The sequence below is a fragment of the Telmatherina bonti genome, assembly GCF_933228915.1.
Source record: "Telmatherina bonti genome assembly, chromosome: 11".
Classification (NCBI taxonomy): domain Eukaryota; kingdom Metazoa; phylum Chordata; class Actinopteri; order Atheriniformes; family Telmatherinidae; genus Telmatherina; species Telmatherina bonti.
Window position 1 is genome coordinate 35,729,124 of NC_136629.1, and position 60,948 is coordinate 35,790,071.

Sequence of the window (60,948 nt, forward strand, 5' to 3'; positions counted from 1 at the left end):
CATTGCAGTAATCCAGCCGTGTGGTGACAAAGGCGTGGATCACTGTTTCAAGGTGCTGTCGTATAAAAAGTGCTTTACTTTGGCTAGCTGCCTTAGGTGGTAGAAACTGGACTTGACCACAGAGCGAATCTGGCTGTCCAACTTAAAGTCACTGTCCATTTTAAAACCAAGGTTCCTGATTTCAGTTTTTGAATATTTAGTTAGTGTTTCTAGGTCCACAGTCGCAACTCCATTACTGGGACCAACAACCAAAACCTCATTCTTTGAAATATTGAAATGGAGGAAGTTTAACGCCATCCAATCTTTAATGTCACGCAGGCATTTTTGTAGTGTACTGACAGAGAAATTGTCTTTCTTTTTAAGCGGGACATAAATTTGACAATCATCTGCATAACAATGAAAAGCAATGCCATGTTTCCTTAAAATAGAGCCCAGGGGAAGCAGATATAAATAAAAAAGGGTGGGGGCCAAAATTGAACCCTGTGGAACCCCATAGGACAAGGGGGCAGAGGACGACTCACAGTCTCCCAGACGGACAGAGAAAGTTCTACCCTTTAAGTAGGACCTAAACCACTCAAGGGCTACGTCCTTAATGCCCACAAGGTGCTCTAACCGGGAGATTAAAATATTGTGGTCCACTGTATCGAATGCAGCGGTTAGGTCCAGCAATACGAGGGCCACACAATCACCAGCATCACAGGCTAAAAATAATGTCATTAAAAACTTTTAAAAGTGCAGATTCTGTGCTGTGCATAGCTTTAAAACCAGATTGGAAGACCTCCAGCAGATTGTTCTTATTTAAAAATGTGGTCAACTGTCTGAGAATAATTTTCTCTAAAATTTTAGATAAAAACGGCAGCTTGGAGATTGGCCTGAAGTTATTAAGGTTACTGGTATCTAGACCGGGTTTTTTCATAAGGGGCTCCACTACAGCATGCTTAAAATTAGCAGGAACCACGCCTGAGGTTAGACTGCTATTTACTATAGCAAGTACCCAGGACCCAAATGCAGAGAAGACTTCTTTAAATAGTTGAGGAGGGACAGCATCATGGGGGGAACCTGTGGGCTTTAGATACCTCACAACCTCCTGGAGCTCTGACAGTATGATAGGCTCAAACTGGTGGAAGGCAGCAGAGCACATGGGGGGGGCTGATGGGTCAAGAGCAGGGGGTGTGATTTGGGCCCTGGCCACAGTGACCGTATCAATAAAAAAATGTAGAAAATGTTCACACAGTTCAACAGAGGCTTCCACACAAGAAAACAAAAAGAAAAGAAAACACCAACGTGGAACTATGAGCAAGAGCACCGTTTGTTGTTCCAAGTTCTGCAGTAAGAAGTTTGCTGCTAAGCATTACTATTAACAGTAACTTCTGTAATTCCCCATCTTCATCACTATAATCGGCCCCATTATAGACACTTGTATGAAATGTTATTAGTAAAAATTAAAGGTTGAATTCTAAAACTTGCAAAGAAAGAGACTTATTGTGCCACACACGTCTAAAATGTCTGTGACTGACAGGAAGAATTTTCCTACGGGGATGTTGTATAAGAGTTACTCCCATCTATATAGATATTGCATATCACATTCAAATGTATAATACACTCTAGTGCCTCGCCCTTTCGAACACCTATTGCAACAACGGTAGCTTGCATGCATCAAAAAGCCTCAACACCACTTCAACAAGTCATCTCCATGCTGTGCGTTTGTCCTGATCCGCCACTGAAACACTGCTGACTGGAATCACCTGGTTTATGCATGAGCAGAACTAACTCATAGCATGGAGATGACTTGTTGAAAACATAACTCCAACTTCTATTATCCAATAAATACACATAACAATACAGACACTACACGTACAGTGATATCAAAGTCTGTATTTGAGGATCCAACTCAAGTCTTACAACTAAAGTCCAAATCAAGTCTTAAGTCACTTTAGTTGTAACGAGCAATCTGCCGTGCGACATCAATCTATTTAAAATCAGTACTCACCCTTCATCTACCAGCATTTTACTACATCTTTGATAGTGTTCTTATAAAACTCCCCGACCGCCTCTGGACAATTCCTTTGCTTTTCTGAATTCAGAAAACCTGTAGATGAACATGGACATGTATTCAGATTAGTAAATATATGCTTAACATAACTTATCCAATTGTTTTTAACGTGTACAAAAATCCATCTTGACCCACAGAGAAATGTTCTTAACAACTTTCCAGTTTATTGCATTTATTGTTGAATACATAGTCATAGTTTATAGAAACATTAAATGTTTAATTCTTCTCATGAACACATTCAGTGGCACCAGTCTGATGGAATGGACATTATTTTAGTATAAATGTAGAGTAAGATACCACTTTATTCTTTAGCATTTAAAGTATGATGTTTGTCCCCTCAGACTTGCCATATATTAGGCAGACTGTTCTTCACATAGACACATAAATCATAGAAGTCTTTATATCACTATGGTTACACATTTTGTTTGGATTTGTAGCTTGGCTTTGAATAAAAACACTGTGATCCTCTAACACTGGAACACGGTGGTTTTGTTTTCAAGTATTCATTCAGGTGAACCCAGATAGTAACAAGCGAACGTCTTAACTTCACTAACAATAAAAGCATTGCTAATACATTCCTACAGAGATACATACGCATATAAATACAATTTAGACAAACCCTCACATCCACAAACATGATCTAGCAAAACTCAAAGCTAGCAAAAGAGCATCTAATTTGGGATTTTTGTCCTAGTTTTTTGGTTAAATTATCAAACAGCTTCTGTAATTCCAGTCTGCCACCAAATGCCATTGTTCCTCCACATAATAAAGTCCCAAATGTTCAAAATATTTTAGATACAAAATGAAATAAAGCCTCAAGGTGTCATTCATCCATTTCAAAGCATAGCTTAAGAGTCTGCAAAGGTAAGATTTACATAAAACCAGAATAAAAACTAACTAACAAAAACTCAAACAGGATGAGAATAATTAGGAAGACACAATAACAAACCTGGCTTGGGTAGACGAGGGCCTGGCAATAAACAAACAAACAGAGGAGGAGTATTTTCCTGAGGGAGTTACTTACAGGTAAGCAGCAGGTGTGGCAATCACCACTAAGCACATCCAGGAACTACACAGATGGAATAAAATCAACAAATTAACACAGGGAGAAGGAGTTTTAAGACATTAATATACAGAAATTTGACAAGAACTAAACAAAAATCACAACCAAAATTCACAGTTCATAGCAACTTGTTCAAATCTGGAAAAATAAGAAACAAAGAGGAAATATCGTAAACTTTTATTTACCTGGTAGTCACTTTATCTCTATTTCATTATTCTTCCGAACACATTCAGTGGAGCCAAGCTGGTGGAGTTATTTTAATATAAAAGTCGTGTAGCATACCAAGATAAGTATAATGTTTGTCCCCTCAGACTTGCCATAGTAGGTGGACCGTTTCCCACATAGACATATAAATCATATAAATATTTATCTATGGTTGCCTACGTTGGTGAGATTTGTAGTTTAACATTAAATAAAAAAGACTGATTTTCTTACAATGGAGTAAGATAGTTTTATTTCCAGGTTTTCATTAAGTTGAGCCCATGTTGTTCGGTTACCATAGTAACAAGCTGACGTTTACACCGCTGCAGCCCGAAACTTGTTGCTAAGATACATGTTAACATTAAGCTTTTATATTACGGTAACTTACCTGTCCAGGTGTGTTCAGATGGAGGAAGGCAGATGTAGTCGATCCAACGTCCTGGTTTTTTTTTTTTTTGGTTTTTTTTTTGGGGGGGGGGGGGGCGGGGGTTCTTGTTTGTTTTTTGTTGTGTTTTTTGTGTGTGTGTGTGTGTGTGTGTGTGTGTGTGTGTGTGTGTGTGTGTGTGTGTGTTGTTGTTGTTTGTTTGTTTGTTTGTTTTTACCGTCTGTGTTTACGTGACATTATCACATGACGTTATCACGTCTGGGGAAATGACCGCAATGAACACAGACAACAGACAAACTGCAGGTCCGAGTCAAGTCACTAGAAATGGACTTGAGTCCGAGTTCCCCTCTCTATCCAGCTGCACATATCTGCAGTTGCCATGGTGATTACATTAAGATTAATTGTAGGAATTTGGTTATTGATAGATCGAAATGGGAAATATTTTTCAAGTAAACTCCTGCTCTTTTCAGCAAAGCTACATTAAACCACAACAGCATGGATCAATAACAAAATAACTGCAGTGCTAAGCTGTCCTGCCTGCAGTTCAGACCTGTTGCACTGCTGTAAAATTAACTGTAAAATTAAAATAGTAATAACTTTACAGCTTATATTTTGTGCAGTGCAAATATGGAAATATACTAGAAATATAAATATTTTGCTGTTCTAAAAACTGGAGGAATTGGAGAAGATGAATGGATGGATGGACATCTTCTGCCGGGCCAAAAAATACAAAATCCTTCTGCCTGTATGGATGATTATCTTTCAGATGGCAATAGGTTATTTAACGCCACTTGATGCAATAAGTAATTTCTCATTTCTTGAACAACCAAAGTGGAACCAAGTGGAAAGATGGCCTTGGAAAACATCTTAGTACAACTAATCAGTGAGGCTAACCAGAGAAACAGGAGGCATCATTTTTACACATGCATTGACCACCACAAGTCCAGATTCTCCATCAATACAAGATAGTGGTGAGAAAATTATGCAACACTGGGTAGAAATAAATCTTGTGACACTGCAGAAGCCCATCCCTGCCCCCCTACCCCATCCCACCCCCAAAGGGTGACCTGTATCAAGTATAACACTCATGAGAAATTTGCAAACTATGTGTGTACTTCAGAGAGCCAGGAAGCAGACACATTCTTAGTGTTTATTCCACTGATGATGAATAGTAGGCTGCATGTGTGTGTGTGTGTCTGTGTGAACTCAATTACTGTTTATATACAGAAGGGAGCTCTGAATAAATGAGCCGTCAATACTCCTTTTTTTCATGAAGCACATACAAAATATAAAGCAAATATTAGGACGTGGTAGGGGCACAAAAGCAACACACAGTGACACAAAGCAGACACAGTAAAGAACACTGTACCAGTAGTTGTTGGTACTCTGACACAGAAAACTCAGCTTGATATAATAATCATTATCCCTGTCCTTCTGTATGTTAATAAATGCCACAGGAAATGTTCATTGAAAATTACACGTCTGTATCTGATTGTTTCTTATATTTGTTTTGTTTTGATCTTTCAGCACTTATTGCTGTCAAAGTCTGTTCCAGCTGAAGGGTCAAAGGTTATGAGCTTCAGTGAGATTTGGCAGTTCCCTTTAGAGATTTCTTATTTATTTATTATAAATACTTTTTAAAGTACAGAAATGATGTTCTGCTTGTGTTTTTACATCTAATTCCGCCAGATTGAATGTTCGCAGCTGCTGGAGGAGACTGTAGTTTCACATTTTCACCACAAGGGGGCAGAATTTAGTCCAGAACTAACATGTTTGGTTTCAGTGCAAAACTCCATTCCTGCATTCGTTGTTCCTGAAGTTGTTCCAGTGAAGAAAACCTTCTTCTAACAGGATTTAAATTGTTTAGTTCAATTATTTCTAAATGTATTCGATTAAATTCATTAATAATTTACAAGTAAAGCTTTGTAAGCAAAAGATAAAAAATAAATAAAAGTTTGCATATTTTAGTCTATTTTTCCATCATATCTTTGACTGTTGACAGAAAAGAAAATATATTTTGTTAAATGTTGTTTAATTACAGTTTGGGACCAAGTTCAGTTAAATGCATATATCCTCATAAAAATAACTTTTTTCACACCATTATTAATAAGATTTTAGTATAAAGGAGTGATATCTACTTCTTAATCTGAAAAGAATTATTTTTATTCGTAAAAAAAAAACAGTCCATGTTTTGGTAGTAGTAAAGATTATGATGATAGTCTTCAAAGTTGTGGTAATGCATGTGGTAGCAGTTATTATTATTAATATTATTATTATTATTATTATTATCAGTAGTACTGGTATCCTTTTGCTCTTTAAGTTGTGGTATACTTTTACGCTCTGAGCTTAGTTAGACTTACACATACACAAACTGTCTACATCACTTAAAGCCAGTGTTCTTTTGTTTTGTTTTGTTTTTTGTTTTTGTTTGTTTTTTGTTTTGTTGTTGTTGTTGTTTTTATTATTATTATTATTATTTGTTTATGTTTTTTCTCTCTTTTAATTTCTGTACCATATGTCCTGTCCTTTGTTTAAGCACTTAATGTAACAAACTTTAAAAAAGAAATAAATTTAAAACAAGTACATTTTTTTAATCAATCAAGCTCATTTGCAACCATCAGTCGTAATATTGTGTTATTTTGTTGGAGTGTTTTGTTGCTGAAACATTTAATAAATTTGATTTAATGTACAAACACCTTGTGATCCATTTGCCTGTGATCCACTCATTCACTCATTTCCACTTTCTGCATAGTCTGACACCTGATCAGCTATAGCCTTAAAGCTGGAACAGATCATGACACTAAACAGGAAGAAGACGGAATATAGATTTTATCAGTTCATTACATGTTTTTCTGAAGTGCTGCTTCAATAAGCTGTACAAAGCCTCACTCAAGACTGAACAAGACTAGACTCAATCAGCTGTAGCAAACCAGTGAAGAGTAATATAGCCACCATTATCTTAAAGCTACTTAAAGTACATCTATATGAGTTTCTTAATTTAAACTGTAAAAAAATAGTAAATAAATGTACATATGTTAGATAAAAAATAAATATAAAATTATTATGAAATAAATTTAAATAATGATAATTTACTTTTAAAAATAATTTTAAAAATTTCAATTGTAAACGTTTTAAAGAAAACAAGCGGCGCTGCGTTTCTTGGGTTAAAGTTAAAGTTTGCTTGTTTAAAGCTTATTGCACTCCATTTTATACAGCTCACTTGTGGTCTTAGAAAAAAATCAGCCATGCAAAAGTTATAAGTTGCATATAATGATGTTACGAGAATAATCTTAAGAGTTCCCAGAGGTGGCAGTGCAAGTCAGATGTTTGTCACCGTAGCAGTGAGCACACTCAAAGAACTTTTAAGAAATTTTATGTTTAAATTTATGCATCGTCTGGACGACGACTCTAATTATAGCTCACTCAAGTCCTTCTGGGAGTTGCTCCCAGTACTTATCCAGACTGAGGCTGCACTGGTTGAAATGTAGATATGTTAGCTGTTGTTGATGATTTTTTTATTATGTGTATGTCTTCTTTGTCTTCTGTGTTCTTTTATGGACTTGAGTCTGTTTTTAAAATGTATAAATTATCATTTGGTGTAATGTGCGCTTATGGCCACACGGGGGCGTTGTAGGATAACAGTTTGAACCTGACTAGATTCTTTTTTTTTTTCGTCCAGGCATGAACCTGGAAACAATGCTGGCAACTGTTAAGGACCAAAACACAAATCTGGCAGCACTCAGTGAAAACAAAAGAGGCTAATCATCTAACTTCCGCGCTCTTTTAGCAGATCAATAGGTGTTAAAGCGTTCAATCCGCAGAATTGCTCATTTCACAAAAAGGCATTGAGGGACTTTACTCTGAGTCCTTCGGAGATATAGTGGTAGAAAGATAACAAGATTAGCTAGAAAATACCTTCAATCTTTTTTTCCTTTTTTTTTTTATCTGACGTGGTGTTAAGACTTGCTGAAGACCCCGCAAACACAAATTATTATTATTATCAGCCATACATGAGGAAATATAAACAATTCCAAGTGATAAGTACCATATAACTACATGTTGTTCTCCTTTTACAGGGTGCTTTTACAGCATACTTGTAAGATTTTCATGAGGACAAATGTGACACGTCCGGATCTGAGACCAAGGATCCGGGAAAGGTGTGTGGTGAGGAGGAGGGGGTTGAGTAGGTTGAATCTTTCAGGGGCCACTATGGTTTGCAGCCATCGTGGGCCCTCCACCAAAATGTAGACCTACGTCACCGCTTCCGCCCTGCACCCCCCCACCTCCCTGCCTCCCTCCTCCCCCGGCGTCGTTGGAGCTGCTCGGCTGCCTGCAATCCAACATGGAGTAGTGAGAGATGGGGCTCTAGCGGGGCCACCCCTCGGTAACAACGGCGACTACGCGGTTTTTTTGCGCACAACTGGAAGCAGAGTCGTCGGTGAAAACATGCGCCTTAGGACTTAAAAACGGCGTGCGTGCCCTGTGTGTTCGTGTGTGTGAGCGAGAGAAAGGGAGAGAGGGAAAGAGAGAGAGAGAGAGTGTGTGTGTGTGTGTGTGTGTGTGTGTGTGTGTGTGTGCGTGTGTTTGGGGAGGTAGGGACGGGGGGGACAAGAGCTGGATTCGGCAACCAAAACTGTCAGTATAGGCAACGTTTACCATCTGAATGTGATGGGGGTAGTAAAGTTATAGAACGAGGGTCTTTGCGATCCAGGAGTGGATCCGTGGGAAAAGAAAAGGTGTGGGGGGGGGGGAGAACTGAGGATAGGAAGACGGAGAAGCAGCCAGTCTAAGGCAAGCAAGAGAGCCGACACTCGCACAAAGGCGCAGGGGGGATTTATGCGGAATTGGAGCCAGAACCGGAGGAGCCGAGGTGAAAGAATGACGAGTGAAAAGTATGCAACCGCCGTGGTACATTACCTGAGGTGAAACGGAAAAAAATGATAGAAGAAACACACCCAAACGAGTAAGTACTTCATGTGGCTTAAATATCTTCATTTATCTGTCTTTTACAAGTTGGAGGTGATTGGGGCAACTTGGTGGAATGTGCAGCCTGAAAGTCCTTCTGGCTACGCGGCTCTTCGCCTTGTCTTAATCTGATTCTCTTGGTGGGATTTGGGGGGATATTTCATGCTGCTGTGGGGCAATGCATGGACACTGCTTTAGAAGAGTTTTTTTTTCGCCTTTTCCTTTTTTTCTTTTTCTTTAAAGAGCCCCCACCGCGGTGCAGACTTCAGTCTTGAAGGCAAATGAGTGGGAGGAGGAGGGGAATAAGCGTGGGTGGATCGGAAACATTTTCTGAAAGGATCTGAAGCGAGAGAGCAGGCCCTGTTGCAGCGTAACTTAGAAACTCAGAAGTTACAGCACGAGCACGCAGACAGCCACGAGCTCGCGCACCGTTTATCTAAACGTCGTCCAGCTTTCTTTTTTTTTTTTTTTTTTTTTTTTTTTTCAAATGACGGCGTTTGCGTTGGTTTTTCTCCTCGTTATTTGGTCACATCTGTGTGTTTGCTTCCAACCGAAGGGGGAAGTCTCACAGGATATGAGATATCCGATATGCCTCATCCGCCATCTCTTTCTCAATCGCCCTCATTTGCATAGCCTGCCGCGCTCCATTCATAAAAAAAAAACCCACACCGAGTGGAAACGACGGCTTGTCCTGAGTGGGGAAAAGGGGAAACGCAGCCGTGTCTCTTTGACTCGAGCCTATTTGGCTCGTTTGGGCCCGTTTCAGGCTGAATCTGGACCAGATCGTGCGTTGGCTTGTGCTAAATGTGTGAGCTGAACGTGTAGGCCCACAGACCTGTTTATATGCCACCCGTGGGCCTGCGTGGAAGCTTAAAAACGCGCCTTAAAGAGATGTTTTAACTTATAGCTTTTATTAACATAAATTACTGCTATAACCTACTGCGCATGTACACGTGAACCGTGTAAAAAAAACTGCGGGAAAACACGGATAATGTGAAGCAGATTGTAAGAACAGACGTGCAAAAAAAAAAAAAAGAATTAAAAGAAAAAAGGCCATTTAAGGATCTGGTCCCACACTATCCTCACCAAGAGCTCGTCTAAATCAGACTACAAGGGCTTGGTGGGAATGCATGCCTTGCAGATCTGTTCGTGGGTGTGGAAGGGCGAAGGACACGGAAAGGGATGTTTGCGCTGCGGTGGCGTGACGCCGCCTCATTCATAAAAGCCCTCTAACCTTCAGCTCGTCCCCATTCATGCCTGCTGGTCGTAAACTCTGCAAGCCGGTGTCTGGGTGTTCGTCCCCGCTCCCACGGACACAGGACACGCAGGGCCACTTCTGGTGTGCTGACAGGCAAACACTAAGGCAACCTGCAGCCTTGTAACAACACCTCCTGGAGCTGCTGGAGCATTTGCTGTTGCTGCAAGCGTATCTTTATGGCCTTGGTCTGAGTCGTGGATCTGATAAGGAGTTTTACTTTTCTCATGACATGATGTGCAAACACGACCACGCCCACGAAGTAGTCAAAAAACCGTGTCCAGGTGACTTTCCATCAGCAGCAGGGCAAAGCCACGTTTAGTCAGTGTGCTTATTGACACACTTTTTGTCTCAAAACAAAAAGGAACACTGAGAAATATAATAAAATAACCTGACAGGACCATGGAAAGGACAGGACTAGATGTCTCTGCTTCTGATGCTGCTTCAGTGGATCACTGCAAGCAGAAAACATTCTTCACTAACTCCACTAAGTTTATTAGCAGCCTGTGTACTGCCCATCCTATTGTCTACTCTCCTCGGATGAAAGCAGCTTAATCAGTTAGAAATATTGTATTTTGGTTAAACTGGCAGACATCTGGTGTTGCTTCTTCTCAAGAAGCATAAACAGTAGTTTATGCTTCATTCACGTGTTAGTGTTTCACTATATCCCAGAACTGATATGTAAAAGTTGTTTCCAAATGTCTCATAACCTCATAAGGGGTTTATTTACTCCCAAACTAAGGTCTTTGTTAATTTTTCTATTTTATTTAATGGTTGTTTTTTTTTTTTTTTGTCATATTTACCAACTGCTCACAATTAAAGTGAAACATTCACAAACTTTCAGTCAACCTGATTCTGTTCGTAGCTGTACTTAACGTACAAACTGGTGTACATTGGTCTGATTACGGAAAAATAGTTTGCAGACTGTCTTAAAACGTCCAACAGCTGCAGAGTTGTCATCAGAGTTGCAGTAAATATAAATAAACTCTTTTAATAAAGCCGCCTATCTTTGGCTTGTTACCTCCTGTCTCATCTTTAGCCCGAGCCTCGGGCTGGACACAGCAGGCCCATGCGCTGCTTTTGTTGTTATTATGTTATAATAGCAAAAGAACATGAAGCCTAGTGGGGGTTTTTTTAAAAACAAAAAAATTAAGTGACTGCAACACTTTGAAATAGTGTTTTTTTTTTTTTTTTACAGCCGTTAGCATCTGTAACATTAATTTCTTGTTTTCTTAATGCTGTTTATAGATGGAGCATTACACAACACATTTATTGTCTTATTACATGATGGGTAGTTATCTAGCTGTATGTATGTTATCAGAAATAAAGCCGGTTGTGGAATTAAGGCTGGGTCATGAAAACCATACGCACTCTTTTATACCTTTTAGTGTCATATAGGCACCCATAACCTGTATAAAACACAGCATTACTCCTACTTTGACATCCTTTTACCTATGGTCCAGTTGTTGTGGATTCAGTGTAAATTCACCAACCATATGAAGAGTTATAGCCACAAATATTGTGTTTGTCAGGGCATTGTGTCCTAAAGTAAACTTTAACCACGGCAGTCGTATTCCCATTTGGCAGGATGTGCCTCCTTTCTCCTTCTCAGGACATTTATCACCTGCTAGAGGGAAGTACAAGACCTCCCTTGCACAGAGAGTCACAATTTGAGCAGAGGATGTATTGATCCGGTGTGAGCTGCTGCACGGTCAGCATGTGCACAGTCAGTATTGGACAGGAATGCCTGGTGACATTCAGCTAAGGTCAACGTAGCGTCGAAATATAATCCATCCCTGAATAAAAAGCACTCATTAAGTGGAGAACACGGTAGTGAGGAGTTAGCAGGTCTGTATGTTCCCTGAGCAGGACTGTTCTGTTCCTTACATTTTTTTTTTCACTACGTTAGCAGCATTTGATATTGACGCCATGAAGAGTCTGACAGGAGAGGCGTTTCAGGGCAGTGGAACAGCGCACCATCAAAACAAAGCATAATAACTCGCTAACGTGAGAGAAAACCTCTTTAAAGGGTAGGAGTTGATTTTTGTCACTTATTTGTGATTTCCTCAGCCTGTCTGGTTCCCACAGATGGTTTTGTTCAGTAAAATCATCTAAGCGTTCGTCCAAAGACATGGGTTCGGAAAAGGGAAGGAATGTTTCGAGGTGGATGAACCCTCCATTGTCCAGTTTTATAAGAGTCAAACTGATCAGTGACATCCCAGCAGGACCAGATGGGAAATCAGACTCATGATGAGCCTCATAGGATCCATAACACCACCGTACTAAATAAGAAAAGCTGACAAAGATCTTCAAATATCTTTTTTAATATTGCAGTGCTAACAGGTACGACTGTCTGATGCTACAAGTGTTGACATTAACCTCTTTAGCTGCTGACATTGTTGAAAGCTGCCACGCCTGTCCTGGTAGCCGGTACCTGCCAGAATAAAACACTTATAGTTCCAAACTGCTGTGCCACAAATGCCCAGTTTAAAACATGTCAGCATTATTGCTCACGTGGTTCTTTTGAGAGTCCAGCAGTCCTGTAATGCAACACAATAAACAGCTGCTCAGCTGTTCGATGCACATATTTGCAAAAATCCATAAATGCAACATGGATTACACGAGCTGATTAGTCCTCGTGTTTTTTTAATCATGGGCATTTACTGTCATCAGTTTACTGCTCTATGTGTCATGTCTACATCAAGCATCAGCTTGCTATTCAGTTTAATGAATTCAAGCAATATGCTGCGATGTTCATGATGAGACGTGAGTCCTTATGTCTGTAACAATCTAAATCCTAATTCTTCCTGCAGGTTTAATTAAAATGGTGCAATCAAATGACTAGTTGCTCATTTTCTTACCTTTGCCTCCAGTGTAGGGATCAAATTCTCAAATCCTTGTATTCCGTTTGCTCTAAAAGTGGCTGCTTTGACACGTGCTCTGAGATGTGTGTCTGCTTGCTGGTTTTGTTCTTTGTTAACTGTGTTGCTTTCCGTTTGCAGAATAATCCTTGTCATTTGCATTATTTGTTTGGTGTGTTGTTGCATGACAGGACAATATCCCCCAGAGTACTCAACAAAGTATTTGTCCAGCTAGCTTTCTCACTGGTTAGTTATCTACTCTGTTTCCTATCTGTCTGGCTACCTGTAGCTTGTAGGTGGAAATACGGGACAATGTGTTTATTTAATGACATCCTGCTGATTTTGGAAGTTGGAATTGTCCAAACTGTTGTTAGATCTCTCTGATCTGACAAGGCTTTCTGATGATTTGCACAACGTTTGGAGGTAGTTTTGGTGTCAGATTCGGTTAAAGTGCTGCTACCAGAAGTCTATATTTTGCAGATTCTACAAAGAAAGTGCATTTTCACGTCCCACCAGTTTAAAAGGTGCAACAAAACATGTTGCAACTGCAGACAGAAATGTTCTTTTATTTGTTTGAAGAGCAGAGAAGTAACCTCTGTCTGTAATCCAGAAACTCGAAGTGAATTGACTTGGGGTCTTTGATTTGATCACACCTGTTGATAAAGTGTTTACATTCTGAAAGGAGAGTAAAATGTGAAAGTGTAAAGCATCTAATTTATCATCTTGTCTCTTTGAGGAGGCATTTTAAGCCAAACGAACCAGATAAAGAGCAAAATAGAAGAAAAAATTGGCAGAAATCTCTACAGTCATTTGGCAGACGCTCTGATCCAAAGCAACTTACATGCGATAAGTGATCAATTAACCATAGCAATGAACCTAACATGCATGTCTTGTGGGTGGGATGAAGCCGGAGGACCCAGAGAGAACCCGCACATACAACATGCAAACTCCACACAGAAAGGCCACTGTTTAAATAACCAAACTGGTCGGCACATTAAAGCTTAAATAGAGAGAGTTAACATATCCACCATGTCCACAGATGAACTTCCTTTACAGACCCCTGGCATTTTTCCCTCCCTCTGTACTCCCCCTCTAGATGCACATGCACACAAACATACACACACACACACACACACACACACACGTCATGTGGAACAGATGCTTTTTCACAGTGTTTCCTGTGTGTTACAGAGAGGCTCATCACTGCTTGCTATCCGGAGCCTTTAGGCCATATAATGGCCTGAGCTGTTTATATCAGGAGACCAAACAATGGACCCAGATTGTTTGCCTGTTTTTTTTTTTTTTTACTAATCTCTGCTCATCAGCTGACTGGATGACCAAGATTATAATAGTTTGAGTTTTCATTCACTTCACTATCCCCCCCCCTCTGTGAACTTTAGTTTGTTTGGGACCCAGATCAGAGCTAGTCTGGCGTTATAGTTCCCGAGTAATTGATTTAAATGAACACATACAGTACATTTTGTGTGCATCAATGTGTTTGCTTAGTTGGATAATACTACTGTGCTCTGATAATGCTTTCTAATCTGTCTGAAAACGGATGACAGGCCAATTTTCTTCCATGAATCACATTTGTTTTTGCCATATTTATGGCAGCGACTGAAAAGATGATTTTGTTGGACACATTTGAAAGGTAGTCTCAGTTTGTTTGTCTCTTTCATGTTGCTCCAGGTTTTTAATGACCTCACAAAATATTTATTGTTTACTGCTGTGTTTCACAGTAATTATGAGTTACGTCAAACTGATACTTCCAAGAGACGGGACATTTTTATGCTGTTCTCAGTTTCATACAAACAAATGGCATCTAAATATGCAGCTTGTCATGTATAGCTGTAAATATATCCACATATTTGAACCAGGGAAACCCTGGGAGAACAGGCTTCCCAGTGTTCATTATGCAAATAGTTTTCCGTTGGTTTGGTGCCCTGAAGCTGGACCACAGCTTGCCCAATACAAGATAAACCATTGGCATCTGACAGTTTATGTAAACGAAGTTCACCTGATCAAAGACGCCAACGCTGACGCTGCAGCGGATGTCCGATCATAGATGCCGGGAGGATTAGAGAGCCCCCTCTTCATCACTTCCACTTGACCCAAAGCATTAACTTTAACAAAGAATTAGTGGATCTGAGGCGTTAAAGAGGGCCTCGCTTGGTTTTTCACTGCTCTGTAAGAAGTTTAGAACCAATCAGCTTAGTTTCAGTAACGTTCATATGCAGAAGGAAGGGCTGCAGAGTCACTGGAACATTTGTGCATTGCTGTTTTGATTCCTTTGTCATTCTGAATGACCATACAAAGCTTATTTATCATGCATTTTAAAAAATAAAAAAAATCATTAATAATAATAATAGTAATAAAGTTGCTTTAATCACTGGTAACACTTCACACCTGGAAGAGGCAGAATACTTACTTATCAATAAAACATAGATGTGCATGAGCGCATGTCTCAGTTTCCGTTTTTCAATGTGGTTTGTTGCCAGTGTTTTCCATCACACTCATTTATGCACTTTGCCGTCCTTTTCTTTGTGGTTTCATTAATAATTATTCATGACACTGTTTTCCTCCCACTTTTCCATCACAGAACTAGTTCTTCCACACAATTTTCTTTATTAAATCATTCTTATGAACAATATAAACAGTATAGAGCTAATGTACATGTTTTTGACTGGAAACCTGACACTTAATATTTGACAAAATGCCATTAAATGGTGGCATTACAATAACAGCAGCCAATCTGAGATTGTTCTTTTATTTATTATAAATTATTTGCATTTAGAATGACTGAAACAGCTCAGTTTGCATTAAAAAAAAAACTAGCTGAAATCATGTTTACTGCTTGTTTTTATCCTCTCCTCATTCCACTGCTGTTAAACCGCCAGTGTTTCCAGGACTAGCTTATTTCCCATCCGCTTCGCCCATCCTCACCACTTTGGAGCAAACATCGGCCGATAACGATCCATGACCGATTGATCGGAGCATCCTCACTGGACTCGCGTTGTGATTGGTCAGTTTGATGTGGTATGTTAGCCTTTAACTCTGCTCTCATGTCAATTGACGCACTCACACTCATTCACACCAGCTGCCTGAGTCTTGTGCGGCCCAAACATGTGAGTGTTCCACATAACTACAGCTGATTGACAGAAAGCCAATCAGACTTCCCCTCAGGAGCCTCCTGTGTCAATAACTGTGAATGAACTCTTCAACCCGCCTCCCTCCCTTGCTCTCGGTGCCTTATTCTCTGAATGAAAGGGTGATAAAACAAAAGAAATGTTTCTTTTTTTCTTCATGTTGACTGGTTTTAATCCATGCTCTGGCAACATGCAGGGCACTGATGGAACCATCAGGAGCATTTTTGTGTTTGTCTCTCTTAACAACACATATTTTTCTCGCATGTTTGAACAGCTTCCCCTCTTCCTTCCTCTTTTTCACATGATTCATAAATGAAGCATATTAAACCTCAAAGAAATCGTTGACGAATGTCGTTTACATTCAAATCGCATGCTGCATGCGTGAAAACGGTAAACTTCCAAACCAAAAAGTTGCTTTTTTTCACTCTGTCTTTGAACTAAATGACCAGTATGACAGCAAATGACCTTCACAAAATGGCTTAAACAAAACGGAAAACTCCCTCGTGAGCTCAGTCAGCCTGGCTAGCGGTGACGGTCCCCAAAGGTATCAAATTTACAGCAATGGTAGACAAACAAAAATCTGCAAATTCTCCTGTTTTTGGAAGCATTTAATCGGCTGTTTGTTTGAGCAGTAGATGTGACATTACCCTTGTCCTTGTGGCAGGAGTATCACCTCCTGCTGTGAGACTCTGTCAGCATTCAGCGCATCAGAAACCAATAATGAAATGATCCTGATTGTGAGCGCCCTTCAGTCACTTCCTGATCGCTGCAAACAGAGGATACTGCTGTGTGGAGAGGGCTTTCTAAGTGTGTGTGTGTGTGTGTGTGTGTGTGCGTGTGCATGATTCTGGGGGGGGCAGGTGGCTGTTGATCGGGCAGAGGCGTGGCCAATCATTCTTTATCACAGGAAGTATAGCCGCCCTTATCACACATGGCTGGCTTACCCTGTGGCTCATCTCTCTGTCACACATGAGCTGGATTCCTGGCCCGTCATGGTCCCACTCAGTCCCCCTTTACTGGCAATGTGGTCACACATTGCCAGTAAAGAATTTTTAGTTTATAATGTGTGTTTATAAATAACATTAAATTCATTATTATTCATAATTCCATACTATTATACATCAATCTGCCTACAAACCTGTAAGCAGAATGTGATAAAAGTAAAGGATATGAATGGTGAAGCGAAGTTTAGACTGTCCAGGTGTTAGTCAACCGTAACCTATTTCCTTATTATGTGGGATTGTTTACAAGGTGTGGACAAGGCATGGACATAAAAAGGGTGTGTGTTGAGTGTTTTACAAATAAAAGTGCTGCAGAAAAAATAAAAAGCAGCCAAAAATGCTTTTGTGATACGGTCATTGTTTGAACCTTTTCTTTGCAGAGCATTGAACAAATATTGCTTTCAGCTTTGTTTGAACCACATGAGCACAATACCTATGACAGAAGCTGCATTTCCGGATTTATTGGCGCAACTTGGCGCTTTAACTTATATGTTAAAACCAACTTTAATACAAATAAACTTTGAATAAGGTGAACTACAAAAGGGCTTTAGGAGAAGTATATGTTTCTATCTCATTTTTGCTGTACTTGTCCACCAAAAACAAAGTTCTCATGTAATTTCATGAACGCTAAGGTGCACAAACAGCAGGGCTGAACGGTAACCAATGGCAACATGCATCATTTTAACCACTGAGAAAATATAAAGGTGGCTGTGAACATGAACATGGAATAAACATGACTTCTTTGTGCCATTTTGTTTTCAGAAGGCAGGGTTCTGGCTGCAGCTGACTCAATGAAACTGAAGGTTTGCATACCAGGAAGCTGAATGGGGTTGCTGTAATTGTCACATTACCCACTGCATTGGGAGTTAAACAAAAGCGAGTGCCTGGCTGCAGCAGTAAATGGCATTTCTTAAGAAGTAGGAACCAGACACACCCCATACCTTTGTCCCTATGGCTCACAATAAACTACAAGAGGGCATGAATCATGAATTTCCTGGTTTGTACTTATCAGTGAGATGGTGAGCAATCCTCTTATCTGTCCTTCCATGTTAGTCATCACTCAGATTTTAAAGCAAAGCTTTATATGTCTTTAAAGTGGAGCTGAAAGTCAGGAACACAAAGCTTTTGTCATTTTACTGTCATGTTTTTGGGATGTAAATGAAAATGTATGAAGTTTAAAGTCTCTGAGCTGTGTGTGAATTCCACACAAACAAGTGACTGAAGTCTATCAATCATATTTCCTGGAAGTGGGTGTTGAAGTGTTTTTTCAGCATCTGCACCTTGTGCAACATTCGTATGGACAGAATTAGATTCACAGTTCCAAATCTGTGTGTGTGTGTGTGTGTGTGTGCATTTGTGCCAGAATGTGTAGTTAGTCCCAAGTGTATTAAAGTAGTGCTTTTCTGATGGTTGTGGCTGTCGGTGTGTTCCAACCACAGATTACAGGGCCTGTCGGCAGACAGGGCTCTAAACATGGGTCACACGACAGACCAAAATGTGACAAGTTCATCTTAGAGAGCTGATAGCTGGGATCGTGTGTCTTTAGAGCACATGTGCTTATTTAGCACAGAATTTGGTGTTATTTCTGATGTGGGTGGCTTGGATGTGTGGCTCCATATCTGGATGTGTCATACATGTGCTTGAATAAAAGCAGCTGTACGGATTTCTCAATCAAATGTTTTTTCAGTTTTTATGCAGACAGAAATGATCCAGTTTAACTCAACTGAACAATAACAAGGAGTCGCATTAGAAATGTAAACCCATGTCTCAGTTTATTTCAGCCACCTTCTTAGCTTGCTGTCCCATCCATAATTAACCACAAACACACAACCTTCACACAAGCTAGAAGGGTACCCAGAGTGCAGACATCTACTGAAACCAATGCTTCTGTCTCTGAAAGGAAAGTATCTGCATCAAAGTCAAGTTTTATTCTTCATTTGCCTCTTCATTCAGTAACATTTATTTAAATCTTGTAGTTTTACAAAAATCATGCTAATTATGACATCCATCTGATGTTTATTTTCAGTTAAAGCTAAACTGGTAAAATATTTGACACCAACTTTATTCAAACATTCTGCGAGCCCGCTAAGGAGCCGCCGTCCACACGGGGCCGAATTGCAGAAAAACAACAAAAGTATTTTAGCAGTCCGCCTGTTCATCAACACGAAACCAGGAATTAGCCTCCATGTTACCAGTCATATCCCAAACCAGGTACCAAGGTGGATTGGTTTGAAACCTGTTCTGTCTGTGACCCGTTAAGACAACGTAACTGCATGACTGGAGGATATGACGTCAGTATGACGAACACGCAACAAACGCAACAACAATAATGACGTTGATGTTGATGTGGTGCTGCTCTGGACAATCCTGGCTTGTTTACAGATTTTACATAAAAATGCTTTATCAGCAGAGTATCGTTCTACTGTAGCATCAACAGCAGGAGCAAGCAGATGTGGAGAACAGCGTATGTCAGATGTTGTTTTCATAACTTCACGCAACATGCTGCCAGTCTTTATCCGCGCACACGCTACAGCTTGTTCTAGCTTTTGATTGTTGGTCTGTAAGGTGTATTCATATCAGAGAAAGTCCGCTAGACTCGGTCTGACTGTAGTCCTGACTCAGATTGGGGGTGGGTTTATTCCAGAGCGAAATTGTGTTCTTCTTTGGTCCGAATCGGAGTTTATTTGGGGATTCACATTACCCCCAAACTAAGCGGACTTTCCAAGGAAACGACTAATGTTAATATCCCCTTATCATCTTAGCTCCCCCCACAGTCTTGTAGCGTGTACTACATCGGTTTTGTGGGGGCGATGAAGCCTGTCTTCTAGTTTATGCCACTATTTTCACAAACAGCTTCGTCGCCATGTGGACATAGCCTAAATCCTACCAGCTGGCCCAGCATCAGCATACACACCCAGACACACAGCCATATTTATTCCGCCAGTGGAACATGGTGCGAGGAGGTGAATTCTGTCAGGATTCAGATTTGTTTCAGCTTGAGTTTATAAAAACTAAATCTTGAGTCCGATTCATACCAAACTTTCAAGTTGGTTTCTTTTTTGGTCCACGTGTTTTGCACTATTTTACATACAGTTCACTTTTACTACCTTACACCTGGGCAGGGAGCATTTCTTTCTTTTTTGTTCCATCTAATCCATGTGATTAAAGCCAAAAGCTTTAGCATTAGCTCATTCAGTCCTTCAAATGTCTATGTTTCAAACGTAGTTGTAAAGTAGAGCTATATGGAGGTAAACTAGTCAAGTTAACCACAGTAAATGAGCCTGGATAACATACTGGTTATCAAACATGTCGAGAAACAAACAAACAAGCTTATAACTCGGTTAGTGGTTGTCTTTTTAACCATTTAAAATAACTTGAGCCTCTCACTACTAACTGAAAGTAAGTCTGTCAGTGGAAAGCTTAGTACATCGTCGGCTTTTCTATTTTAAATTTCTATTATTTCCTTTCTTGCTTTTCAAGTTTCCTACGTGGCAAAGGAGAACCTGAAGGACTTTTGTCCACACCCACTGTGGTTTGACATGACAAATGAAATGACATTTGCCCGCCACTGAAGCTTCGAATTTGGTCTAATGTGTTTCATTATACGTACAAAGTAAATTTTGGTTTATCTAACTATAAAGGTCCAAATACAACAAGCCTATACCGACTAGATGGAAAGTCTCATTTCACGTAGTGTACGTGCGTGGTAGTGTGTTACACGAAAGCGCAAACCTTGTGGGTGAATCTGTGGTTGCTTTGCTGTTTGTCTGCTATCACCCAGTCTGTCATTCAGTCACTTTTATGAATCTATGTGGGTGGGAGCTGGTGAACCAGTTTTGCCACCTGTGTGTGTGTGTGTGTGTGTGTGTGTGTGTGTGTGTGTGTGTGTGTGTGTGTGTGTGTGAGAGAGAGAGTGTGTGTGTGTGTGTGTGTGTGTGTGTGTGTGTGTGTATGTGTGTATACATACATCAAATCCTTGGAACAGTCTGTAAGCTAATTATATAACACCTCTCTCATTCACTCCCACTCTGCCTGTATCTCTCTTTTAATATCTGTCTTCGTTTACTCCCCCCCTCCCAACACACACAAACAAGCAAACACACTCACAACAGCATCAATAGAATATACAGTTACATCCTGTTATTGTCAAATGGTTCATGTGGGTTGCGACCGTGTGCATTGTGTCCATGTGAGGGTGGTGGCTGTCATGTTAGTGGTGCAGAATGCCTCTTGTTTATACCATTCAGACTCCACTTTGTTGTCTCCTGTCTGTTTTTGTCATGTATTGTTTGGTGCTGCTGCAAAGACTAAACTATCGCTGTTTTATCCGTCAGATTGTATAATGTGTGTCCAATCAAGGCTCCAGTCCAGTGCCGTCTAATCTGGATAGTCTCCTAGTTGGGAGACAATTTCCTTATTATTGGATTATGCATGCTGTATTGTGTGGAATGTCTACAACTACTTATACATTTATGCTTGGGAAAAAAAAAAAGAAATTATATGTATAATATATAATAACTTAATCAAGATCAAAATATTAATTTTAATTTATTTTAATCAAAATATTTAACATTCCCTCTTCCCTCTAAAAAATGTATTTGTTCATTTTGAAGATGCATAATTTTTAAAAGAAATTAATAATCATTATTGCAAAGTAATTCATACGGCATAAAAGTCTGACTTGAGACAACTGCTTAGGCACTTTTTATTTAATGTTTTTAGTTTTCTTTGGAGAATGGGAAATTAGGTGGACTGTTTGAAATTTTTTAGAAAATGCTAAAGTTTTAAAAAGGCTTTTCACATATTTTTTTTTACTTCCATGTTTGTGTGCTGCAGTTTTTAAGCAACTCATATAAATGTGCACATAATGTATTAAATAAAGTATGTGTTGCAAATGAGATACACTGCCTCAACTGCGAGACAAAAACTTTGGGTGGCTTGATTTTTCTGGTGGTTGTGTATTGATCGTGTCTTTTTGAAAGTAATATGCTAGACTTATATCAAAAGTTTTTGGCTCTGTGTTTTTTTAATGCTGACTGGTCCCAGTGCAACACCTCCCACTTCAGCACAGCAAGGACCAGGCAAAGTCGTGACTTCAAACTACGCCCTCAAACAGTCTGTTAGTGTAAATCCAACTCTGTAATATAATTCTGTGGCGTAAAGACACGCTGGAGTTCAAACCATTCTTTCAGGTTATAAAAATAAAAATTTGTTATTTGTCATTGCCTTTTTCGTTACAAACATCCTTGTGAAAATGAAGGTTCTTTTTCGCATCTATAACATTGCTTTCCAGATCAGGCACTGATATCATCTCTTTTCTTTCTCTCTGTTTTAACACAAAGTCCTGATTGCTTTTTCTGTATTACACATGTGTCCCAACACCAACAAACTGGACTGTATTGTACTGTAAGTGAAACAGAAGTTAAATAAGTCTGTGCAAAGTATCATTTAGCATTTTGTATTGGTATATGATATTTATATTATCAAATTTAAGGTTTTGGTGCTTCCTTCAGATTGTCATGAAGTTGGAGGGTGTGGAGACACATTGCAATCTGTAAAAATGAAAAGCAAAGTTTAGTATTTCTAAATGTTTTATGTTAATTATACTGACCCATCTTGATATGTGTGAACGCTAACAGACTCAGCACTGTTATATCACCACATTTTGTGTTTGTTTTGGTTCATTAGTGTAATATGAGGCCATGTTGGTGCACCAACACACCTGCTGTGCATGAAACATTCACATTATAATTGTCATTCTAATAGTTTTTCCTTCCATTTTGTTTAGTGACAGCTACATCGTGCGTGTGAAAGCGGTGGTGATGACACGGGACGACTCAAGCGGTGGCTGGCTGGCTCAGGATGGGGGAGCTCTGAGCAGGGTGGGGGTGTGCCGCCTCCTACCAACAGAACTGGCCCCAGTTTCAGGCTCTGGCACCTCACAGTTCCTCATCCGTGGTGAACGACTGCGTGACAAGCAGGTAACAAAAAGATAAAGATAAAAAATTTAAAAATGAGGTTTTTCAATTAAAGTTCCTGTCCAGAAGTCATTAATAGATTATATATCTCTAATAATCTCTTGGAAAATTTCCAACTTATGTAGTTTTATGAAAAAGATCCACATGCCTCTTTTCCATACAAGGCAGTTAGTGAATCCCTGACGAGCCCCCACTTATGTTACACCCCAGCTTGCTAGGGGGGTAAGGACCACAACATATAACAAATGCATGCCAGACTGAAAATAAGAACTTTGGGAAATTTTATTGTCCCACATCAAAAGAAAAAGAAACAACACAGACCCCAAATGGGAGGGCAGGTGGTGCAGCTTACATCGAATACAAACCCAAACTATTTCAAAAGCACAAACACAAACAAGCACCATCAATAACCCAAATCACAAAATGGTCGAAACAGCAAAACAAGAGGCTAGGCTCAACTGTCATAGAAAAAGACAACAATAATGCACACAAGGCTGTAAAGGCTCTTCAAAACAACATCCGAAAGCAGTCTCAGAGAGGGCAAGCTGTAGCCACCACACAGCTGCCACTGAATGAAGGAGCTGAAGTTCTTTTATACTGATGTGGAGATGTGGTGAATCTTCATTGGCGCAGAGGGCAGCCACTCAGCGATGCCGATGAAGGTAGGGTGATGCAGAGGAGCCAATCCCAGCCAGGGATGCCAGAGGAGGTTTTCCAGGCTGAATGAAATGGGTAATTAGAGAAAATGTGTGGCAGCTGTAACAGTAATCTGTGGATATGCTAATCTCTCCTGACTGAAGTTAGCGAAATCTTCAAGGAGAGTGTAACCAGAGCTATCGTTGGCTAGGAGTTGCCCCTGCAGCCTGGCGAGCAGATGCATGCACCAAGTGCCCTCTCACTTTTTCAACTCAGTCATTTCAACCTCTTGTTTGCTTGGCCCAGTCCTGATGGCTACAAGCCAATTAATGCTAATTCATGGGAGTAGCCTGTAGCCGTTGGCTAGCTTCTCACAGTTTGTGCTAGCCTCTGGTTTCATTGTTTCCTCACCAAATGCAGAATAGATGTACTCACTCACCCTGATGACTAGTCTTCTATATGAGTGCAAGAGCTGTCTGACCGCATTTTCTATGACTGTTGATGATGTTCAAAATAAAATTCCCAGGTGCAGCATTGATCGTGGGGGACCTAAAAACTAGATACATGTGTATATGTTAGTTTGTAATGAGTTAAAGAGTTAAAGATCAAACATGGAAATAACTGTGTTTCGATTGGCTGGATACACAGGTGATTCTGGATTGTCCCCTGAGGAAGGATCTTGTGTACACCATAGCGATGCCGACATTTCACCATTGGACGGTGGAGGACAGGAGATGTGGCCTGTCTTTCCAGAGTCCAGCTGATGCCAAAGCTTTTGACAGGGGGGTACGGAAAGCCATTGATGACTTGGCTGAAGGTATGCTGTGTTGATTGCAACCATACAAAACCTGTCAAAGCAGACTGTGTCATGATGTTCCCGTTCTTACCAAAAGATTGATCATTTCTTTGAAAATTTCCCTGAAAGAGTTTTAGAAAGAGAAATGTCACGCATGAAGATAATAAAATACCCAACAAGTTCCTGGCTGATAGGTTCACTAGTTAGTGCAGAGAGTGCACAGTCCACAGGTAAAACCTGTTTGATCACAACACCGCGCTCTGTGTTGGTTACAAACTATGTTGCAAGTACAACTTGAACAACTGGGAGATGCAGAATAACAGTGGTTACATAAGTGGCATTTTTGGGTTTCAGACTACAATGGTCCTTACTTCACCAAGGTTTTTTCCTTTCTGTAGGCTCCACAACCTCCTCTACAGCCCTCCAGAACGAGAGTGAGCTGGGTGACGATGATGTCTTCACTGTAAGCACATTTCCTAATTCATTAACCATCCCTGTGAGACTCGTTGACTCCTCCTTGGCTCTTTCTAACTGCTGAAAACTGCACTTTCACCCAATCCATATTCCTTTTCCTTGGCCTTGCAATTTGACTCGACCCCTTGATTTAGCAAATGTAAGGTAGCTTTTTTCTTCCTTGGTTCAATGAAAAGTGATCATCAAACATTTTTGGGTGGCTAATTGACCATTTTTCTTCTGAAAAGGGCCAATACTCATAGTAATGAAAGAGATGGGTAGGAAAATATCAGGAAAAGAAGCTGGATTGGGTTGTGCATTCCCATTAGCAAGTTTTTTTCAATGAAATCCTGGAAACTGAGTGAAGTTTTATCACCAAGAAGCTGTTAACAAGGATTTATCTGACTGAGATAAACTTCTTTCCAGATTTCCCTCCTCTGTGACTCTCCACAATTAGAATGAGGTAAAAATAAATTTACACACCCTCATGGTGTTACCTTCACCCAGGTTACTACAGCAGATCTTGGTTTGTCACACAATGTACTTACTTGCTTTGTAAAGTTATCAATGTTTCTCATTTAACTTGCAACAACAGATAAAATAGCTGCAGCAGTGATAACCTTCCAGAATCGTGGAATTCTGTCTGAGTGTTGCAAACTGTTTCGGGGAGTTTGAAAAGTCTTTAAACACATTCAAACTGGGCTTTCTGGATCAGATTTCATGCTTATTTCAACAACACGCCCCTCTGCTAGGGAGCCTTCAGGGTTGCTTTTGGTCCGAATGGCTGCTTGGGTACAGGCTCCAGTGTGTTTGTTGACTGGTTTGCTGCTGTCTTATAAGTCAAACTCTGTGGCTAAACATAGAAATCATCGCTGAAATTACTCCAACCCCCTGGAGTGGAACACACGCTGATCAATTCCACTACTGTTCTTCTGCATCCAGAAAAGCTCGCCTGTTTCATCAGCTCAGGAGGACTTGACTTAGTAGTCCCTGGCTGTCATGTATGCCTGCCACTCCTGATGAAACGTGTATGTGTGTAGTATGTGTGTCAGGGCCTCTCTACCTTAAGTTAGCATGAAGAGCCCCCCTTCCCCTCCTCCTGCAGTGTAATTTGACACCAGGGCCAGCAGGCAGGGTCACAAGGTCACTTCCTGTATCCCACCAACTCCCTCACTCCTGGTGACCCTCCCTTCACACACACACACACACACACGCACACTCCACCCTCCCCGTTGTAAAAGAGCAGCCACCAAACTAGCGGCTAGCAGCTGTTTCCCAGCTTAGTGCAGGGCCGGTGATTTACGAGAGGAAGTGCCTCGTGGTTCATCTTTGACTCGAGCTGTCTGTAAGGGCCAAGACTAATAGGTGCTCTGCTGGGAGTGTACAGCCACCACAGAGACGCATACAAACACATGAGGAGGAGTGGAGAGGTGAGAGATGAAGAGAGGGGGGGGGGGGGGGGGGGGGGACGACAGCGCTGTCAGAGGGTGGAGCAATCCCTGAAATGGAGCGGAGGCTTTTCAGCAACACAGAAGCCTTCAGTGCAACAAATAGTTGTTTAAAAAGCTGCAATGTTAACAAAATGAAGACTCCGCCATTATCTGAGAGCCTCCCAGCTTGATGAGGTCCAAGACTCACCCTGTTTGGTCCTGCTATCAGCAGCAGAAGCAGGCTAAAAACAGTGCCAGCGTTGCCTCGTGCTTGCTTTTAAAACCACATTTAAAAACACACCACAAGATTACAGCCAACAGCAAGGAGATTTACACTGAGGTGGATCTGAAGTAGAGTAATTATTAACTTGAATCTGTATTTAAAACAAACACTCCTCAGCGTATGCTGCTCTGAGATAAAAAAACAAAAAAAGTGCTGGAATTGTCTGCTCTTGGCACCATTTCTCACTGTTTAGGGACCAAATTTAAACTACAAACAGATTACATGAGTAGAAGTGATCACAATCCCGTATGCTGCTGAGGAGCATTTGACATTCATGTTGATATATGGCACAGCAAATCCCTCCAAAACATATTTGCAGACTAATTATTTCCCCACCACAAAAATCTGCTCCTGTGTTTCCTGCACTGGTTTGGAACCAGACCTAATATCCAACAGGTTCTTTCCATTTTGTCAGATTTCTGGATTATAATTTATCCTAAAATTTGTTAATATGATGTTGATCCAGTTAAATAGTTACCTGGATCATCATAAAAAAAAAGCAGCAACTGGAAGGGGTAGGGATTATAATCTGCAAGGGGTAAAGTCAAAGCACACATGTTAACCTTTGAGGTCATTACTGCTCTTTTTTTTAAGGTCATTACACTGCCTGATTGTGTTTGTGATTTCTGTTGTATTCAAGCCAATTTGCAAAAGCCAACCTCAAAATCTGAAAAAGCTATTTTAAAGCTCCCAGTCTGATGTCCCAAAGTAACCCTGATCCAAAACGTACCATTATATACCATCAGGATATAAAATATCCAACCAACAACAACGCAAAAGGCACTTCCAGCTGTTTTTTTTTTTCCTCTTAGAGCTGTTTTAATGGCATGAAGGAAACACCAGAAACATTAGAAAAACATTTTTAATCAATTTGTCTCTGATTGTTAAATTCATAATCTGCATTCAGCATATCACATGTTGCAACCGACTCACAACACCTGAACAATAGGTGTGTTTAATGGTTTCATTTAGCCAAAATAGCTACTGGTTGAATTATATAAAATGTTATTTTAGTCCTCACGTCATTAAAGATCACATTAATTCTAGTTTTAAAAATGTACTAATGTGTTGGTTTGTATTGATCTAATGCTTGTCAAAGATGGGATCAAATCTTGGCGATACTCCGCCACAGCCATTCAAGCTCTTAGCTTAGCATGCTATAATTGTAGACTTCCACATTTTTTGGGGTGGTGGGAAACAAAATAGTCTCATAATGGTCTCGATCCTTTTCTGAAGGGCTCCGCAGAGCAGCAGCTTGTCTTGTAAATAATTATCAGGTTCTGCTAAACCCTAAAATCTCAGGTTGACAGATATGAATCATTGATGGGTTCAGCAGCGGCTGTGATCCTTTGCTGCTGACCTTTCCTAAACTTGGCATCAGTGGGAGCAGAGTTTGCATGGGAGACAGGGGTGGACAAGGGGAAATGCTGCTGCAGATTTGCTGCCACTTCAAGGATAAGGGAGAGGGAACTAGGATGGACATACTTCCTTAAATTATTCTTTGCTCACCAAACCTAAACTTAACCCAACCCTTCCTCCATCCCTCCCTTCAGCACGTCTCCTTTCTCTGTCTCTATTTTGGCTCATTCACAACAGGGGGAGTGAAAGCTATTGAAGCAATTCTGGGCTCATCCCAAGAGAGAAAGAGAGAGAGAGAGAGAGAGGCCTGTTGAAGGATGAATTCTCCCGAGCTTTGAGTCGGGACGTGTTTTGTGTCAGAAAATAACTTGAAATGCCCTCTGTCCAGCCTTGGACCAGAATATATAAAGAAAGGATGTCCAGAAATATAAACTCTCCCCCTCCTGATGCCCTTTTGTGCCGTTTGGACTTTCAGCAGAAAATATGGTCTGTGTTTTGAATTAGTTGGAGCCATGGAGGCCAGAGTCGGACTGGTTTTGCACCGCATCAACTCCTCCCCCCAACTAATGGCTTCTCCAGGGGGGCGGGGTCTGAAGCAGAGACAGCATGTTGTGTTATTTTTGGCCGGCTGCTCTGTGGGCTTTGTAAGAAAGCTAGGGGGAAATTCTCAGCATGGCGGTATCCATGTGGGGAGCAGGATATAATGGGGATGGCTTCAGCAGACAGACGTACAGACACACCACATATGGGTCATGTATCTGTGGCAAATAACTTGGAGCATTCATTTTGTGTGTTTGTGCTGGAGTGGCAGAACTTGGAATGACAGTATTGTATGTTTCATTATGAGAATTGTTTATTAAAAAGCTAAGATTAAGTTGTAATTCCTGCTCTGTCAGGACTGTGTTTTGGCTGGTTTTCACATTCACAGCGCAGGTAAGATGGTGAGCAAGATTATGAAATATGCACCAAATCTGAGTTGCATGTTGTTGGCCAAGCCTTTTTTAGGCACTTTAACATCAGACAGTCAGTTGCTTGATCCACCATCCCAGTGCAGTCTTCTTTTAACAGATAATGTACACCCTGAACAATTTGGGACATTCATGCAGGAAAATGCAGAAAAGCTTGGTTATTACCCACGAACTGCTACATTCACCAGAGGCATTGTTAGTAGGCTATACTGTAGCTGCTTAATGTCAACTGGAGGAATTAGCATAAAAATCTGTTTTTCCAAAGCTTTATTTGTGGCTAATACTGGCTAAACTAAGGATATTATTACTCTGAGCTGTGAAGTGTTAAGTCCTGTTTCATAGTCCCTAAGCATGCTAGCATGTTAGCATTCTAACAGCCAAAAATGTGGCAAAATAAGTAGCTCAGCCTGTCTCGGTAAAGGAAAGAGTTGTGTTTCCAGTATGAAAGACTATCCTAACATTGTTCAGTCATCATGTGAACATTAAATCAGCAGCAATATCTGTATGTAACATCAGCTGCAACAACAGTTTCAGTTTCATTTTTATAACAATCACTTTTGGTCACTAGTAACACAGGACTATTAGAGGTTTAGAAATGTTAATTTAATTTGACTGACAAGACTACATAGTTAATAAAAAAGTCTTTAGAGAAACAACTGGCTTGCCATGTCCCTCATATAAGATCTAGAGCCTAAGACCATACAAGACACGTCACTGTCAGATTTTTACCTCACACTCATCTATGATAATGACGTGATCGGGATTTTAATGAGAAAAAAAATCAAGATATGGGCATGTGTGATCTTATAATATCCATATTTCTTTTTCTCTAGTATTATCATAACCCTTTATATGAGTATATGTTGGCATGCACATAAGGTAGGGAGCAGTTTGGGATTAACTGTTTAGTGAGCAGGATTTAGGACCTGCCATTATAATCTCATTATAATCACTTGAGCTACAAACACCTCTGGCTGAGGCAGGAAGTTTTTCTTCCCAGAATGGGGAATGTTTAAAAACACAGAATGAAGAAGTCTTGTTTAGTTTTCATCATTACATATAATGTTCTGAGCAGAGAAAGCTCACAGTAGTTGTAGACAGAAAGAAGGTGGTAGTTTAAAAAAAGTTAAGCCTTTAATATCGTCACAAGACGAAAAAGGCCAGAGAAAAATGTTTATGTTTCCTTTCAACAATAATAAGCAGAATAAATGTTTTTTTTAAGCAAATGGTTAAGATTTCATTTACTAACAACGTCAGTGAAATTGTCAAAATCTAATACAGTAGTGTTATAATAAACATTTAGTTTGTCATTTACATACCCAAACCAGTTGGTTAAAAAGGGTTTATTTCCACAATTTACATCTACCGGATGGTAGACCAGGACATTAAAGAGTTAATCTCAAAGCATGACGGAAATGCAGAATATGGATCTGGAACATATTTTTTTATGCATAGATTAATTTTTCTGACAACTGCCTTTTTTCTTACTTTGGTTTCCTCTTTAATCAGCAGAAAGTTACATGGTTATCAAACCACTCCAACTCACACACGTCCCCTTTTCCACTTGGCCACACATCTTAAATATCTCCTCCATTTACACTCATATAGCCATGATGACAGGATGAGACAGGAGGTGTCCAGGCCTGCCTATCAACCGGTGTCCACAGAGGATGACCCCCAATGTGCCTGTCTAAAATCTGCCCGTCTGAGTGCTGCATGGCAGCGGTCCGACTGTCTTGTGTCTGGCCAAGGTTTTAGTTGGAGTGTAGCCCCGGCAGCCTTTAGCAGAAAGGGGAACAGGATACTATTCACACTCGCACACATGGGCTGGTGGAAAAGGAAAAAGGAAAGGTGGAATGTGGAGAAAGTGCGATTGAGGGAAGGAGGACAGGTTGTTGCAGGGAGGAAATGGAGCAAAGATGGGGTGGGGGTGGAAGGGGGATTAATGGGAAAGGCCAAAAAAGGTGATCCTTTGTGGTTACTGTGTGCAGAGTTCTGGAGTTCTGATATCAAGTTGCTCCACAGACTTTATGTCAAGCCTGAAAAATTGCTCTTTATCCTGTTAGGATGTTGAGTTTCCCTTGTAACAACCAAAGTGTCAGGTTTTTTATTTCACGTTATTAACACACAGCGTAGGATTATCTGCAATCTTCCTTTTGGACGTTTTTTCAATGTTCCCTGCATTTTATTCTCTGCTTTAACCGTTGCTCTAAACATTTCTTACTCAAGTTAAATCCAGAATGATTCATGTTATCTGTTCACATCCCTCTTGCTGCAACTGCAAGGAATTCAGGGGATTCACATAATATTTGCCTAATAATTTCAAGTTTTGCATTGTGTTTAACTTCACTGAACATTTACCTTGCACGTAGCGACCCAAACATGGATCAAGAAGCTTTAAAAACAGCTCACACTTCCTGTTTTTTCCAATCAGTGCTGCAGCGAGGCTTCCTGTTTTTGTTTGTCCAATCATGATGTCCTCTTTTGCTGGCTATTTGTTTGACTTATCCAATCAAAAAACAGCTTTTCAGCCTGCATCCTGTGTTTGTTTGTCCCCTCAGAACACCACAGACAGTTCATCCAACTCCTCCCAAAAACTGGACAGCTCTCTGCAGCCGCTCGAGTCCTCGCCCCTTCCGCATAGACACAAGTACATGCCTGGACATCGCCATGACTTCCACGACTCCTACCGGCTCACAGACCACTACTACTTGGAGCAGGTGAAAAAAGACCATCTGGTTACATGTCAGCCAAACAGTATGTCCACAGCAGAGCTTGATTATGATTTATTTGTCTTTCTTTTCAGCCGTTGTCTCGGTTTCCCCGCCATGTCACCTTCGAAGATGAGGAAATCGTCCGAATCAACCCCCGCGAGCGCAGCTGGGAGAGGAGCACAGAGCGCCACCTTGGACGCCCGTCGGACCGCTCCTGGCTCACGGGCTACGAAGACTATCGCCATGCCAATATGCGTGTCAAATTCATCCCTGATGAATCTGAGTCCTACGTCGAGTTTGACAAGACAGAGACACAAAAGCACGACTACACGTACCCGCTGGCGCCAGCTCTGTCGCCCTCCCCCTCAGACTCTGACCCCGCTCTCGGACCCTTGACCAGTAAGGGCCCCAGTCGCTCTTGTCGCCCAGGCTTCTCCTCGGTTGTTTCCAACCAGCCTCGCTCCTTTCTCCCAAGCTCCTCTCTGTCCTCAAATGGTGGGAAAGGGAGGAAGGACAATGGAATAGAGCGTGCTCAGTGCGAGCACTGTGGCGACACTTTTTACATCTCCGACAACCGAAGAGGCCGGTGCCAGGACGCTCCCGACCCTGTGGGGACGTGCATCCGAAAGGTCAGCTGCATGTTTGTGGCGGACACCATGCTCTACCACTGCATGTCCGACCCGGAAGGGGACTACTCAGATCCTTGCTCCTGTGATGCGGGCGAGGCGGGTGGAGGCCGCCTCGGCACGCGCTGGTTAGCTCTGCTTGGCCTGTCTCTGTTGGCGCCCTGCCTCTGCCTCTACCCACCTCTCCACGCCTGCCACCGGGCAGGGCTTGCATGCGGCTGCTGCGGAGGCCGACACAAGGCCCTGAGCTGAGCAGCCGCTTGGAATCCTCTCAGAGGAAACAAAAGAAAAAGACCTAAACCCAACGCAAGCACAGGGAAAGGGAAGGATGGGGAAACACACACAGAGGGGACAAGTAGTTATGGCTGCTCGCTCTCTTGCCTTGGTTTCTCTGGGTTTCTCTACAAATTCCAGACACTGAAATAAGCCAAAAAAAAGAAAAAAAAGAGAAGAAACAGTTGGTGCATTTTCTGAACAGCCTGGGAAGATAAGCTCCCCCTTACGGCAGACAGTTCTCTCAGCTCTCCACGTGGCCATTTCATGCTCTGTTTCTAATGAGAGAGCACTCTTTTTCAGGGGGCCTTTTTTTTTTATAGCTGACCTATATGTCATGTATCACATATGCAGGTACTTTATATTGTTATATTTGTACACTGACTCTGTCAAAGAACTTGAATTGTTTCTTTGTTGTATTTCTTTTTCCCTTTTCTGCTCATGTGGTCGTTTTGTTTATATTCTATTCCAATATCAGGCCCGCTCAGTTCAACTCCAGCTACAATTGAAATCAGACACTACACTAGTGTGCGAGTGTGTGCGGATGTGTGTGGGATACTTACAGTGTGCGCTGAGGCCTTTGTTGTCTGTACTTCGGCTAATTGTAAAGCTCATGTATATAGTCTTCAGAGCTATCAACCGTCCACAACATCTTAGTTCACTGAAACAAGCGCGGTACTCATCTCCATCTTCTAATATTCCAAAGATTCATGTTTTTATCCTATTTATTTCACAGTGAATTGATCCACTAGCAAAGTGATGCTGGGTTGCAATTCACCACTAAATCAGACGTTGCCTCAAGTCGTGCTAAAACATTCTAGCATCCCTTCTTTTTTCTCATGACTTCAAACAGTGCCTAGAAATCCACCTTAAGCGAGAATCTACGGAGTCCTACAATTCCAGGCAGATTTTTTGGCTTATTTTACTTGGCAAACACTTGAAGAGACATGAGATTTTAAGGCTCTGATTTCCTTGTTCTTTCCAGAACATCAGCCAGCATTTGTTCGTGTCATGTCGAGGACTAAACGAAATAAAAATCAATCACATACCATTGAAATTGGTGCCCGTATGCCTTAAAACAAAGTGGAGTCTTGCGCCAACTTCACCTGTCTCTGAAGACGTTTGCTGTGATGAAAAGTAGGAGCGTAGTCACAGCTCCAATCAATCAGCTTCACCGTGTACAGCTCCATTACACTTGATTTAAACTATTTTTGTGATAAAAATTAACTTTGAAAAGAGTTCTCATTAAGTGTGTAAACTCTGGACTGTAGTTCGCCTGCGACATACAATCACGTGAGTCGGTCACATGTGGAACAGCCAATTTAATATGGGTTGGATGCTGTGATTAGTTAGAAGGAAACTCCAACCAAAACACTTAAAAATATTCAGATGTCTGCCGGTCACATCTGACTTAATATAAATTCTTTAAAATAAAATCATTAAAAGAAAAGGACTGTTAAATATTTTACCCTGATGTAAAAATGTGATTATTAATAATTTTGGACATATTTTTATCCTTTGAAGCCCAGAGTTCCTCCTGAAGTTGCTGTAAAAGAAAAGTCTGGCATGTTAGAAAATGCAGAAAGTTCAGATGTATGTTCTAATTGTTTAGTTGAGATCTGATGCAACATATGGGTCAATCCATCTAGAGCTTTGGTCCTCGATCCTGCAGGTTTTCCATGCATCCCTGCTCAAACACACCTCACTGAAACAAATGAGTCATTGGGCTGAAGTTCACGGGCTGTTAGATCATTTTACTTTGAGTCAAGTGTGTTGGAGCAGGAACACATTTAAAACCTGCAGTACAGCGGCCCTCGAAGACTGACTTATAGAAACCGATATAGAAACAAAAGAATCTAAATATTAGTGGCTAAAAAATCATAGTAAGAAACATCTTAGATCTTGTTGGTTTAATCCACACATAAAGCAAAAAGTACAGGACTGGAGAAGGTTGTCTGTCCGTTTGCTTGCTGTTTGTTCAAGAGACTCCTCTGGTTAGAAATTATTCAGAGAATGTACACATGAAATAAGTGTAAACTTACTTGATGGGAGTGATTATCTTTTTACAAAGCCAAAGAAGTTCCTTCCCTTTTTAATAGATCTCATTAGTTTGGAATAAAAAACAAAAAGAAAGACTGTTCCTTTAAGGCCAAAAGATGTTGTTGAAAATGGGAGAGCAACATGAGAGACAACTCGCTGAAACCACATGTGACCTGCGTGTGCTATTCATCTCAGCCCTACAGCAGTTTTTCCCCCTCCATGCCAGATTTGGTACAACATCAGAAGCACAAAGAGGAAAGTCAGAGGCCTCACAGCGGCTCAGCTGGATTCAGAATCAAACTTAAAATCTGTTTATCCGGAGTTGCAGTGGACGTGTTGGTGTGCAAACTCTGGCAAAAGCCACCCCAACCTGCCGTTTTGAGTGCCGCCAAAGCCGTCCAGTCGTGCTCACGCACTGACAAATGCAACGCTGAAACTGGCAACCGCTTGGGTGCTCTGTCTAAGCTCGGGTTATGTCTGCGTCTGGGATGTGACGGGGAAACACAATATGCTTTTTAAAGATGAAAAGAAGCAGGACGTCAGCGGAATCCCTTTGGAGAAGATGAGGAGTCTGAAAAACATCTGAAATCCTGGAAACAAACATTCATCCCTGATTGTTTTGCCAAGGAAATGTCCTTTACTGTAGTGGAAATACAGAATGCCTGAGGATGTCCTTTTTCCTACCCCGGTTGTATCTGTTTCATGCATCCTGTCCCATGTACCCATTTGTATGTCCGTAGTTTGTGTGAGTGTATTTATGCCACATCCCGGCCCTCCTCCTCCTCCTCTTCCTCCTCTGTCCTGCTCCTTGATCCAAAGCTTCTAGGATTAACTGAACATGCTTTCACATCCAGACACCTTTCTTGTAGAATCAAATCCTTTGATGATGCCATGTATCAGGGACAGGGCCCAATCAGATGGGAAAATGTGTGTGCGTGTTTGTATGTGTATGTGTCTAATCTTTTATTTCCATTTCATCCGGTGTCTTAGAGTGATCTCACCCATCAGAGCCATTTACAAGTGCCTGAATGCATCCTCTTTATCTCCTCGTCTATTTAAATTGAAAAAGAATTCGAGAAATCACTCTGTACTGAATTGGATTCATTTTTTTTATACTTAGTATTTTTACCTCTGTAAAACAAAAGAGCAAAAATTATATTATATATATCAAGTGTATGTTGTACATTTTTATTTCTATTTTTTTTTTTATAACTGTTTCTAACATGTACAATGGATGTAGCTCTTGCTTTCGAGAAGGAAAAGGAAGTACTTTGTAGATACTGAAGGGTGGCCAGGTCTGTAAGAAAACTAAAGTGAAATGTGTGTCTTACCTTCCGCCTCTAATAAAATGAGAGAACATAGTGAAACCACAAGCAAGTTGCTGCTTAATTTTAGTCTTGCATTGATACTTCCCTATATCTGCGGCCCCAATATACCGTTTGGAGTGTGTGAAATTATTCGTTCAGCTTGATGTTCTCTTTTCCTATAAGTTGTTTTAGTGTAAACGATCAAATTTAATGTACTTGACGGCAAAAAATTTCTTAAATGCACACAAATTAGATCCAAACATCAAACATGAGCCTTCAAAGAGTTTTATCCTGCACAAATATAACAACTTTTGCTGTTTCCTGTTGTTCTAACAGATGTGATAAATATATTTTACCCTTTTACAACCTGAAGTCCTGTTGCTGCGGGACTTTGTGAACAGATAGTACCACAGTGTGCCAGCCAAAACGGCCATTTGAGAGATCTAGCGATCGCACTAAAACTTCTCTAATTTTGTTCCTTTTCACTTAATCAGGGCTGTCGTTAATGTTCACATGTTGTGCTATGATTTGATAGGTGTTTACAACTACAGCTGCATCGTCCCAAAGTTTCATTTCCTTCTTCATGTGTGCCATGCGATATCTTCATTCCTAATCAGTGAAATATAGACTGAAATTCTTAACAGATCTCACATGTGGTACTTTTACTATGACTCAAAGATATATTTAAATAGATCTCGTGGTTGCAGAAATGTTATCGTTTCATTCTGACTGTACGTTTGAGCAGAAGCCTCAAAGAAATGTGCACAGGAATCAAACAAGCAAGAAAAGAACCCATGTTCTGGTGAGACTTTAGTTTTCCTCATGTCTGCTGGTATGGTTCAGGATTCATCGGTCCCAGTCATGATTCTACCACCGTGTTTCATAGGAGGAGTAAGCCACCACTGCTGGGGTGCAGTTTTACTTTCTCCCAACAAAGCATCTCAAAATTTAACGAGAAATTAATGCGTTTGGTTCAATTTGCTCACAAAACAGCCACCTTCGGGTTTATTGATATGATCTTTGGCAGTTTAATCTCTAATCTCTGTCATATTACTTGCTAAAAAGACATTTTAAAAGTTTTTTTGACTAGTAGTAGAATCAGACTTGTTAAAGAGCATATTTTCAGTCATTGCAACCTGGACTCCTCATTTGGCATCTATAAGATTTGTTTGAGCCTTGATCTTGCAACCCCCAGACTCAGTTTTTAAAACATACAGAAACTTGAGAGTTACAGAGGAAGAAAAGAATGACTTCATGAGGAGGCCCAGAAGATAGAAAGCCAAACTTTTTCACCATGTTTTGAAAACTTGAACAGTTTGAGGCAAAGTTTTTAATGAAAGAAAGCACAAAGAGGAAAAACCCCATCTTCTTCTCCTCAAGATGTCTTTCCCCAGCTGCCTCTCCCTCCTCAGCGGGAACATGTGATAGCCATCGAGGACGTCGAGCTGTTTCACTCAGGATGTCTCTGGAAAAGCATGTGGGCGATAATGATGGAGCGCAAGAGTGGGGAGGGGGAGGGAGAGAGAGAAAAGAGAAAGAGGGTCCCTGAGGGCTTTTGGGGGCCTGCTAAGCAGCTCAACGGCTGCAAACAGCATCACAGTCCACATGTGCAAACATTTAAGATATCTGCTCGTGTAATGGGGTCAGCGTGGCCTCTCTGGGTGCACACAGCACCAGCGTTCACTTCCCACCACAGTTTACTGGAATGGGTGGCCGTGGTCTCATGTCCAAAGATAGGCAGGATTTGACTTTTTTTTTCCCCCTTACAACAGAGATTTTAGTCTGCATGGCACCCAGACAGCTCGCATTGGTCACATTTCTGCCCTGATATGTTTCCATCACATCTAAATTATTTGAATGAGATGAGCTGAACAAAAATGTTGCAGAGGTAGTTAGTAAAAGACAAGGTTATTGCCTTAGCATACTTCTGATTTTAACCCTAAATCTGAGATTAAACTACGGAGAAGCATCCCTCTACTCCCACCCTGTGGAAAAGCTTGTTACTATCATAGAGAGCTTGTATAAATTCAACCCAGCCATCAGAGCAAAACGACTAAATTCTTAGTTTAAGCTCAGAAAAATGAATATATTAACTATTTTTTGCCAATAAAAATATAGTGACGCTTTAAGCTTATGTACTGAGAGGGAAAAATGGTTTCCATTGGTTTTAAATGACTAACATGGACACAGTTTATGCTAAAATAAAATTAGATTTTACTTTACCTTGATTTTTAAAAACCCCAGTAAGTAACTCAAAGCACAATATTCATCACTAAAGGCCTCAGCGATCGGACCAGACTCTCTGCACTGCACTCCTTTTCAATTCAGCCACCAGAGCAAAACAACTCAATACTTAGTTTAAGCTCAGAAAAATGAACATATAAATTATTTTTTGCCGATAAAAAAAATATAGTGCCGCTCAGGTGATGCCTCCTCTCCTGATCAGGCAGGAAGGAAACGCCACACGGCGCCTCGGAGGTAACAGTTTGAGGGTTAAGAGGGAAGTGGTATGAGTCTTGGGATTAAAATGGAACATGGCCGGAAGAGTCTGGGTGAGATCTTTATTTCAGGCACGGAAAGAGAGCCTCTTCCTTCGGTGGCGCCAGTTCTCTGCTCCACTGTTCCACTTCCTCTTCCTCCTCCTGGTTTGTGTGCAGAGACGTGGTCCCCATCTGCAGACAAAACCCCGTCCATCCTCTCCTTTGTAGAGACCGTCTAATTTAGTCTGACCTCCAGATGAAACAAAATTCCAGTAAATATCTGGAAAAATTTAAAGAAATTATCACAATAATTTAATAACCCGCTACACAACAATCCTTATAAATCACTTTTCTTTATTTAAATCAGCGTTAGGCAGTTATGCTATGAACAACACAGGAAAATAAAAACAAAAAGTGACAAAAAGAAAGACATTAAAACATGAGATCCAGTAACATTAACTGCACTTGGCACTGGATAGACGTTCATGGAAAGAGGAAAAAAAAAAAAATATACACATTTATCTCAAAATAGAAGTGCCTCCAGTGACATTAAGTCAACCGCTGGGATTCAAAGACTGGAGAACTTAAATATGGTCTCAACAATGATTCAACTTTTATAAGATATCGTTTTATTTTTCCAAGTTTTATGAATTAAATAGATCCGATCCTTAACCTACAAATGCCTCCACGCTTCCGTGGATCTGAAAGGATAGTTTGTAAGGTACGAGTGTCAACACAGTTTCAAATATTGCTGCAACTGTTTACATCCATTCATTCATTAAGGTTTTACATCCAGAGGAGGCAGAGGCGAGGCTATTTGATGAAGAACAAATAATAAACTCCTCCCCTCCTGCATCCTAACACCGTCTCACCACCCGCTAACCCCAAAAGTACCGTCACACACCCGATGCCAAGCTCAGGGGCTTTTAGTTTGTGTATTTGTCCCTTTAATAGAAAAGGGAATAGAAAGCTAATAGGGAACAAAGCTAATAGAGTGGGGGGGGAATCTGATTTTAAAGATATAAACTGAACTCATACATCCAACAAAAGAAGAAAAAAAAAGCAGAAAGTAATCCCTCTCCCAGGAAAGAAACTTTATATCACTTATAAAAACCGACATAAAAATGTGATCAGTACGCGCTCACCTGGAACAGATGCTGAAAGCGACCGTGGCTGTTTGTGATGGGCTGGGACATTACCAGTTGTGAAACTTTCTGTCACTGATCCCCTTTAAAAAGGGAGGAAACTAAAGTAAACTTTTGGCTGGTGGGTTCACCCTGTTTGCAGGTGACAACACCTGCCGTAGTTTTAACCGTTTTAACAGCGTTCTGTGAAAATGCACCATCAGGGCAACAATGACCCTTCAATTTGGACTTTAAGTACCCAATTTCCTAAAAATCTGCAAAAGTGAAATTAGTTCTTAGGGTTTGCAAGGAAAAGTGTGAGCAAATCCTCAACCAGGAGAGAAGAGAGGAGGAATTAAGAGAGGAAGTGGTGAAGGCTCGCTTCCCACTGATGGTTGAGGAAAAATGAGCCAAAAACAGGAGGGATAAATACATATATACTCTGCAATGTGGGCGAGAGGGGAAATGTGTGTGTACTGTGAATGTGTTGTGTGTGTTTGTTCTGTCCGTCCAGTGCTTTATCTGACGGTGACTCCGAGTTTTTCCAGCACACGGACTCCTTTCTCCTGGTACTCCTCCCGGGTCAGCCAGAAGTTGTCCTTGTCCTTCATGATGTCGGCCAGCACAGCTCCGCCCAGGAACACCATGTGCTTTCGCCTGGGAGGATCCTCGATCCGGATCTTAAATTTCTGGGGGACAGAGAGGCATGTAATAAGTTCATGATGCGACTGAAAGTTCACAGATGAAGGTCTTTGTGTTTCTCTAATCAGCCTGAAAGGAATCCGCATAAAATAAAATTGATCCACAGGAAACTAAAAAAGGAAAAAGCTTCAGCTGGGTCTCATCAAGTTAGGTAGACAACCAGTGATGCAAACGCACAACTTTTTATACTAGCATGGATATTTCAGGGCTCCTCATGACCAGGTCCCTGATTTGTGCACAAAATAAGCAGAAAAAAGGCGTCTCTTTTCCTTAAGCTTGTTGGATCCTCCATGAGAAGCGAGAACTTCGTTCTTGCTCTTAAGGCCACAAGAAAAAGAAAAAAAGTCTTTTTCGTCTGGTCCATTCATCCTCCACGAGAAACTTCGTCTGCAGCGTGGAGGGATCACTGCGGGCAGCGATGTCTGCTTTTATGTGCAATAAAACCGGTTATTTCATATTTAATCAGCAACTTTGTCCACAGCAGGGCGGGTTGTGCGGTTGGGTCCGTGTGTTTTCATGTCACATGTTGTAAAAATGTTTATCAAAACAATCCGTTTTACCAGTAACAGCAACAACTTGCTGTTTCATGCTTTCCTGGTTTAGCACCCTAGGCTGTATATAAAAGATGGGCGGAGTCTCCGTGACGTCACCCGTAGGTTTCTGAAGAGCTGAATTGAAGCTCGGTGGGCGGTTCCTACCATCGCCATCTTGGCAGGGGCATGAGTGTCGTCTCCCCCGTAAAATACAAATATGGGCAAAGAGGTGGAGCTGAGAGGGGGGGCTGTGGATGATTGACATCGAGCGAACTCTGAGCTTTCTGTAGCTAACAGCTAACCTGGAGATAACAGGAGCTAACCAGCTAACAGAGGTAAGCGGGCTAAAGCTAAGTCACGTTGTTAACTGGCTAAAAACCGCGGTTGTTCTACGTTCCTCTTACTTGAAGCGGGAGATCGGGTACCTGTCAATCAAAAGGACACACCCCTAAATATGCAGAATTTCAAGAATAAATTACTTTTAAAAGGTTGACTTAGAAAAAAATTTACTCCCCCCACAGTTGTCATGAAGGTAAACCTGACCTATTAAACCTAAAGTGGATTTTGTAGCAGCCTGTAAACTTATTTCTGCTGTAAATATGTTTATTTCTGCTGTACACATGTTTATTTCTGCTGTAAACATAGTTATTTCTGCTGTGAAGTTGGTCTTTTTAACATCGGAGTCTATGGGGATTCGCTCTGTTTTGCAGCCCCTAGTGGATGAAGTGGGAACTGCACTTTTTTACACTTCCGTATAGGCTTTACTTTTAACCCCCTGAGGTTGCCGTTTGGTTAGTACCCACCTCAAACATACAAACAATCACAGGATACTTCTCGGAGCTCCGCAAGGAAAAACATCTGCTAGTCTGATGTGTCGACATGTCTTCAAACCCGTCCGCGAGAACACATGACGTTTTTTTTCTTCTCAGGGCATCGACAAGAAGAAAAACCTTCTCGCTTGTCGTGGAGGATGTAACAAGCTTTAATGGCACAATAAACCTTGTTTAGAAACAAAGAAGCCCAATGAGCTTCAAGCGCACGCTACTCTATCCCATTTTTATCTAAAAGCTGGCTGAAACCGGAAGCAACCTTTTAAGTCCAATAAAACTAATTTTGGGGAGCAATAAGAGATATTTAATGTTTCTGAAATTGAAGCATTTGACTCAGTAAAATTTTCTGTTATAAATGTTAAATGATTGCTGTGTGGCACATTCTGACCTCAAGACATCCTGACACTATTTTTAACAAAAACGTTCAGACAAAAAGATACTAACCCTGAGATTAAATATAAAAGATAAGCAGGGTTAACACTGCTACTGCTTCATTTTGATCATTTGGTCACAGCTGAATAACAAGCTCTGAGCACAATATTCCTTTGAAATATAGTTTACATGTTTACTTAGGATGGTGAACAGCGACTGCAGGAAGATTTTTAGTAACAAAGACATTTCTTTGGAATCAGCTTTTAATCAGCTGATTAGTTTAACCATTTTTTTTTTTTAATCTCATCAGTGCAAAACAAAGTAAGTGTCGATCCGAATAACGATTCTTTACATATTTCACCATCTAAAATCATCTCAGCGGCCTTCTGACAGTCTGGTCAAATTAATTTCTCCTTAGAGACAATGTCAGAAAAACTAAAACCGATTTCCACAGATCATTCTCTAAAATCAAGACATTTCTATAACCCACAAAGTCAATTATCAGGATCATAATATGTGGACAAATGGGAATAATATCGGAGGAAATGGTACTCTTAAATTTACAGGATGTGGACTAGAATGAGGTGTATTTTAGTCTGTGGTGCTGAATGATAAGACTGTTTAAATGTTGGATCAGAGCTTCAAACATGAGCCAGTTTACAAAGATATGAAGATATTTTTCATGAGGGTTTAATGTTTTTATATGCGATCCAGATTTCATTTCTATGTCCTTATTTTACACGCTCATTTTTTCTGTAAATACAAAATATGATAAATAACCATTTAAATTAAACATGAAGCATCAATCAATATTAAACCAATCACTCTAGAGGCAGGAAACAAAACCTCAGATATTCTAAATGCAGATGTTTGGCTACAGAAATTGATTGAAAGTAGTATTTGTTGGTATGAATGATCTAATGTGAATCATATGTACGTTGTGTCTTTAAATATGTTGTAGTTTACGAAGCTTGCATTGATTTTTCCTCCTTTTCAGAAGTGCAAATCATTAAAACAGCATCTGATCATTTCTTTTCATCTTTTGCATTGAAAAGTTACGTTTAAAATAAAAATTTGTCATCAAACTAATTTCTCAGAAGAACACACCTACCCGCCATTAGTGGGATAAAAGTATGTCTAAACACTCATATTTCCACCAAATAGGGTGAAGGTGCAGCTTCTGTTTGTTGCTCACGTTGCTCCTCCGCCTTAACTCAGTAACAAACACATTAGGCGGTGTCCCGAGCCATTTACTTTAGCATAAAATGAGAAGCTCAACAGCCTTTTCTTTTCAGCCACTGCTCAACGGTGTCTATTAAACATAAAACAAAAATTGTGTCTTGCACAGTTGCATCACTTTCCACAAAATTCCTTCCCAGCCTTCCGTTCCTAAATGAGATAAACAGTTTTGAGGCAACTGCGGCCAAAAGCAGTTGCAGGCAGGAAACGGTTCATGTACGAGGCTGTGTTTACCAAACAGTTAAATAGTAAAATCATATATGCCTCCAACATAAAGGCATTAAAATATAAAGGCAATATCGTCCCAAAACAAATATCAGTCAAAGTAAAGTGAACTTGTGTGTTATTTGGTTTAGGTGACACGTCCATTAGCCTCTTGCCCCCTCTGCTGGTGATCTGTGTACACTCAGCTGGTGTGAGTTTGCAAAGTGTGCAGGTTTGTTATAAAACACTGCTCAAAGTTAGTTGTTTATTTTAATGAGACTTATTTAGGAGATTATGCACAGCAATTTGGATCAAATATATTGCTTTAACGTTTTCATTCCTCTTCCGTGCGCTCTCATGTGGGAAACCCCACCCAAGCAAACTTAAACTGAGAATCAGCTGGAAATTTTAATTCACACCAGTTGGGAGGTTGTCCAGTAAAGGCAGCATTTAGATTATCTGAGCTAACCAGCATGTTCAAGACACCAAGCTCATTCAGGTTTTTTTTTTTGTTGTTGTTGTTTGGTCACAGCACAACCAAGTTGCAAAAAATAGTCTTTCACAGTCATACTGTGAACCACACCAGACCAGTTTTAGATCCGACTGAGTCATGCTTGTCATGGAGTCACTTATAGAAGAGGTGTTGAGTCGTTTTCTCACCGAAAGCTTGTCCACATCTCCCTTGAGGACACGCTCCAGATACAGCTGCTTGAGTTCCCTCTCCAGCCGAGACGGCAGGCCCGGGTACATGGTGGATCCTCCCGACAACACGATGTGTTTGTAGAACTCAGGCCTGGGAAAGTTTCACAAAGATGAAGAGACCGAACAGCTTGTAAAAATATATATATTAAAAAAGGTTGGGGTTTTTTTGTTTTTTTTTGCAAGAAAAGTTTAATCTTGTTCATTTCAAGTCTGCAAATTTTGAAAATTAATCCTCAAAACAGATGTTCTCAGGTACATAAGCATTCAACATGGGAGGAAGGGGTTAATAATTATGATTGACTGGGTTTCCTTGCTGCCTTCAACGCCAAAGTTCAAAATCCTCAACGGCTTCAGTGAGCGCTCAGAGTATCTTACGCCACCATTTTGCATCCATCCATCCATCTCTTCCCAAAATGTCTGTGTGTGTTTGTACATTAATGTGTTAACACACTGTAACGTGTAATCCAGAGGAAACAATGAGTCACTTCTGGGAAAGCATTTATTGTTGTATCTTACCGTCTTTATTGATGCTGCGGTATATATGTGCACTTTTTATTGGCCTCACCTGGTGTCGATGTCAGCTGCTTGGATGGTATTGAAGAGGAGTTCAGCCACTCCGACGCCCTCCACGTTGATGAGGTGGGGCTGGAACAGAGCCTCGGGGGCCTCAAACCGCTCTCCTCCCACCTTAATCACACGTCCATCTGGCAGCTGGAGATGTGTGGGAGGAAGAAGATGAAAAGAGGGGATAAAAGAGTGTGACACCACTGAAGAGGTAAGATTTAACGTACAAAAGCCTCTGGGGGTGTAATGCTCAATTACAAGAATTGAGACTTAAATTGAGACTTTAAAACATTTCTTAATATATTTCCCAAAGAAAAATAAGTTGGTTTTTTTTAAAACTTCTAATAAGAAATTACTCCTGATTTTACTGAACCAAAAGGTAGAGCCCAGAAACTGCGGGCTCCAAATGAGGCAGAGTGAATATGCGCGACTATAAAAAGGCTTCATTCAGCTGAGAGCAGTGGGAGGAAGCAGAGCCCAGCCACCGCCACAGAGTGGCTGCACAGGAAATGATGTAACACGCAGTTCAGGGCCCTTCGGCCACAGTTACATTGCCCTCCTTGTTTCGGCACACTCTACATACATACTCGCCTACACTAACCAAAACACACATGGTCACAGTGAGCTCGGAGACACAACATGTGCTCGGTAAGGCGTGCAGTAACACAAACTTCAAGACCGGCGTTTAGATTCTGTGGTTCCCTCTGCATGGAAAAAGGACCTTGGAAAGAAAAGCAAGCCTGATGGAGGCACGCTGCACCCCCATATGTTTGAGACCCAGAGAAAACAGTTAGTCAGCGGCACTGCCCTGTCCTTAGGCAGCCAACGGCGTCCATGTGGTAGGCTCTTTAGCTGTGTGCTGAACCAGATTTAGTTACCCTATTCGTTTTGATTACTTAAAAATGCAGCCACTTTTTTGAATAACAAATCCTCTGAGAGGAATTCTTTCTACGCTGATGCTATTTAAAGCAGGAATAGGAAACTTGTGCACATGTGGAAGGCATGGAATGAACTAATTTTACATGAAAAACAAATAAAGCAAAAACTGGATTCTCCCAAGGGCCGTAACTGGACCAACTTATAAAAATGCTAAGCTTAAAATAGATAGCGAATGTGCCTTATAAAGATATTATACATATAAAATGTAATATTCAGTACTTTTCTGGCTAGTTATCTTGCCTTCACGGCTCAAGTTTGATCCTAGTCCTTAAAAGTCCTTAAAAGTAAGTTTTATCGTCTGTTTTTTGGTATATTTGCAAAACATCAGGGCTGCAAGCAGGTTTACACTGCATGCATCTTGGAAAGCAGGGGAATAAAAATGCATAAAGAGAGAACAAAACTTCCTCCAAGTCCTTTTTGTTTGTTTTTAATCCATCTTTTCACAAAGTGATTTTTCAGTTAATTTTCCCCCACTTTATAGCAATCAAGGATTATATGCACACTATATCCATTTGAGGGCAGCAACTCCTTTCTTAAGAGGTTTTCTGCTGCCTTACATGTCCATTACAAAGCTGATAATCACAGCAAAAAATATCATGGATCTACATGACAGAGCAGGTTTAATATAATTAATGTATCTTAAATTCAACCCAGAAACCCTGAAGTTACACTACTTCTCTCTACTCTTCATATGTGAGAAATAAAAAATGTTATTTCAAGCCCAAGTTGTTTTGCACTTCCTCTCAGGTCTAATGACACGAGTGCAGCTCTAACGAGACAGATCAGTGAAACAAGGAAGTGTGTTCCACTTTATATATTTAAATAATTTAGTCTTTACTTGTGCATTAGAATATATCTGCTAGGGTTAGAATTGGAAAGTTAGAAAGTAGTTTGATTCCAGGGATAAAACATCTTCACCAGAACTGTGCTAAGCTCCTTGCAGTGGAAACAAACAAGTCTTTTTGTTGGAAAAGGTTCCTGCAGTTGAATGCAGCTTAACTGTGTCACAAACCTAATGACTGACACTGTATGTCAATGCCAGATACTCACCCTGGCTTAAGCGCATTAATGATTATGAAAAGAAGCGTTTTAAGAGAAAATGACCGGCCATAAACATGGATATATGAAATCCTTTAGAATAATTGAGGATGAATATTTACATACTGTGCAATCTAGGTTAAAAGCTACAGATCCACCATTGATGAAGCCATTTAGCAAAGCTGCCACAGAAACTGCTCCTCAAGTCAATGTGTTAATGAACTGGCCCATTTCCAATGATCATTTTCCCTGATTGGTCAGGAGGTACCATTTACACAAGCCTCACCTCTCCAACACTTTATTAATCTAATGATATACTTACATGTATACCATTCCACTTTATCTACCTGTAAAACGAAGCATGCAAGTGTACCGTGTATGATTCCACCAGAACGGTGGTTTCCAGTGCCAGCTTCTGCTCTTGCTCGATGTTGTAGCCCACGTAGCACAGCTTCTCCTTCATCATGCGCACCGTCTCAAAGTCCGCAGAGTGGTTGAAGGCATAACCCCTCAGCAGCAACAACTGTGAAAGAGGACAACGCAGGAAAGAGAAACAAAAAGCAGAAAGACGGTGAGCGACATATCAAAAAGCTAAAAAGCACCAAAACACTTCGGAAGTCACTGTCTCATGTGACTTTAATGAAACTGTTACCTTAATGAGGTAGCGGGTGATGTCCCTGCCTGCAATGTCCAGACGTCTCGTCAGATGAGGCAGACTGAAGCCTTCATAGACTGGACAAATGTGTGTCACACCATCGCCGGAGTCTACCACCACACCGGTGAGAAGGCCTGAAACACACAAATATTACTCTTAATAATCAATCTTTTTAACAAATAAGACTAATTCAGGTAGATGTTCAACCCAATGACTGAAAATATGTAAGCAAGTCCATCAGAGGGGTTTGCTCAACCATCTTCTTTCTGCAATAAAGTCCAGGAACAAATACTGAATGAAGCATTACGATAACTAATACGATAACTCTTTTAATAAGTGACCTCTGTTATGCCTGGGTAACTCACCCTGGGTAAAACTAATATGTGAGTGAGGGTTTGGGAGAAGAGAGGGACACCAGTAAAACATCTGTAATGTGAAAACTGTCGTATGTCTTGTTTGACCAAACTTGCAGCCCAGGTGTGGCTTCTTACCTTGGGCATACAGCGTCAACACAGCCTGGATAGCAATGTAGACTCCTGCAAACTGGTAGGTCTCAAACATCACCTGTGGCAGGAATCAGAAAGTAAGGTTGTTGAATGAGGAGGAAAGAGCATGAAATTAACTCTGAAACGTAACGCATGACAAGAAAACTCAGTAAAAATTAAGCTGGTGCTCCTAATTTCATAGAAAACTAAATATACTTTCTAAAAAAAAAAGACTTCTACTGAGGCTGCAGGCCTAAAAGCACCCTGATCCGGTCTTTCAGGCCTGATCAGGACTATTTTTATGTGTTTAAAACATAAAAGGAGAGATTATGTTACTGTACCTCAATGATTTTCTCCCGGTTCTTGGTGGGATTCATTGGAGGTTCGGTCAGCAGGATCTTGCAGTTGCGAGAGTCGATGCTGAGCTTCTCTGGACCAAAAGTGTAGTCCCAAAGGTGTTTCATGTCATCCCAGTTCCTGACGATGCCGTTCTCCATGGGGTAGTTCACTTCCAGCATGGAGCGCAGCTCGCTGGCTTCATCTCCCACCATCAGGTCCTGAGAAAGGCGTTAACACAGACAAATATTTATACATGACGATCCATCCTGTCAATCCAAGACTGGACCATTCAGTGCCGACAGAGCGCAAAACCATGCCGTTTCAGCTCTCCTTTTTCTGCTATTTGTCTTCTAAAACGAGGTCATTTTGAGTCATCAGATAACAACTGCAGTGATTTAGCCTTTCAGTTTAAAACTCAGTTACCCAGCAGGCACCACGAAGCATAACTTTCCATGCATTTACACCTGGAAACACTTTCCCTCAGCTACAGTAAACCACTCGTTTTATTCCCATTCAACTATTCACATGCAAAGCAGCCTGGCAGTGTAAACAGCTGCTGGGTTAGAGCTCAGTGTTAGCCACACAGTTAAGCATCTCACATTCCACTTGGAGACATCAAAAGCCTACTGAGGGCAGCCATTTTATGGGTTCATCCTGTGCGCTTTGGCATTAAAGTACCAGTCAGGCATTGCCTCCATGTGGTGTCAATAAAAAAAAAAAGTAAAGAAAGAACAGCCAGGAAACCAGATGTGCTTCCGTCTCTGATTCTCAGCTGTCTGCCATCCATCCCTGGGTATGTATGGATCCTTCCTTTGTACTGGTAAAGAGGTGAAACCCTTTTATGTCAGTGCAGACCCCCGCCACTAAGCGGATTTCACTTAAAAATTTGCTGTGCTTCATAAATAGTTGAATTTAAAAAATCCCTAAAATGCAAACAGATTCAGGAAAACTAACATTTGGAACCAAGTGCTTCAACTGGAGCTGACATTTTAACTTCTTTTTTTATCTGAAAGCTGCAGCAGGATTTCGGGGTGGTGGTGATGGGGTTATTTAGCTGCCAGGATGCACAAGGAGATCAGAGACTGCTAATGGAACTGGTCCAAAATCTCCATCGATAACAGCTGGTCTGTGATTCATCGCAGCTATTCCTCCTAACACTTTCTTCCTGTAGAAAAGCGGACATTAACACTCTAACTTACTCCCTGCCACTTGTTTGGCCAACAACTCTCAAACTTGACACCAAAGATCAGCAAACAACTTTGGATGTAGGAGAACAGACGGTTCTGATAGATCATTGTAAGTAAAAGTGTGTAAATAAAAGAAAACAAAATGAGAAAAACTCAAAATACATTTTCAAAAGAGAGCATTACATGGCACAACTCTCTGCAGCAGGCAAGAACAGGAGGCACACACCAACCTGAACTTACCATTTTTTGGGCATTCTACTTCACCGAGGGAGAACAAAACATGGAGAAAGAAGAAGGCAGGTATAAAAAAAATAAATAAAATGAATTTTTGAAAAAAGGGAAAAGGACAGCAAAGAGGCAGAACTAGGTGCCACGGTATAAAGTAATGAACTCCTGCTAGTAAGCAACCTATGTTTGCACAAATTCCAATCGATTCAATGTCATATTTGCAGAAAAGGGCTGAAGATAACGTGGAATTTTATGTTAAACCAATAACTAATGTATTTTACACATGACTTTACATATTTTTACACATTATTTGTTTCCCAGACACACAGACTTTAAAACAAAAGCTTGGTGGTCAGCTTAAAGTACCATTTCTGGAGCATCAATACAACCAGCTCGTACCTTGATCTCAATGTTTCCCACTTTGGCTGTTGAGCGAATGATGGGCCTCCCAACAAGCGCAGGGAAGATGTGCTCTGGGAAGTTGGAGCCTGCATAACCGCACTTGACAAACTAAAACGGAAAGATAAGAAAGAGGGTAGAGAATGCGATTAGAAAAAAAATGCATGCAAGTGGTGATGAGATGAAACTTGAACATTAAAGTAAGATATCAATGACATCTTTTTTAAATAAAAGCAGATTAAGTTTCAGGCAATTTGGTCTGCCTGAGAAACACTATTTGGAATTTGCATATATATTTCTTGCCTGCAAACAAAAAAAATCCATTAGGATGAATGTTTACAAAGAGAACATACATGGTTTAGCTCAACTAACCAAAGAAACAAAGATTTTTAATCTCTAGTTGATTTCACAACCCTTGCTCTCTTCGCGCTTTTTAAAAATCTCCCCTATGTTAAAACAAAATATTAAAATGTCAGTAAGACTCAAATCTAAATTTGTTTTTTGACTTATTGCCTTCACTTAAAATACAATGAAGTTTCAACACCACTTCGTAGTGCAGGATGAGGTCATTGCTGCTCACTTTGCAGTAGTTTCAGAACCTTATCACTGAGCTGTGGAGCAGCACTTCATATCAGGAAGCATCAAAACCAGAGCAGACAGATATCCGAGTGCATCAGTGATAACCAAAACAGCAGACAAATACTAAAACACTGATTTCATATTGGCCTTTTAACAAACTGCAAATAAACCACAACTGCATCTGCCATATGTTGGGAATTTGTGCAAATCTCAAAATAAATAAATAAAAAGAAAAAAGAAAATTAAACAAAAAGCAATTTTATCAACTAAAAGGACTTTATAGAATCAATGCAAATGCAAGACACTAAAACCAGTTCATTTTTCTTTCCATTGTGAATTAGAAGGAAGATAACTTTGTCAACAAACCAAAAGACTGAGTCGCCTCTCTTGTTTTACAAGCATATATGTGCGTGTAGCCCCACTAAATAGCATTAAAAGGTCGTTCAATAGGCTATGTGAAACGCAACGTGTCTATGAACTAAGTGGCTGTGGTTTAGACTTTTCACTTCCTCTTGACTCCTCAGTTCAGCCCCGATATAGGGCAGTCCTTTCTGCTTCTGAAAAAGTCTCCTCTCAGAAAAAAAAGCCTTATTAGTCAGTAACGTGCTGAGCCAACATCCTCCCTGACTGCTGACGGAGGTTAGACGAGGAAGTGCTTGCACCCCAAAACAGATCCTGTTACCTGTGTGTGTGTGTGTGTGTGTGTGTGGCTGAGCAAATAAGAATAACCACTGAATTTCCAATTGCATAAAAATTCTGATGGAAAAATGGCTTTTTTATAATTATTACTATTCAATTCAGCTTTATTAGTATAGCGCCACTTCACAACAATGTTGTGAGAGGGGAATTTACATACACAAATCAACATACAATTAATTTCAAGCCAATTCATACATATCCTATAATAGAAACCAACTGATTGCATCGACTTCAATCCAATCCCCCATTCTGAGCATGCCAATAAAACATTAAAACAATAAAACATTATCACTGCAAGGAAATGCCAAACTCAAAGAGTAACATCTGGCTGCCAAGTCTTGAGGGGGAAAAAAAGAAGAAAGAAAGAAAGAAAATAAGATCAGTGAATGAGGATTTCTGCAACTTCAGGTTGGAAACTGGTTATTTTCCACTGATATCTTGGTCCTTCCGTAATAGTTCAGATGAAGCTTCAACGACTTCCTAAATCTGCCTACAGTTGTAAATCTGATCTGATATGTGAAAAACAAGGGTGATAAATCATGAAAGTGTTGACAGATCTTCACAAGGCCTTCTTTAGGAAAGCAAGTTAGTTTCGAGAGAAAACAGAGGAGGTGCCTCGATTCACCTGGCACGGCCTACATAACGTTACACCTAGCTGCCCATGGGTGTTTTATAGAAATATATATATAAATATATATGCATAACATATTTTACTTATTGAGCAAATCAAATGAAAAGCACAAGCAACAAATCTGAAAATTCTCCGTGATTACTGAACAAAAAAACATCAGACTGCAGGAACCAGACATACAGCTGTTTAGCCTAGCATGCTAGTTAGCAGCTTTAGCCTAGTTGCGGAAATTAACTATTCATTATCTGCTTGAATTTGGGATTATGAGCGGTTATATTGCTAAACAGTTACAGCTATAAATTCAGCATTTATCATTACATTTGCACCCATTTTTCTGGCCATTTCCGTGTCAAGTCTGGATGAATGAAAATTAGCAGGCTAACACGCTAGTTAGCAACACGCCCAGCTAGCTGACAGCCCCACTTCCTGTTTCAGCAAATCGTTCGACATCACGGCGTCGTTTAACGAAACCTAAAACCTCAATAACAAGCAAAACCAACACTGCAAACTTACTCCGGTTCCATTGTCACAGACCACCACTTTCCTTCCCTGGCTGTCCATTGTGTAAAAGCCCAGTTGTCGCTGAACCTCCCTGAAGTTTCTTCAGCAAGCCGGAAGGAAGACACGCCAACCCGGCCGAGAGGAGGAAGGAAGGGAAGGGTGCTCATCCGGTGTGTGTCGCTCTGATGACAGCCAGCAGACCACTTCTTCCACAGATATTAATAAAGATTATTTATTTATTAATGTCTATGACTGCTTCCACACAAACATTTTAAAAAGATATAGAATTAACTTTCTCTTTTTGTGAAGGACACCCTGAAGACATATTTCATTTATTTTGGTCGTGCCCCGCCTCTACCAGATTGTGGAATGATGTTTGTATTCTGATCTCTTTCTGTATTAAACCAAGTTTTTCCTTTTGCTTTGAACATATGAATGAATGAATGAAAAATACTTTATTAATCCCCAAAGGGAAATTCAATATTGTAGTAGATAATATTAATTAACTAGAGGAGGTTTTGTTCCGGAGGCTGATAGCTGCTGGCAGGAATGATCTTCTGTATCTTTCAGTATATAAATATTGTTTACAATACATACACACACACACACACACACATATATATATATATATATATATATATATATATATATATATATATATATATATATATATATATATATATATATATATATATATATATAAATGTGTACATGTATACATGTACACACACACATACATATGTATATATATATATATATATACATATGTGTGTGTGTGTGTGTGTGTGTGTGTGTGTGTGTGTACATGTATATATATATATCTGTTAAATATACAGTTGTGCTCATATTTATTCATACCCTTTTATGAAGATCTTTTTTTTTTTTTTTTTTACTTTTTTCCCTTTAACCCTGCCAAATCAGATCAATATTTCATCATCAATCTAATTTTGTTGCTGGCAAAATACCATATCCATAAATGTAAATTCCCAAAAAAAAAAAAAAAAGTTTTATTTATCTTTCTAAAAGAACTCAAACAATGCCTCACAACAATAAAACATTCAAATAATAAATAAATAAGAAAGCCGTTAAAACCACTGATTTATGTCTGCTATTCAACATTTTTTGAAAAGCATGTATTCCTTTGTACTCCTGACTCTTTGATCCCCTATTATTGTTCCTGTTCACATTCTGTACTGCATTCATATCTTGTAATGTCCATATTGTCAATAGAGCTTTGTTAAAAAAAAAAAAAAAGACTGCTTCCAAGATATTCACATTATTTTTAATAAAATGCAACTATTTCGCACCATTTTAGGAAATGCATCCTGTTTTTAAAGTGGACTTACATTCCGATACACTGTTGACATATTGCAAACAAAAGAAAAATAATTTCCACACATCATCATAAATACCACTGTACATGTTCAGGAACTCTCAAATATTAAACCACATAATCTCTTCCATGATCCATTAATCAAAATGCTTTTTAATGAAAATAATGCTTTCATGAAAAGCATCTAAAGTGAATACATGTCAGTGAATGTGATATATATTCATAAATAAATTAAACCAAAAGATATCACTTTAATAATAATACTACAACACTGCAGCTGCAGGCCTGCTTATCTAAACTTTTCTGATTAATGGGCTTTGATATTAAATCTTTATTTTGCAAATATTCAGAATCTTTTCTGAGTTTAGTGTAGGTGCAGTAAATCACCAGCAGGTGAAGCAGTTTCACAAAAACAGGAAGAGCTGCTGTCTTTCTTTCGTTCTTACAGTTTTGTTACATCACACAAATGTGCAATAAGTAGTAGATTGAACCCACAGGTGTTACATATCATTGTTATCTTGGGAAGCAGCATGTTTGGGTGTCAGGACACTTGGAAACATGAGGAACCTGGCCTGCATGAAGGATAGGTTTGGAAGCCCATCGATCACTTTGGAAGCCTCTGCACCCACTTCTTCATCAGGCAAAGATTTTCTGTTTAAAAACATAGTAACACACACTAAATCACAATGTCTACATTGTAACACTATTAGATGTGCAGCAATAATTTCCTTCTTTTTATTTATTACAGTAAATTTAAACAGAATCATAAAGTTGACATGATATAGACATACACCGTCTGCATACCTGAGAATGATGCTTGTCTGTCCTGCTGTGGACATTAGGCGATTGAAAGTGTCTTCAAGGTGACTGCTCATGTTGCTGGTTTCCAGTTTGCAAATGGTCAGTTCATACAGCTCACGGTCAACGCCTTTACATATGAACATGTAGAACAAACAAAAAACAAATGGGGCAAAGCTTCAAGAGGTACATTGTAAATCAAATGTATAATCACAATACTGAGTGCTTCACATCATTGTCATGTATACTTGATCGAGTGCAAAAATACAGGATTCTGTAGTTTCACATGCTGACCAGGAGGAGGACTGGTGGCTCGGCTGCTGCAGTTGGAACTGCTCTCCTCCTCTGGGCCAAAATAATCCAGGCCATCTGCTAACATGGGGAGAAAAATAGATGGAGGTGAGTGTCTACTTATGTTTGTTAACCCTCTGTAGTGAGACGGCCAAAGCACACAGTGACAGGGACACGTGAAGAAAAGCTGTTGTTGTGCTTGCAATTAGCAAGTGAAAAAGCACAATTTCCAAATCAGAAGGAGGACATTTTTATAGATGAAACAAAGATCCAGGAATGCACGAGGAAGTGGATGTGAAGAACTGCTGCTATTCACTCAGGCAGTTATAACCCAATGAGTGAGAGGAGCAAAACCGTCATGAAAGAAACTTCAGTGCAAATTGAAGAAGTTGGCTTTCAAAAGTTCCTCTTGTAGCTATAAAAGGCTGTTTTAAAAGGCAGCATTGTAGCAGTCATCATCGTAGAATAACTACAGGTGTTAAGAAAAGGTGCAGTGAAGGCTGGGGTCTGCCACACCATGCAGTCCAGGTTCAGGCTGCGCAAAGAAGGGTATCAAATTTAGGTAGGAGCATCATATATGGAAAGCCATAAGCAAGCAGCTGGAACATCTGTATGTAGTATAGATCAGAAGTTCAAATGCTAATAAGAGATATGTCCAAAGATGGTGGAGAATAACAGAGATGAGATCATGCAGAACTTTCACAACCAGACTAATAAATCATGGTGGCTGACAGAAGCCCACATTGATTTAGCTATCAAAGCAACCGTAGCACCAAGAAGAAGCATAAGATAGGAAAACTCCAAGTTCTGAAAGAGGAAGTCTAAATGGTAGCAGAGGCGATGAGAACCCTCAGGCTTGCAAGCTGGTTAGAGGAACAAAGTTTGAAAGAGAAACAACCTAAATAGGGGCGGGTGTTGGGTTACATTTATACTAAATCTGACAAGTTTTTTCTTGCATATCGGGGATGTCTGGTATGTCTAGTGTCACATGGTACGATGTGATATTAAGCAACTACAGAGGTGTGGGTCATATCTTATTTTTTCTTATTGTGTCATAGAAATCCAGGGAACTAGAGTGTAAGTATGTGAACATGGGAATGCAGTAAATACACCATGTACTAGAAGCAGGTAATGCTAACATAAGCTCCATCCAGGAATAATGAGGACAGTAAAGACCTGATAAGTGCATGTTAGCAATTCTAACTCAATATTACATATTGACATGAAAAATAATATGCAAAAAAAAAAAAAAAAAAAAAGGTGAACAGCTTTATGTGAGGTTTAATGGAAGGAAATATAAAAAGTGCATTTATAACAGTGCTATAAACCCATCTTTTGTCTCAAACAGGAAGTTAAAAAAAAAACCCTGTGCAGTCATTTTAACTTAGCATCCAACAAAGCAAAGAGGAACGTTTCAAACACGAGTGCAGATCTGAGAAAAAAAGAGAAGTCACACCAAGCAGAGAGGATCAACTGATTTATTTCAGCATTTACAACGATTTGCAAACAGTCCTTACTGCAGTGCACCGAGTCTCAATTTGAGCAGTAAACTGGAATAAATCAGGAAAAACAAAATAAACAAAGATTCCAGTGAAATTCTACTGTAGGTCCAAAGACTATTTCTGTATTTGGAAAGAAAGTAAAGTTAAGCTCTTCTTAGAAAAATGATTGCTTGCAAAAAGGCACAACTCATGGTTATTGAAGATTGTGTGTACATTACAGATGTGTAGTAGAAAGAAGTTGACTGATGGGTGATAAAACAACACAGAACTAATCATTTTCCCAAAATGAATAACTTTGGAATCAAACACTCTGTCCTGTTCAGCAGGAATTATAGGATAAAGTGCACTGGGAGTAAAAAAAAAAACAACCTATCAAGTGCTGACTGCTGCTTTTGATTAACTCGACTATTTGCTCATTTTAACCAAAAAGAAAAAGAATGTATTCCTATTTCAAATACAACCCTAGATATAAATTTAAACTCATAATATATGAGTTAAATTAAAACAGATAAGTTGTTGGTTCTGGTTTTAAATGTGTTTCACAGTTAACCAACATTGTTACCACGATGCCCTCCACTGTCAGATGTCAATTTTTCTTTTCATTTTAGTTGCTAAACTCCTGCATGTTTTGAGCTGAAGTTGGGAATTTATCAATATTGAAAAGTACAGACGATTAGAATGACTACAAAAGAGAGGAACTCTTAAATTCATGTGGACTCAACTCTTCATCAGAGTGAGTCTTCATCAGTTCAGGTTTAGAAAGAAAAGGATCTGTTTTTTTCTGTCAGACATACTGTGTCTGTGTATATATTAGCTTCATAAACATCGCCGCCTGATTCCGTTTGCCTCAAACTAAAAAAAAAAAGATTCATTATTACAACTCTGGACACTTGCAGTCTTTCTACATGTTTATGTGAAATATTAACCTTTTTTATTTATTTTTGTACAATATTGTCATCTTTAAAATGACTTATGCAGTAGTTTGTTTACTACCACCAGATTACAGTGCCTTTATTCCAGTCAAACTAATTAACATTGGTGTCAAAGTGATGTGTATTTAATTAAAATCATCCATGTCAACCACAACAACATATATTTAGGTTGCAAAAGAAAGAGTAACACATCTTCATGCTAATTTGGGCCAAATTAATTTATGGTCTTTTGTTTTGGATGTAAAATAATCAAACATGCTTCAAGTTATTTCATAAAAGCCAGTTTTAGGATAAATTTAGATTATATTGGTCTTACCACTGCACTCAGCTAGTTCTCATGAAATCAAACTTCCTGAGTAAATAACTGAAGTTTGATTTTACCGTGTTTCCTTTGTGTTTACCAAATATATCCTGATAAGCACGGCCTGTATGAACACACAAATAAAGATAGAATGTAAAACCTTTATCACTGCCCTCATAAAATAATAGCCCAAGTAAATTTTTTCAGGGTTTTCTAAAAACACAAAAATCTCAAACAGGTATCTAAAAGAAACCAATCTTTTTTTTTTTTTTTCCCCGAGAAAAACTTCTTTAAAAAATTACTTAGGCCACGACTTTAAGAGGGAGATGTTTTATAATAAATAGATGAAAATAAGGACTGATGCTGTCAGCTTTTGTTGTCATTCACAGAGCAAAAATCAGATCGCACTCACACTTCAGGAACATTAAAGCTGCATCACAGCAGCAAACGTCAAAGATCATGAATGAGATAAATACTGAGATAAATTTCCATGAAAAAGGGGATAGCGTGGGAAAATGAGACAAAGGAAAGGGACAGCTCCGTGTTTCCCCTGGAATACTGTTGAATTTTCTCCTCATTTCTTTGCACATTTGCTTTATTTTGAATCTCAATTCCAGTTCTGTTGAAAACAACAAGGTGTGTGATAAACCACTGCAGCCAAGTGGGTGGAGAGGAAACACAGAGTTACTTCAAATAAGCAAAACATGCTTTGTAGGAAGTGAGCAGCTTTTTGGCTTTAAAAGTAGCAGCCATGTAGGGAATGGCTGGTGGTCTATTTCCGACCGCAGAAGTGAGGGGTTTGGCGAGGGGACGTACCGTCCTGAGAGCTGCTAAGGCCTCGGCTGGTCCAGTCCAGCTGGGTGGAAGGAAGCTCCTCCTATAAAGAGAGAATTTGTGAACTTAAAAATAGAATATAAGGTTTAATACATTCCCAATCTGAGCAGCTTTTAAACTAGACAACTAAAACAGCACCTGTACTGAACGTGTTGAGGTGTTGGGTGTTTCCCGAGGGCTCGCGGGTGCCGTGACAGCCGAGTGTTTTGGAGAACACACTGCTGGCACAGAGGAGTCTTTAATGGGTTCCAGCATGCCCTGTCAAGTTATAAAAAAAAGTACTGCAGATTAAAAACAACTAAAAAGAAATCAATACACTCAGAATGAGGTAAATGATGATGCCTCTAAAGGCTCTTCCCAACATAAATCTAATTTCCAACAGATGACTCACCAAACCAGATGCATACGCAGGCACAGTCACTGGCTGCTTCTTCTTGCCAATGAACACCTTAGAGGGTGGAAATAACAAGCAGGAATAAACTATGACGACTTCCAAGTATAAACCAAGTCAGGTTTGTGGCTCTAATATTCATAACACAGATGCCAAAGTCCAGTCCTTGAAATCTACTGTCCAGCAATCTTTAGATGCAACCCTTCTCCAACACACCTGATTCAGAAGAATGGCTTTCTACTGGGCCTCTGCAGAGCTGGATAACATGTAGGGAATTCAACCATTTGGTTCAGGTGTGTTGGAGAAGGGATTCATCTACAAGTTGCAGGATGGTAGATCTCGAGGACCGGACTCGGACACCCAGTTTTAGACGCATCCCTTCTCCAGCACACCTGATTTTAATGCCTAAATGCCCTCACCTGCATGTCATTCAGCTCTGCAGAGGCCTGGTAAGGAGAAGGTCGATTCATTCAGGTGTGTTGGAGAAGGGTTAAAAAGTTACAGAATAGGAGACCTCGAAGACTCGAGTTGGATTTGCAATGAGAGAGGGATGTTAAAATCACTGCCACAAACGACAAACATCAACACTATTAAGACTAATAAGTGTTTTAGTGGGAAACTTCTATGAATCAGGACATAGATTGTTTTTGCTGTGTTTGAGATCATCATCTTGTAACAAGTCTCAGCAGTCAGACAGGTGGTCTCCCATCATAGTCAAGCCAGTGGTTGCAAGGTGTCCAGCAAACACTTCATGACTTTTCCTTCACTGTGCTTCAGAGTTGGACGTCACGCTGTACATTATGGCCTGCCATCTCCACCGTAGTCTTATCTGCCCATATTAGATTTATCCTGAAGTGTTGTTATGATGAAACTAAGCTGTGCTGCCACAAAAGAAGAAGCTTTCTCCTGAAATCTCTTCAAAGCAACACACATGTTCAATCTTATTTTAATTGTGCATCAAAAGAAATGATAACTGAGGTCATTTGAGTCTGTTATGCTGCTCAGGTTTGATTGTGGGAATAATCTTTCTCACTGGAGAATGATGGATCAAATAGACTAAAATTTACCTTTTACCTCTTCAGACTGAAAGGAAGTTGGTTCTCTAAGATAATTGCTAAGTTTTTTTTTATCCTTGGGATTGTGTTAATGCTTCAGAAAAACAAACATTCAAAGTTTACGTAGTTATACATTCAGTAGTTTTGCATTTTGTCTTAAAGCAGTATGTCATGTTGTGCAACTTTAAGACTCATAAGTCTGTTCAGGATTTCTTTTTCTGCACTGAGCAGTGGGAAAACTGAACTTTTATTCACTGGATAATTAACTTGTTTGCAAAAAAATGCAACTAAGATCAAACTTACAATGTTCCTAGCGTCCACGCCAAGGCACATGAGCAGAGTCTGGTTACTATGGGAACCACTCCACTGAAACTGGAGGCCAACTGAACTGTGGAGATCCTGGTGCGGCCCCAACATCACCTGATGAATCCTGGGAGACAAAACATACATTTACTGTCAATAAGTTTAAAATCACCTGTTTTAAAATGGCTTTTACATCTGAATACGTACATATTGTAACCTGTGTTGTTAAAATCTTAGGAAATCATTACAAGCATTACTCTGTATTCTGGCAAATTAATTTTCACAAGTCAGGACCAAAAAAAAAAAAAAACATTAAATGGGATATTGACTGGATGGATTCATAGGTAGGTGGTTGAATCACTTCAACCAAACAGTAACTCAGGGTGGGCATGACAAGGGGGCGATTAGCAGACAGACATCAGAATAAACACCAGGACTCACTATAGTACTGTAATCTACATCTGGAAAGCTGTTAAACACACACAGCTACAGTGTGTCGTTACCTGCACCACGAAGCAAGATTATCATACACGGGGAAATCTCTGTCACCTGGGCTGACTTACCCAGACATTCAGGATCTGGATAAGTGGTACTATGAAGCTGGTTATCACCTCCATAAGTCAACCAAGGTTTTCTCCATCAGCATCAGGGTACACTTACATAAAAAGCAGAGGAGTTTCCAGCCTCTGATCAATGGTACACATGTAAACTTTGCAGAGACGCTACACATCACCATGGAGGAGCAGAATTTAAACACATCATCCAGACTAAAACCAACACCGTTGCCGCAGCAACAGCTAGGAAAGAATGCTGGCAGAACGTAGCTGAAACTGGTAATGTGCCAACTCAGCAGATTATATATGAATTTCTCTGACAATATAAGTGGAAATTACTCTAATTACTTTGTTACAGTCCAGACATATCAGGCAGAACTTCTCCAGTGCAGGTTAGCTGTTCTGCATAAGCTACTGGGGTGATATACTCT

The 60,948-nt window shown here is 40.2% G+C and overlaps 2 protein-coding genes across 3 annotated transcripts; one reads left to right on the top strand and one right to left on the bottom strand.

Moving 5' to 3' along the window:
• The first annotated feature begins 8,472 nt into the window (after positions 1 to 8,472).
• On the top strand, positions 8,473 to 35,835 carry LOC306762064 (sprouty-related, EVH1 domain-containing protein 2-like). Its single transcript, XM_079248438.1, has 6 exons — positions 8,473 to 8,665; positions 22,719 to 22,911; positions 24,193 to 24,361; positions 24,739 to 24,803; positions 31,395 to 31,553; positions 31,640 to 35,835. Exons 1-6 carry the CDS (start codon positions 8,640 to 8,642, stop codon positions 32,423 to 32,425), a joined length of 1,398 nt encoding a protein of 465 aa, XP_079104564.1. The 5' UTR covers positions 8,473 to 8,639; the 3' UTR covers positions 32,426 to 35,835.
• A 2,771-nt stretch (positions 35,836 to 38,606) lies between these two features.
• Positions 38,607 to 52,365, bottom strand: actr2b (actin related protein 2b). 2 transcript variants are annotated; one of them, XM_079248441.1, is made up of 10 exons: positions 52,236 to 52,365; positions 49,814 to 49,924; positions 49,427 to 49,441; positions 48,002 to 48,217; positions 47,667 to 47,739; positions 47,173 to 47,309; positions 46,894 to 47,043; positions 44,545 to 44,690; positions 43,938 to 44,070; positions 38,607 to 40,086 (listed from the first exon to the last, which is right to left on the bottom strand). In XM_079248441.1, exons 1-10 carry the CDS (start codon positions 52,281 to 52,283, stop codon positions 39,916 to 39,918), a joined length of 1,200 nt encoding a protein of 399 aa, XP_079104567.1. In that variant the 5' UTR covers positions 52,284 to 52,365; the 3' UTR covers positions 38,607 to 39,915. The 2 variants fall into 2 exon arrangements, with proteins under 2 accessions (XP_079104567.1, XP_079104568.1); XM_079248442.1 differs by lacking the exon at positions 49,427 to 49,441.
• Between the last annotated feature and the right edge of the window lie 8,583 nt (positions 52,366 to 60,948).

Excerpts from the sequence above, each read along its gene's own strand:
- LOC306762064 (XM_079248438.1), top strand. The coding sequence starts at position 8,640 with ATGATAGAAGAAACACACCCAAACGA. Across the intron at positions 22,912-24,192 it reads AACGACTGCGTGACAAGCAG|GTGATTCTGGATTGTCCCCT; the intron begins GTAACAAAAAGA and ends CTGGATACACAG. Across the intron at positions 24,804-31,394 it reads GTGACGATGATGTCTTCACT|AACACCACAGACAGTTCATC; the intron begins GTAAGCACATTT and ends TTGTCCCCTCAG.
- actr2b (XM_079248441.1), bottom strand. The coding sequence starts at position 52,283 with ATGGACAGCCAGGGAAGGAAAGTGGTGGTCTGTGACAATGGAACCGGA. Across the intron at positions 49,925-52,235 it reads TCTGTGACAATGGAACCGGA|TTTGTCAAGTGCGGTTATGC; the intron begins GTAAGTTTGCAG and ends TTTCCGTTTTAG. Across the intron at positions 47,740-48,001 it reads ACCGGGAGAAAATCATTGAG|GTGATGTTTGAGACCTACCA; the intron begins GTACAGTAACAT and ends TTCCTGCCACAG.